The sequence below is a fragment of the Bombina bombina genome, chromosome 3 (genome assembly GCF_027579735.1).
Source record: "Bombina bombina isolate aBomBom1 chromosome 3, aBomBom1.pri, whole genome shotgun sequence".
In the NCBI taxonomy this organism is placed as follows: Eukaryota; Metazoa; Chordata; class Amphibia; order Anura; family Bombinatoridae; genus Bombina; species Bombina bombina.
In genome coordinates this window covers 1,243,976,489-1,244,048,577 of record NC_069501.1, presented here as the reverse complement: position 1 = coordinate 1,244,048,577, position 72,089 = coordinate 1,243,976,489, and the positions used below count along the sequence as shown (strand labels likewise).

Sequence of the window (72,089 nt, the reverse complement as noted above, 5' to 3'; positions counted from 1 at the left end):
ACATATACATTCTATGTACAGTATATCTGAATATATCTATACCTGTAATTATTCATATAAATATATAGGTATAGATATAGTTTACAAAAAAGTATATATATATATATATATATATATATATATATCTACATAAATACACTTTTGTACAGCTGTCCTGGGATGGTTCTGAATTACTGTACTAACCCTATTGCAAACAAACACCTAGATTTAGAGTTCTGCGTTAGCCGTCAAAAGCAGCGTTAAGGGGTCCTAACGCTGCTTTTGGCCGCCCGCTGGTATTTAGAGTCAGCCAGGTAAAGGTGTACTGCTCACTTTCAAGCCGCGACTTTTCCATACCGCAGATCCCCTTACGCCAATTGCGTATCCTATCTTTTCAATGGGATCTTCTTAATGCTGGTATTTAGAGTCTTGGCTGAAGTGAGCGACCTCTACCGACAAGACTCCTACAGCCCATGGAAAGGCTGTAGTTAAGAGCTTTATGGGCTAACGCCGGCATATAAAGTTTGTAACTACAGTGCTCTAAAGTACACTAACACCCATAAATTACCTATGTACCCGATCAGGCAATAGAATGCGAGCTCAATCTGATTGGCTGATTGGATCAGCCATTCAAATTGAACTTGAATCTGATTGGCTGATAGAATCCTATCAGCCAATCGGAATTCGAGGGACGCCATCTTGGATGACATCATTTAAAGGAACCTTCATTCGGCGAGTAGGTTGAAGAGGATGGATCCGCATCGGCTGAGAAGACGATGGCTCCGCTCCGGATGGATGAAGATAGAAGATGCCGCTTGGATGAAGATGTCTAAGCAAGGTAGGAAATCAGCACCAATGGTAAGTGCACGGTACAAGGGGGGTAACTGCAATGCCCCAAAGCAATATCAAGAGAACGTGGATACCAGCACAATTTGGTAAAAACGTATAATCTTTATTGCAGACCCATATCTTAAAAATAGCAACGTTTCAGGTTTAACCCCTTAGTCATGCCATCTGTTACACTGTGTGTTTGGTGTCCTTTTAAACATACTGACATTCGCACCAAATATTTCCTAGGCTATACACTTAGCGCCATCTACTGGCGTATCAATCAAATTACATGTAAACATTTTTCCTTTTCAGTGTATATGTACCTTGATTTTAAGATGGAGGTTATTGATAAGAAATTGTCAGAGTATTTATTTGTAGTGACACCTAGAACCCCTGTCTTCTATACGGTCCCTAAAATTCATAAGGACACAAAGAAACCCCCTGGGAGACCCATAGTATCCAGTGTGGAGTCTGGATTTACTAACATCTCCAAATTTATTGACAAGCTGTTGCAACCTGAGGTCATGAAAATGGCCAGTTTTGTTAAAGATACAAGTCATTTCCTTGAAAGGGTGAAAATGTTGGAACTGCTCACTAGCCGGTATCTATTATTCCCCATGGATGTGAGGAGTCTTTACACCTCCATCAAGCACAAAACTGGTGTTGCAATTATTAGAAAGACACTCATGGTGAATAGTAGATACACAGCTGAACAATGTGATTTTATTGAAAAACTACTCTGCCTTGTCTTACATTGGAATTACTTCCTTTTTCAGGATGACTGGTTTATCCAGGTCAAGGGTACAGCGATGTGCTCCAACGTCGCCCCATCATACGCCAACTTATACATGAACGAATTTGAGGAAAGAAGGGTCTATGAAAATCAGTTATTCAAAGACAACGGCGCCATTTGGCTTTGTTACATAGACAACGTGTTTGGCGTATGGTGGGGTGACGTGGAGTCCCTTGAAAGGTTTGTTAGGGAACTTAACTCTGAGGTTAGGGATTTATATTTCACCATGTCCTGTAGTGAGGAAACCGTCACTTTTTTGGATACCAAAGTAATTAAAAGTACTAATTAAAATTTGACTTGTATACAAAGGATACTGACAGGAACATGCTTCTTAAATTTGACAGCTTTCACCCTAGGAGATTAATTGACTCTCTTCCTAAGAGTCAACTCCTTAGGGTCAGTAGAATTGTAAGTGAGGAAGAGGACAGAATGGTAAGATTCAAACAGATGAAGGATAAATTCCTAGAGCGAGGGTATCCTGTGAGTCTTATAGACAGAAAAATTTAAGAAATTAACAATCCAAAGTGCAAGGGTGGTGAACATACTAAGAAGAGGGACAGGATAGTATTTGTGTCCCAATATAGTCCTTACAGTGATAGAATAGGCAGAGTCATCAGGAGAAATTGGCATATCATTAAAAATTGTAATCCTAACATTGAGCAGCTACAGGAACCCCCACTTATGGCCTACAGGCTTGTTAAAAAAGAGATCATCTGGTAAGAACAGACGTAGGCCCTAGTAAAAATCTAAAACAAACCCTTATTATAGGCAGCAAGAGGAAAGGGAGTTATCCGTGCCTAGGGTGTATGAGCTGTAGCTCTATTATTAAAGGGCCACATTTCTTCCATCCGCACAGTGGGAGAAGATTCAATATTGAAGGTTTCCACACTTGTGAAAGTTCATATGTAATATACCTCATTAAATGTCTGTGCTCCCTAATATACTTAGGTGAGACTACACAAAAGGTCAGAGACCGAATCAGTCAGCACCGTAGTAATATTAGGAGGAAGAATGTAGAAGCACCATTGTCCAAACATTTCATTGAGCAGAGCCATAACACTAGCCAGCTACACTGGCAAGTGATTGAACAAATTCCAGTCCCTAGGAATGGCTTGGATAGAGAGCTGTTGCTCAAGCAAAGGGAGATGTGGTGGATTTTCAAAATGGAGTCCATGGTACCCAAAGGGTTAAACCGTGACTTTGATCTCTCATGATTCTTGTGAATTCTTGTGAATTACCAGTGATGTATTTGTAATTTTGTTAATTAAACTTGCACTATTATCATGTAGGAAAGGCTGTAATGCTACTTAGTGGTTAAGGTGATATCTTGTTTTTAATTTGTTACAGTGCTTGGATACATATACACTGAAAAGGAAAAATCTTTACATGTAATTTGATTGATACGCCACTAGATGGCGCTAAGTGTATAGCCTAGGATATGTTTGGCGTGAATGTCAGTATGTTTAAAAGGACACCAAAACACACAGTGTAACAGATGGCATGACTAAGGGGTTAACCCCAAAATGTTGCTATTTTTAAGATATGGGTCTTCAATAAAGATTATACATTTTTACCAAATTGTGCTGGTATCCACGTTCTCTGGTTGAAGATGTCTGCCGGTCCGGATGCCCTCTTCTGCCCGGATAGGATGAAGACTTCTGCCGGTCTGGATGTCCTCTTCTGCACCAGCGGATGAAGACTTCGGCCTGGCTGGGTGAAGACGACTCAAGGTAGGGAGATCTTCAGGGGGGTAGTGTTAGGTTTATTTAAGAGGGGTTTGGGTTAGAGTAGGGGTATGTGGGTGGTGGGTTCTAATGTTGGGGGGGGTGTATTTTTTTTTACAGGCAAAAGAGCTGATTACTTTGGGGCATGCCCCGCAAAAAGCCCTTTTAAGGGCTGGTAAAAGAGCTGATTACTTTTTAATTTAGAATAGGGTAGGGACCTTTATTATTTTGGGGGGCTTTTTTATTTTATTAGGGGGCTTAGAGTAGGTGTAATTAGCCTAATATTCTTGTAATCTTTTTTATTTTTTTGTAATTTAGTGTTTGCTTGTTTTTGTAATTTAGTTTAGTTTATTTAATTGTATGTAATTTTAGGTAATTTATTTAATTAATTTATTGATAGTGTAGTGTTAGGTTTAATTGTAACTTAGGTTAGGATTTATTTTACAGCTAATTTTGTAATTATTTTAACTAGGTAGATATTTAATAGTACATAACTATTTAATAGCTATTGTACCTAGTTAAAATAAATACAAAGTTGCCTGTAAAATAAATATAAATCCTAAAATAGCTACAATATAATTATTCGTTATATTGTAGCTAGTTTAGGGTTTATTTTACAGGTAAGTTTTTAGTTTTAAATAGGAATACTTTAGTTAATAAGATTTAATTTATTTAGTTAGATTAAAATTATATTTAATTTAGGGGGGTGTTAGGGTTAGGGTTAGACTTAGCTTTAGGGGTTAATACATTTATTAGAGTAGCGGCGAGGTCCGGTCGGCAGATTAGGGGTAAATACTTGAAGTTAGGTGGCGGTGACGTTAGGAGGGGCAGATTATGGGTTAATACTATTTATTATAGGGTTTGCGAGGCGGAAGTGCAGCGGTTTAGGGGTTAATACATTTATTAGAGTAGCGGCGAGGTCCGGTCGGCAGATTAGGGGTTAATACTTGTAGTTAGGTGGCGGCGACGTTGTGGGGGGCAGATTAGGGGTTAATAAATATTATGTAGGTGTCAGCGATGTTGGGGCAGCAGATTAGGGGTTCATAGGGATAATGTAGGTGACGGCAGTGTCCAGAGCGGCAGATTAGGGGTTAATTGTGTAATGCAGGGGTCAGCGATAGCAGGGGCAGCAGATTAGGGGTTAATAAGTGTAAGGTTAGGGGTGTTTAGACTAGGGGTTCATGTTAGGGTGTTAGGGGCAGACTTAGAAAGTGTTTCCCCATAGGAAACAATGGGGCTGCGTTGGAAGCTTAACACTGCTTTTTTTGCAGGTGTTAGGTATTTTTTCAGCCCAAACTGCCCAATTGTTTCCTATGGGGGAATCGTGCATGAGCACATTTTGCCAGCTTACCGCTACCGTAAGCAACGCTGGTATTGAGTGTTAAAGTGGCGGTAAATTCGGCTCAACACTCCCTTTTTGGAGCCTAACGAAGCCCCTCAGACAACTCTAAATGCCAGCGTTGTTTGGAAGCAGCGGTAGGAAAAAAAGCTGCGTTAGCTACGCGGGTCTTTACCGACAAAACTCTAAATCTAGCCGAAAGTATCCAGAGGTTTTTCTGACTTGTCTAGCTTTGTTGATGAACTACACAATAATATCTCCAAGGATCACAGCTGGAGAATTGCAGAATTTAGTTGCATCTTGGGATCAGAAAGTCTCCAAAACTACAATCCAATATCCCTTATATCACAATTTGTTTGGAAGTATTTTGAGAAAAAAGCCTCTACTCTCATCGTAAAACAAACTCAAGCACCTTCAGTTTTCCAGACATTACTGGTACTTCAATTGGGATTGGGTTCTATAGTCAGATAAAACCATAATAGAGCTTTTTAGCAATAAACACCAGAGGTGGTTTTTGCACACACAGGGCAAGATTACAAGTTGTGTGGTATGGATTTTCATGCACACAATATGGTCTTTTCACAATCAATTTCCATTGGGCAAGTATTACAAGTCTTGAGAAATCACGAGTGCGTGCTCACAATTACCTTTTATGCAACAATCATTTCCACACTCGAAGAGCTACTTCAGAGACTATGTGAGAACGGCCTGTTTTGTAAACTCAAGAAATGTGAGTTCCATTAGACTCAAGTAACCTTCCTAGGTTATGTAATCTCCGTTGCAGCATTCTCCATGCATCCTTACAAGTTGTCTGCAGTCCTGCAGTGGCCTCGCCCAGTTGGTCTTCGTTCTTTTCAACATTTTTTGGGCTTTGCCAATTACTATAGGAAGTTTATTAAAAACTTTTCTTCCTTAGTCAAACCTATCACTGACATGACCCGTAAGGAGAATGATCCACTCCATTGGTCACCTACTGCCAATTAGTCTTTTGAGAGTCTTAAGACTGCCTTTGCTGCCGCTTCAGTTCTGGCTCATCCTAACCCTCTCCTGCCTTTTGTTCTTTAGGTCGATGCATCTGAGACTGGAGTAGGTGCCCTCTTGTCTCAACATCCTACACGGTTCCTTGCATCCGTGTGGTTTCTTTCATAATTTTGGCACTCACTGAATAGAGGCACCTTCTCGAGGGTACTAGCATACCAGTGCTCATTCTTACTGACCACAAGAATTTGACTTATCTATCCGAAGCAAAACGTTTGTCGCCCCCAACAGGCCAGATGGGCGCTATTTTTGTCTCGGTTTAATTATGTGGTTTCCTACCTGCCTGGTAGTAAGAATGTTAGGGCTGATACCCTCTCTCGTCAATTTTCTCCTCTGTCCAAGGAGGAGTCTGTACCTTTTCCAGTTAAACCTCCTGACCATATTTTGGCCACCATATGTAATAATTTGACTTCTCCCTTAGGGGAGGAGATCCTGGCTGCACAAAACAATGCACCTCCTCAGAAACCTAGTGGTTAGTGCTTTGTACCTGAGAATCTTCAAACTAAACTATTGCACACTTACCACTATCCTAAAGCTGTAGGTCACCCAGGCAAGAACCAAATGATTTGGTCTTTTACTCGACAATTCTGGTGGCCAGTGCTTTGTTCTGATGTTGCTGCGTATGTTGCCTCCTGCTCAGTCTGTGCACAGAATAAGACTCCTCGACATCTACCTGTGGGTCTTCTTCAACCTATTGCTAATGGTGAGCATCCTTGGACACATCTTTCCATGGACTTCATTGTCGAGCTCCCTGTTTCCAATGGAAATACTGTTATCCTAATGGTGGTTGACCTTTTTTTCTAAAATGTCACATTGCATACCCTTGAAAAAGTTGCCTACTGCTCAGGAGCTTGCTTCAATTTTTGCCCGGGAGGTCTTCCGTTTACATGGGTTACCCAAGGAGATAGTGTCGGTAGCCAGATTGTCTCCAGATTTTCTTATTCCTTTTGTGCTCAAATGGGGATCCAGTTTTCCTTCTCCTCTGCATATCACCCTCAATCCAATGGGGCTGTGGAACGGTCTAATCAAGCTCTGGAACAGTTCCTCCATTGCTATGTTTCAGATCACCACAATAATTAATCTGAACTGATACCTTGGGCAGAATTCACTCGCAATAGTGCTATTAATGCTTCCTCCCAGTTATCCCTTTTCATGGCGAATCATGGGTTTCAAACATCCTTGTTGCCCGATTCATTCATGTCTCAGGGTATTCCGGCTTCAGAGGAGCATCTCCGGCAACTCCGTTCCATGTGGGTGCAGATTCAGGGTTGCCTTCATCGTTCTATGCAGTGTTAAAAGTTCCAGGCTGATCGTAGGCTTCTGCCCGCACCTTCCTACCAGGTTGGTGAGAGGGTTTGGCTGTACTCCCGCAACTTGAACCTTCGTGTGCCTTCTAATAAACTGGCTCCCCATTATGTTGGTCCTTTTCGGATACTCCGACGGGTCAATCCTGTGGCTTAGGCTCTTGACCTTCCTCCTGCAATGTGCATCTCCACTGTTTTTCATGTCTCCCTCTTGAAACCATTGGTTTGTAATCGGTTTACCACTGTGTTGCCTTGTCCCCATCATATCTCTGTTGACAACCATGAAGAATATGAGGTCAGCAGCATTAATGACTCTCATATGTCCTGGGGCCGTGTACAGTATTTGGTTCACTGGAGGGGCTACAGTCCTTAGGATCATTTATGGCTTCCCTCCCCTGATGTTCATGCTCCCGCCCTTCTCCGTGACTTCCATGCCCGTTTCCCCAATAAGCCTTTTGTCCTCCCGCAGGGAGGGGTCGTTGAGGGGAGGATACTGTCAGGGTTTTTTTCCCTGCTTTGTTTGCCATGTGCTGCTGGCAGCCATTTTGCTCACCTTTTCTTGCTGAATTTGGTGAAGAGTGTGTGATGCTGCTCATTTTCTGCACGCCATCTTATGGCCAGACTGTTGTACATCATTATTATTTAAAGGGTCTCTGTTCTGTATGCTTTGCCCTTGTGTTGTCTCAGACATGTTTGTGAGTTCCTATGTTCCAGTTCCTTTGTATTACCTGGCTAGTCTGACATCTCTTCGGGTTCCTGATCCCTGTCTCTTCGGGTTCCTGATCCCTGGCTTGCTCCTGACCTTGCTGTTCTCCTAGTTCCTGATTCCGGCCCGTCTGACTACTCGCTTTGGTTCCTGACTCAGCTCGTCTGACTACCAGCTCTGGTTTTGTCTCCTGGCTTGTTATTTGACTTGTGGACTTTTTATTATTTTTGTTATTAATAAAAGTGTGATTATTTTTGCACTTCTCATCTCAGTCTGATTCCTGGCACCCTGACAGTTTCTTTTTTTTTCTTTTTTTTTTAAGTGTGCTCCATTAAATTCTATGGAGAGGAGAATTTAACATGGGTGCAGTATCCAAAGTTCTGAAGTTAGCACACGTCGGGTTTCACTTGCACAACTTGTAATAGGCTTGCTAACCCAACAATGTTTGAGCATGAGTGAATGCTGTAACGTTCGTGGGATATTTCTTTATAAGACCAATCCTGGCCAGTAGTCTTATTATAGCAACCAATATGAGCACAGACCTAAAGAATGTAGCCACTTGTTGATGTAAAGCCCCCGTGACAACAACTCACTCTGAGTTCCACCCATAGCGGCTCTCACAGGGCTGACTGTTAAGTAATGACACACAAATTAAAAAAAAAATTGCAAGGCTTACCCCTCTTCTGTTAGGAAGTGGCCTCGTTAATCCGGCGCTGATTTCCAGGAATTTGGAAAGTTCTGTAAACACCCACTGTATGACAGCAGCTAGTTCTTGTTAATGTGTAACACTATGACTCAAAGACAGCCTGCAGCCTTGCTATGGTGCCAGCACCATGTCAATGGCACAGGCTGTGATGCTGAAAGCGCTGGGGCACTCCACCCTGCTCCTAGGTTAGGAATATCCAAGAAATAGGCAACAAAGTAGCGGTTTCAGTATCAAAATGAATCAGGAGAGAATTATATGGTTAAAACGACCATTTTATTAGAATACATCCATTAAAAGATCAAAAAGGGCACAGCAAACAGGTTCTATAGCTGACGCGTTTCCTGCCTCAATGGCACTTCATCAAAGCTGGGAAACAGGTGTAATTGCAGGTATTAAATTGCAAATGGAGTTGTCCATCTAGACCAATCAAAATACAAGTAGTCTGATTGAACATATGCAATCCTTATGGAAACATCTGCATTTACAATTCTGAATATATATTTATATAAAAAAACACACATAATAAAAATATACATAATAGGCAACAATGCACTGTTAAAATTGTTAGAGAATATATGTACATGCCTATTTTTGGAAGAGAGCAACATGTATGCAAATGAAACAAGTTTCTAGGTTTATTCAGATTAACATGTAAATATATGTGATATTGCTACATAGGGAAAGGGGATATATAGTTTTCTAAGAGAAGTTGTATCAAGGGTTTGTACATAATATTGTGTAATAGATAAATGCACTTTGTAATTATATATGTCAACCTTTAATGAAAAACACTCTGCACTCTATAAGACCCCTAGCATACTTCTCTTTAGTAGGAAAAAGTTGAATTTCATGACAGATGAATATAAATTACGCCAAAAGTTATGATATATGCTATCTCTGATCTATAAATAGTTTGACATCGCTTATTTTATTAATCCCCATAGGAAAGACAGTCTTAAGGTTATATATTCAAAATACCTTTTTTCTGCTTAATGCCAAAAATCTGTCTCCATCTCTCACACTCAGTGCAACTTGTTCTCTTCCCTAAAACTAGAAGAAAGTTGCACTTCAAATAAGTTTGGCAAAATGTTTTGTCATCGGTGTCTTTGGGACATCTGCTTCTAGTGACAGCAGATGTTCCCTAATTCTATCTTTCAAAAATCTTGACGTGAGTCCTACATATTGGAAATTACAACATCCGCAAGTTATCAAATATACAACATATGTGGAATTGCAAGTAATTCTATCCCTGATTTTATATATCTTGCCAGTATTTGTAGATACAAAAGTATCTCCAACCACGACATAACTGCAACATTTACAAGGTTTACCACCACATTTATAAAAGCCTGCTTTCTTAGAAAGCCAGTTGCTTGTGTTATTATCCTTTTTAGTGGTATTTGCTCCAAAGTTCTTAGCAATTTTATCCCCTATAGTTTCTGACCTACAAGATACAAACTTGCAACTGGTTGAGACTGTCTGTAGGTCACTATCTTTTTCCAATATTGAAAGTCTTTTTTTTGACAATGTTACAGATATCATTAAATTGTCTACTATAGGTGGTAATAAAGTTAATGCCCCCATGTCTAGCTTTTTCTTTGACATTATCCTTCAAGCGATTGTTCCTATCAAATCTAGATACCTGTTCAGACACATTTTTAAGTAATAAAGGGTTATACCCTCTATCTACCAGGCATGTTGTCAGATCCTCCGCATGTCGCCAATAATTCTCCAGATTAGTACAATTCCATCTCAACCTGATATATTGGCCTCTAGGTATGCCTCTCTTCAAATATTGCGGATGCAGCGAGTCTGCTCTTAATATGGGATTACCACTCACTTCTTTTCTAAAGACCTCAGTAGTTATATTATTATTCTCATGAGTTAGTAAAACATCCAAATATGGCATATTAGTTTCAGAGGGATTGAACGTAAAATTCAAGTTACCAGAATTGTCATTTAGATGGTTTACAAAATCATTCAGAGTGTCAATGGGTCCATCCCATACCAGTAATACATCATCTATAAATCTGGTATATAATTTGATGTTATCTTTATGGATGTTTGAATCCCTGAATATTGCCACTCTCTAAACTCAGCTAGGTACAAAAAAGCATACGATGGGGCAAATTTCACCCCATCGCAGTTCCTTTCAATTGTATGAAAAATTTGCCATTAAAGATAAAAAAATTATGATCCAGTAAAAAAGAGATCACCTCCAGTATATACCCAATGAGGTCTGGACCATAATCAGAATATCTCTCTAGCATCTTTTTGACAGCAGCAATTCCTAGAATGTGTGGAATATAAGGAAACAACATCTATAGTAACAAAAATGTATCCTTTATTCCAACTGGTATTCTGTAATAACCTCAATAGGTGCTTAGTATCTCTTAAAAAGCCAGGTAATGACTGTACTATGGGTTGAAGTTGCACATCCACCCTCTGTCCTAATCTTTCCCCCAGGGTGCCAATAGCTAAAATAATTGGCCTCCCTGGGGGATTAACCAGAGACTTATGCACCTTCAGCAAGAACTTAAATATCGGAATCCTAGGGTGTTCAACAAATACATAATTACAGTTTTTTTGGATAGAATCAGATTCTTCATTCCTAAGTCAATAAGGTGTCTTAACTCTCTCTGAAATTTTAGTATGGGAGTGAATGTGAGCTTTTTATAAGTCAATGTCACCAAACTATCTATATGCTTCATTGAGGTATTCTTCCTTTGGACTACAATAGATCCTAGATACAAACGTAAGTTCCCAGTCAATACATATCATCTGCTAAAATGGATGTTAGAACAACTCATGTCCGTAAAAAGATTTGAGAGCCAAAAGCCCACTCAGCCCACAAAGGTAGTCAACGAATAACAACCATAAGATATTGAAAGGATATCTGCAATCAACCTCACACAGGGACCCAATATATTGAAGTAGAGTCCGGCATCCACATATATCAGAGTAAGGAGTATGAAACTCACCCGTTCTGCCAAAAACACCAGTATCGCTTCCCCTGTGTCAATTAATACTAGGAGGTAAATGGCTGTGGCATGTGAAAACAAACAACTAACATAAACCGCCGTTCCATCTGGGTCTGAAGCATGACGTCAGCAGGGGGGTGTGGTAAGACAAGTTCCAATTGGCCAACCAGCCTCCTCGAACCTTCAAGCTATACTTCTCTCAGCTGTATTCATGGGCTGGCCCGCTGCAGTAATAGAGTGTAGGGGCACACAAGAGGAGAACCTCCAGATGAAGGGATTCCTTGTGGTCCCAAAAGTACAAAAAACAAAAAAATCTTCAATAGGTAAAAAATCTGCAAACTTTATTCAATAAGGATACAATCCATAACACCTAAATACAGAACAAATAAAACCATATAGCTTGACTAGTTTCGGCTTGTGGCCATAATCATAAACCGGGTTTTGTAAAATAGATCCTCCCTCACTAATTCTGAATTTTTCTCCAGACCGGTAAATGCTGACCTTTCCTTTTTACTCAAATTATTGTGTACTACTTTCTTTCTCGAGATCTCCTCAGATAGAGATATCAGATATTGTTCTACAATAGAATGAAATACCTCAATATGATCATTAAGTGCATTGACAGGATAAAACACACTTGTTTTCACTTCCTTATTAGGTTGTTGTTTATTCAATCTGCTTACAATGTTAGACTCTGCAGTTCACACAAAGACACAATATCACATAGCTCCTTAAAGTTACAATTTTCACTGAAAGCTGGTGTCATATTGTCAAGGTATTGCTGAGTGACATTGGATAAACTTTGCATGTATCACATAATTTAATAATTCCATTGCGCTAATATCTACCTGATATGAATTGATTTGGCTGTAACTACAGCAGACCCCTTTCCCCCTCACTACCGTATACATCGAAGGGTTAAAAAGAGAACATTTGTCTCATTAGTTCAGCACAGACCCCTGGGGTGATGAAGACAAGATTCTGTGTTTTAGTTGAAGATATGCTCAGAATCCCAGTATATGGTCAGTTAACAGATACATGTGAAAGTCACCATGATATTCACTAGATCCTCTTTGACGATCTAATACACATTCTCGTCTGGAACGGCTGCTGGCTCAGATAACAGCACATTGGAAGCAAATTCTCAGATAAATTACTTGTGCCTAATTTTCATTTAGTTTAAGATACTCAAATGAATATATATTCAGACACGTATTATATATGAACATATGAATCTGGGAGATTTTCTATGCCTAAGAAGGGTAATATGGGAAGTTGAAAGCCTAAGAATTAAGATTTTAAAATATCTTAACCTATGTACTTTTGATAACAAATTATCTATATAGTTCTTAAATAAATTAATGTGTACCGCAGACTGCCTGAATAATATATATAATGATCTAAGAGATACATCACATGTTACATACTGTGTTGGATATAATGAATTAAAAATAAATAACTACATTAATATTTATAAATGTTTGACTTATTTAAAAATTACAACATCTGTTTTTTTTTTTATTTTTCAGACATGTAATAAACCAACAAGATGTCCTATGAATATTGGTCATAAACATAAGTCCAGACACTGAATATTAAAATGATACCCACCAATATACAATATTTATAATAAATGGAAAAGATGACAAATTCATCTTCGAAAATATTATAGGTGGAATACTCATGTTTGGACTTATAATTACGTGCTCGGTCAGACTAGATGGGCCATATATGGAACACATCATTTATTAAAACTAGGAGACTATAAATGTATAAAAATAGGCATTTGAAAAAAATATATAGGAATATATATATATTGATAATAAAACTGTTTTCATTTGTCTGTTGTCCCCAATGGCCTAAATCCAGTATTACAACCAAAAGGTATTTGACTGTTGAAAATGGCATTCCCAGCAGCGATTAGAGAAATGGCATATCCAAATCTATCGAATGATTAAGAAATGGGGAGGAGTTTGGTCTCAGACAAAAACTCCTTGCACACAGACAGCTAGATTATGAGTTTTGCATTATGAGCGGCTCAGCAATAACTTGCAAGTTATTTCCACCGCTCACCTTTAATAGCGATGCTATTACAGGTTTGCAAAAACCCAGCGTTAGCAGGCAATATAGCAGCGTTGAGCTCCATCCGCACACAAATACCAGCGCTGCTTTGAGCTGGTTTTACGTGCTTGTGCACTATTTCCCCATAAAGATCAATGGGGAGAGCCGGCTAAAAAAAAGCCTAACACCTGCAATAAAGGAGCGTAAAGCTCCGTAACGCAGACCCATTTATTCCTATGGAGAAAGAAAATTTATTTTTACACCTAACACCCTAATATAAACCCTGAGTCTAAACACCCCTAATCAGCCACCCCCGATACCTACATTACACTTATTAACCCCTAATCTGCTGCCCCAGGCATCACCGCCACCTACCTACACTTATTGACCCCTAATCTGCTGCCCCAATGTCGCCGCCACCTACATAAATTTATTAATTCCTAATCTGCCACCCTCAACATTGCTGCCACCACTATACTAAAGTTATTAACCCCTAATCTTCTGGCCTCCCACATCACTAACACTAAATAAATATATTAACCCCTAAACCTAACCTTAAGTTTAACCCTAACCCTAATACCCCTAACTGTAATATAATTTAAATAAATCTAAATAAAAATTACTATTATTACCTAAATAATTCCTATTTAAGACTAAATACTTACCTATAAAATAAACCCTAAGATAGCTACAATATAACTAATAGTTACATTGTAGCTATCTTAGGTTTTATTTTTATTTCACAGGTAAGTTTGTATTTATTTTAACTATGTAGACTAGTTAGTAAATAGTTATTAACTATTTAATAACTATCTAGTTAAAATAAATACAAATTTACCTGTAAAATAAAACCTTACCTGCCTCACACTAACACCTAACATTACACTACAAATAAATAAATTACATTAATTAAATACAATTAACTAAATTACAAAAAAAATGAACACTAAATTACACAAAATAAAAAAGAAATTATCAAATATTTAAACTAATTACACCTAATCTAATAGCCCTATCAAAATATAAAAGCCCCCCAAAATAGAAAAAACCCTAGCCTAAACTAAACTGCCAATAGCCCTTAAAAGGGCCTTTTGCGGGGCATTGCCCCAAAGAAATCAGTTCTTTTACCTGTAAAAAAAAAATACAAACAATAAGAGCAAGATCCCGCTTGCTAAATTATATGCGGAATTGAGACAGATTGAAATGGCTAACAAAAGTACCCCTACTCCCACCCTTGCCGATCGGGTAGGCACTATCAGGGATGAAATCAATAAGAGAGAGCAGCTCTGTGTTCAAGCAAATCTATTCAGGCTTAAGCAATTATACTTCTATAAAGGAAATAAGGCCGATAGATTGCTTGCCCGTAAGCTCAGGGACCGTGCGGTCCAGGCCAGAATCCCCTCGATTTCTACTGCAACAGGCGCAGTCCATTCACCAAGAGATATAGGGAAGGCATTTGCCGACTACTATACCTTGCTATATAACCTTAATAACGACTCTCTGGGAGTTGACGCTCATAGGACAGCGACCCAGCAGTTCTTGGCGAAGTTAGACCTTCCCTCCTTAGACGCAGATTCGGTAGATGACCTGACTGCTCCTTTCACCCTAGAGGAAATCAAAACAGCCATTCTGGCCTTAAAGCCCCACAAGGCTCCGGGTCCAGATGGCTTCACGAGCCTATTTTATCGTACCTTCGCCCAACTGCTATCACCTATATTGCTTTGCCTTTACAATGAGGTTATGGAGATGAGGGTCTTCCTCCCTGAATTCCTAGAGGCCAGTATCCTGACTATACCCAAAGAGGGGAAGGATCCGACGCTCACTTATCTTATCTCACTTATTAATGTGGACGTGAAAGTCTATGCTAAGGTCCTGGCGACCAGGCTTGGAAAACACCCTCGCTGGTCCATTTTGACCAAGTGGGATTTATACAAGGTAGGCAAGGTACAGATAACACCCGCAGGTTACTGAATATATTTATGGAAGCGGCAGATATGGGGCTACCCCTCCTCACCCTGTCTATGGGCGCGGAAAAAGCGTTTGACAGGGTGGGGTGGGAATATATGTTCTGCGCCCTGGAGCATTTTGGGATCCCTAGAGTATTTCGTACAGCTGTTGCTGCTCTCTACGCCTCTCCGACAGCCGTGGTCAAAGTTTTAGGCTTCTGTTCCCCTAAAATTGCCATCAGGAACGGGACCAGGCAGGGATGTCCCCTGTCCCCACTCCTTTTCGCGTTGGTGATGGAACCGCTCATGGAGGCAATTAGGGAAAATCCCAGGGTCCAGGGTCTTCAGATTCATGACACCCTTCAGAAGTTAGCTCTTTTCGCCGACAATCTCACTCTCTTCCTAACAAACCCGGTAGAATCAATCCCCCCCCTCTTGGAGACTATTGGCACCTTTAGCAGAATATCGAATTATAAGATTAGTGTGTCTAAAACAGAGGCCTACATGATCCACATCGAACAGTCATAACAGAGGTGTCTTAAGCGACTTTACTCGTTCAAGTGGTCGGTGGACGGGATCCGGCATCTAGGTGTCTACGTGTCACATGTCAAAGACACAGTGATACAGGGAAATTATGCTGTCTTACTAAGGGGGGTTGATGCCAGATTGAAATCTAAGAAATATGAGGAAATATTGTGGATGGGCAGAATTGCTGCTCTAAAGATGATGATTCTCCCTAAGTTAACTTACATCATGCAGCGTATCCCCATTCCAGTGCCGGAGAAGATCCTGCGCGGCTTCCAAACATCATTTAATTCCTATGTCTGGGACAATAAGCAGCCCAGAGTTGCGGCAGCCATGCTCCAGGTGCCATGCTATACCACCAAGCGGCGATGAGTTTGCATGTCTCAGCATGGGGACCAGCCCTACCCCCCACAAGATGGAGGGAGCTAGAGCAGGCATCCCTCCCAGCTTACATTGACCTTTCGGATTTGTTGTGGGTTCCCCGCACTTAGCTTCGCGAATACCTATCTCTAACCATCTCATTAAAAACTGTCAATCAGCCTGGTTCCAATTGAGCCACAACCAGTTGATAGCCCCACACCCTTCCCCTATTCACCCGTTCATGTCACTCCTACAAGGGCTACCTAACACCCGGCTTACCCCCTGGAAGACCCTGGAGGTCACTTCTTTAAGTGACTTCTACTTAAACGAGAATCTTCTCCCATCCCAATATATGATAGCTAGGTTTGACATCCCCCGTCACCTAGAGTTTGATTTTATGAGACTTAGATCCCTTATGAAAGCGTGGGGATTCCTGGTCGATAAGATCAGGGCACCCACTATCTGGGAGATCAGATGGAAAGCGAGCCTGCAACTATACAAGCCTCTTACTGCCCACTACAAATCCCTCTTGGGGCCTCCCACCCTTGTAAAAAATGAGACATATGACCTCCTGGGAAGCAGAATTGAGACTTACCTACACGACTCTAGACTGGACTAAGGCGATACAGATGACTAAATCTGCGCTTCATTGTGTCACTATGTACAAATTTTACTTTAAGATCATTACCACATGGCACTTAGTGCCGACCAAACTTCGGACTCTGTACCCTGGACACTTACCCCTATGTTGGAGAGAGTGTGGAGAGTTAGGCACTCCGCTTCATATGTGGTGGTCATGTGACAGACTCCGACCGCTTTGGTCTAAAATTTGTGCAACCTGTACGGCCCTAGAACTCCCGATCCCAGATACCCCGGGCCTAGCCCTCCTGCATATTGGGGTAAAAAAGTTACCGAAGTATAAGAGATACTTACTAGTCTACCTGTTGACGTCGGTCAAAATGTTAATAGCCAGGAACTGGAAGAAACAACAGCCTCCAAGATGGCAGGCAGTGGTTGACTACCTACAGTACATTAAAAATCTATGAAAGACTATGTCTTTCGGACGAAAAACCAGTCAGATACCTTTAGCCTAATCTGGGGAGACTTACCTGAAACTGACTCCATAATTGCCCTTTCTCCTGAACACTGGTGACCTACCTCCGACTATAACCCTTCCCTGTCCCAGAGGATGCACCTCACTGTGACTGTCCCGAGGTGCTCCTCATTATAATATCCCCTCCCCACCAGATGCCTTCCCCTTCTCCCCTACTCCCCCCCTCCTCTAGGGGGTATGGGTGAACGAACCTAACAACATTATTTCCATATATACATACTACGTATACTTTCTATTTTGCCTCTCGAAACTGTCAGGCCTATTGGGTATAGCATATATTGCCATACACTGCTTAAAACACAAAATCTTACATATTTCCTTAGAATAACCAATACATAACAATTGAAATGTGCAAGTACACACCAGAGAATGATTAAATGTTATTTATGACCTCCATGCCAGGTTCACTGATCTTCTTTGAATGTCATTACCCTTTTGAATAATCGTGTGTATTTCCGCTGCCAACTATGTCAAGAGATAAATGTGTCGTTATGTGGTTTTTGTAATATATTCATCAATAAAAATCTATTTAAAAAAAAAAAAAATACAAACAACCCCCCAACTGTAAAACCCACCACCCACACAACCAAACCCCCCAAATAAAATCCTATCTAAAAAATCTAAGCTCCCCATTGCCCTGAAAAGAGCATTTGGATGGGCATTGCCCTTAAAAGGTCATTTATCTCTTTTCCATTGCCCAAACCCTAAACTAAAAATAAAACCCACCCAATAAACCCTTAAAAAGACCTAACACTAACCCCCGATGATCCACTTACAGTTTTTGAAGACCGGACATCCATCCTCATCCAAGCTGCATGAAGTGGTCCTCCAGGTGGGCAGAAGTCTTCATCCAGACGGTATCTTCTATCTTCATCTTCTGTCGATGGTTACTGAAGAATGAAGGTTCCTTTAAGGGATGTAATCCAAGATGGCATCCCTTGAATTCCAATTGGCTGATTGGAACAGCCAATAGAATGTAAACTCATTCCTATTGGCTGATTGGATCAGCCAATAGGATTAATGCTCAAGCCTATTGGCTGATTGCAACAGCCAATATGATTTTTTTACCCTTTAATTCCGATTGGCTGATAGAATTCTTGGATGATGTCCCTTAAAGGAACCTTCATTCTTCAGTAGTCGTCAACAGAAGAGGATGCTCCATGCCAGATGTCTTCAAGATGGAGCCGCTCCGTGTCGGAAGGATGAAGATTGAAGATGCCCTCTGGATAAAGACATCTGCCCACCTGGAGGATCACTTCTTGACGCTTGGATGAAGACTTCTTCCGGCTTCGTTGAGGATGGATGTCCGGTCTTCAACAACTGTAATGTAAGTGGCTGTTCGGGGGTTAGTGTTAGGTTTTTTTAAGGGTTTATTGGGTGGGTTTTATTTTTAGCTTAGGGTTTGGGCAATGGAAAAGAGCTAAATGCTCTTTTAAGGGCAATGCCCATCCAAAAGCCCTTTTCAGGGCAATGGGGAGCTTAGGTTTTTTTAGATAGGATTTTATTTGGGGGGTTTGCTTGTGTGGGTGGTGGGTTTTACTGTTGGGGGGTTGTTTGTATTTTTTTAAAAGGTAAAAGAGCTGATTTATTTGGGGCAATGCCCCGCAAAAGGCCCTTTAAAGGGCTATTGGCAGTTTAGTTTAAGCTAGGGGTTTTTATTTTGTGGGGGCTTTTTAATTTTGATAGGGCTATTAGATTAGGTGTAATTAGTTTAAATATTTGATAATTTCTTTTTTATTTTATGTAATTTAGTGTTTATTTTTTTTGTAATTTAGTTAATTGTATTTAATTAATGTAATTTATTTAATTGTAGTGAATGTTAGGTGTTAGTGTGAGGCAGGTTAGGTTTTATTTTACAGGTAAATTTGTATTTTTTTTAACTAGATAGTTATTAAATAGTTAATAGCTATTTACTAACTAGTCTACCTAGTTAAAATAAATATAAACTTACCTGTAAAATAAAAATAAAACCTAAGATAGCTACAATGTAACGGCAGATTAGTGGTTAATAATTTTATTTTAGTATTTACGATGCTGGAGGGCCTCGGTTTAGGGGTTAATAGGTAGTTTATGGGTGTTAGTGTACTTTGTAACACTTTAGTTGTGAGTTTTATCTTACAGCTTTGTAGCACAAAACCCCTAACAACTGACTTTCCGTTTATGGCACAGATCTTGTAGTTATAGGCCTCTATTTATCAAGCTGTCTACTTACCTGCATTCGACGGCCCCAATGCGCTCACCTAAGGTCGCCTAACATTGCCGCTGCGGACCTGAATACGTTCGCCAAATTTATCAAGAAAGCTGTCAAAAAGCCGTGCACCAAGTACAGTGCAATGAGCAGCCGACTGTTGTTAACTAACAGTCATTGATCTCGCTGCTCTTTGGCTTATTCGCAGCTTTCTTGCTATACAGTCACTAAGCACCCACACTATACTATACAGTTTTACCCTCTAAACCGCCGCTCCCGGAGCCCCCCCGCAACTAAATAAACTTATTAACCCCTAAACCGCCGCTCCTGGACCCCGCTGCAACTATAATAAATATATTAACCCCTAAACCTACATTATACCTATTAACCCCTAATCTGCCGCACCCTATACTGCCGCCACCTACATAAAGTTATTAACCCCTATCCTGCTGATCCCGGACCGCGCAACAACTAAATAAATTGTTTAACCCCTAAACCGCCGTTTCTGGACCCCGCCACAACTAAATAAAGTTATTAACCCCTAAACCGCCACTCCGGGACCCCACCGCCACATTATACTACATTATATTTATTAACCCCTAATCTGCCCCCCCTACACCGCCGCCACTATATTAATTTTATTAATCCCTAAACCTAAGTCTAACCCTAACATCTCCTTAACTTAAATATTATTTTAATTAATCTAAATAAATATTCCTATAATTAAATAAATTATTCCAATTTAAAACTAAATACTTACCTGTAAAATAAACCCTAAGATAGCTACAATATAATTAATAATTACATTGTAGCTATTTTAGGATTTATTTTTATTTTACTGGCAACTTTGTATTTATTTCAACTAGGTACAATAGTTATTAAATAGTTATTAACTATTTAATAACTACCTAGCTAAAATAAATACAAAATTACCTGTAAAATAAATCCTAACCTAAGTTAAAATTACACCTAACACTACACTATAATTAAATAAATTATTCCTATTTAAAACTAAATACTCACCTGTAAAATAAACCCTAAGATAGCTACAATATAATTAATAAATACATTGTAGCTATTTTAGGATTTATTTTTATTTTACAGGCAACTTTGTATTTATTTTAACTAGGTACAATAATTATTAAATAGTTATTAACTATTTAATAACTACCTAGCTAAAATAAATATAAAATTACCTGTAAAATAAATCCTAATCTAAGTTACAATTACACCTAACACTACACTATAATTAAATAAATTAAATTAATTAACTACAATTTCCTACAATTAAATAAAATAAAGTCCAAAAAAACCACACTAAATTACAGAAAATAAAAAAATAATTACAAGAATTTTAAACTAATTACACCTAAAATAAATACAAAGTTGCCTGTAAAATAAAAATAAATCCTAAAATAGCTACAATGTAATTATTAGGGTTTATTTTACAGGTAAGTATTTATTTTTAAATAGGAATAATTTATTTAATTATAGGAATATTTATTTAGATTCATTTAAATAATATTTAAGTTAGGGGGGTGTTAAGGTTAGATTTAGGTTTAGGGATTAATAAAATTAATATAGAGGCGTCGTGTAGGGGGGCAGATTAGGGGTTAATAAATATAATGTAGGTGGCGGCGGGGTACGGGAGCGGCGGTTTAGGGGTTAATAACTTTATTTAGTTTCGGCGGGGTCCAGGAGCGGCAATTTAGGGGTTAGTAAGTATAATGTAGGTGGCGGCAGTGTAGGGTGGGCAGATTAGGGGTGTTTAGACTCGGGGTACATGTTAGGGTGTTAGGTGTAGACATTTCCCATAGGAATCAATGGGATATCGGGCAGCAGCGAACATGAGCTTTCGCTGCTTTCAGACTCCCATTGATTCCTATGGTATCCGCGGCCTCCAGGGCGGCGAATTGAAAACCAGGTACGCTGGGCTGGAAAAGTGGCGAGCGTACCTGCTAGTTCTTTGATAACTAGCAAAAGTAGTCAGATTGTGCCAAACTTGCGTTCGGAACATCTGGATTGACGTAAGCATCGATCTGTGTTGGATTGAGTCCGGTGGATCGTATGTTACGTCACTAAATTCTACTTTTGCCGGTCTCTAGCCTTTGTTAACTAAGGCGAATCAGGCTCGCCACAAATACGCTGCAGAATTCCAGCGTATTTGTGGTTGACAGCTTGATAAATAGAGGCCATAAGCTGTACTGCTTACTTTTTGGCCGGACAGGCAAACTCGTAATACCGGCGCTTTGGAAGTCCCATTGAAAAAGGACTTTTTAAAAAGTGCGGTAGTTATGTTGCGTTACGGCCAAAAAGGTGTGTGGTACACCTATACCTACAAAACTCATAATAGCAGCGGTAGTGAAAAAGCAGCGTTATGAGGCTTTTTCACTCATAACGCAAAATTCATAATCTAGCCGAGAGAATGGGGCTTTTTTTTGGCTAGAAATTTTTCTCGGTGACTGTTACAATCCTGCTTGCTGCCATTTTTGCTTACAGACAGACAAGAGTGTGCGAACACAGTTTTCTGTAAGACAAATTCTTTGGGACAGTCCATGTGGATAAGAGATTATTAAAATGAATTATCTTCCAATTGTGCATAATTCCCCTAAAAATATGACGATAGACATGTGACGGATACCCCATCTACCCCGACTGGGTAGCTCTGCCAAATGGGTCCTGCTTCCTCCCTGCTGACTGTAGCTATGTAGCTGGCTAGTGACCACAGCCTGTAGCCACCCCTGATGCCCGACAGCATCAGTACCCAGGGTCCCACCCTGTGGCAGACTCCAGCTACCCAGACTGGGTAGCTCTGCCTGATGATCCTTCCTCTGCCTGGAACATGCTGCTATGTAGCCCAGGAACGTGATTTTAGCTGGAGCACACCCAAATAACTAGTGGGTAAAGCTTTTTAGGGCTTTGGGATAAAGAGGGCGCCCAGGGCTAAAGGTATCAAACACCAAAAGTATCGTATAATAAAAGTATTTATTTAAAAACAAATGCACATCCTAAAAATTACACAATCTAAATAGGGACGTCTCCCTATATTAAAACTATATGTACAGTTCTATATATATGGTCTGTAAATTAGTACATAAATGGGTCAGTATATATAGGAAAAAAATAAAAACAAATGGAGGCAATAAGAACATTTCAAATAGCTTAGATGTAAGTATGGCCCATAAGGATATAACGGATTTGATTGGATCCAATTTTTTGTTCTCTAAGTATAGTGGAAAATAGAAAAAGCGTGGAACTTTCCAAAATGTATATATACAGTCCACCAAAGAATCGGTATGTGAATTGGTTCAATAGATATACAGTCACTGTATTAACAACGCTTTACTTTACCACTTCTTCTGTCTCCGGTCACACCAGGGACCTCTACGGTATCCAAGGTAGTCACTGCGAGCTGTGAACACAGACCACACACGTGTTGGGACGGCGTCTGATGTCACGCCTCGTCCGTTCGTTGCCTATATGGGCAATTTGCAGCTTACTTGTTTCAGCTGTGAATTGTAATAGTTCTTTCAATATTCCAGCCCTGTGCTGTGCACTTTAGTTATGAATACAGTGGGATATTCAAATTCATCCACGCTGTAAGATTGATTGAGTTGTAGTGGAGAGTTTAACCCGGGTTATATGATAATGCTGATAATAGACATATGGTGATGTTGGTCACTCTTGGTGTGCTACTACAAAGTCACAAATGCAGTCAACGAAAATTCTGGCTTCAGCTAGTTCCCAGCAGTCCACTGTTGTTCCTTCAACAAAGGAACCTTGATGTCCATAATGCAGGATTCAGATCTTCCATGATATCTCTCTAAATAATCATTGATTATTTAGAGAGATCAATGATTATTTAGAGAGATATCATGGAAGATCTGAATCCTGCATTATGGACATCATTAAGGTTCCTTTGTTGAAGGAACAACAGTGGACTGCTGGGAACTAGCTGAAGCCAGAATTTCCGTCGACTGCATTTGTGACTTTGTAGTAGCACACCGAGAGTGACCAACATCACCATATGTCTATTATCAGCATTATCATCTAACCCGGGTTAAACTCTCCACTACAACTCAATCAATCTTACAGCGTGGATGAATTTGAATATCCCACTGTATTCATAACTAAAGTGCACAGCACAGGGCTGGAATATTGAAAGAACTATTACAATTCACAGCTGAAACAAGTACGCTGCAAATTGCCTATATAGGCAACGAACGGACGAGGCGTGACATCAGACGCCATCCCAACACGTGTGTGGTATGTGTTCACAGCTCGCAGTGACTGCCTTGGATACCGTAGAGGTCCCTGGTGTGACCGGAGACAGAAGAAGTGGTAAAGTAAAGCGTTAATACAGTGACTGTATATCTATTGAACCAATTCTCATACCGATTCTTTGGTGGACTGTATATATACATTTTGGAAAGTTCCACGCTTTTTCTATTTTCCACTATACTTAGAGAACAAAAAATTGGATCCAATCAAATCCGTTATATCCTTATGGGCCATACTTACATCTAAGCTATTTGAATTATTACTATATATACTGACCTATTTATGTACTAATTTACAGATCATATATATAGAACTGTACATATAGTTTTAATATAGGGAGACGTCCCTATTTAGATTGTGTAATTTTTAGGATGTGCATTTGTTTTTAAATAAATACTTTTATTATACGATACTTTTGGTGTTTGATACCTTTAGCCCTGGGCGCCCTCTTTATCCCAAAGCCCTAAAAAGCTTTACCCACTGTTTAAACTGATACTAGACACATTTTAGGGATAGTGTCTTTTAGAGAGGTGCTTGGTATCAGCTCCTTAGCGCACTTCTAATCACTTTTTTCCTCACACCCAAATAACTAGACAGACTAGTATTCAAGTTATACAAGAACTGATTTTATTGTAAAACATACACTCCTTTTATACACACAGCTCATCTTGATAACACAAAGGACAATCCCACTATTTTCCTGCCTTTCCCGCCCCTCCAGACTGACCGGCGCCTCCATAGGAGCCACAGTCCCACATAATCTCAATACATAGGGGTGGCGGTTTCGGGGTGATCCCGGTGGAGTGGCGGCACTTCCAGGGTGTCATTTTAATGTTCTCTGTCCCCAGATTTCACAGTCCCTAAATCAGCATGATTCATTACTGGGGACCGGAGTTACGGTCCATTGAAGTCATTGGGTTAGGGGTGTCCAAAACCCCCGGTTCCCAAAGCAGCTCCCCTCCGGCAATTCCCCCACTCCTTGTACTCCCCAGGGGCTACTAATCCCCAAAAGAGTGGAGCTCTGGGGCACATGGTTGCTGGAGTGACCTGGGTTAAAGTTAGTGGGTTTCCTGCTGTCCTGTGGCCGATCGGTTAGTCTGAGAGAGGTTAGGTGGGTGTCCGTGCTGGGGCGGCTGACCGGGAGTTCCAGGAGCCCGGCCAACTGTCATAGTCATACCCCAGCTCTTCATAAACAAGCAAACCAAAGATTCCACTGAGAAACAACAGGGGTGAGGTTGTAGGGGGTATGAATTCAACCCTTGCAGCCCAGTATCCGTGACAACTCCCCCCTTCCAGTTCGGCAGACCCAGCTAGATCCCCACAGGTCTACTGGGGAATGTCCGTGGAGCATTCTATTTCAGTCTGCCGGGAAAGTCCATCGGCATTCCCATTGCTCTTTCCCGGCCTATACTGAACATTAAAGGGACAGTCTACACCAAAATTTTTCTTACTTAAAAGATAGATAATCCCTTTATTACCCATTCCCCATTTTTGCATAACCAACACAGTTATATTAATATACTTTTTACCTCAGTGATTACCTTATATCTAAGCCTTTGCAGACAGCCTCCTTATCTAAGTGCCTTTGACAGACATGCAGTGTAGTCAATCAGTGAAGACTCCTAAATAACTTCACGGGAGTGAGCACAATGTTATCTATATGACACATGTGAACTAGCACAGTCTAACTGTGAAAAACTTTCAAAATGCTCTGAGCTAGGAGGCGGTTTTCAACTGTTTAGAAATCAGTTTGAGCCTAGCTAGGTTTAGCTTTTCAAAAATACCACAAAGGGAACAAAGCAAATTTGATGATAAAAGTAAATTGGAAAGTTGTTTAAAATTGCATGCCCTATCTAACTCATGAAAGTTTAGTTTTGACTTTACTGTCCCTTTAAAGTTAAAGGGCTGCAGGGCTAAACTCCATCTTAGTAGACGTCCATTATCTCCCGACACTCGGTTAAGCCACACCAGGGGGTTGTGATTGGTGAGGACAGTGAAGGGTCTTCCATAGAGGTACGGTTGTAATTTCTTGAGGGCCCATACCAGTGCCAGGCATTCCTTCTCCATCGCCGCATAGCCTACCTCCCAGAGCAGCAGCTTCCTATTAATGTAGGCTATGGGGTGGTCTTGTCCTTCTTCGTCTATCTGCCTTAGTACTGCTCCCAATCCAAACATGGAGACATCTGTGTGGACACAAAAACTTTTGGTGGGGTTAGGCGTGGCCAGGACTGGGGCAGAGATCAAGGCAGACTTGAGGCTCTGAAAGGCGTTTTCACATTCTGGGGACCACAGTACCTGTCGGGGCAGTCTTTTACGAGTCAGGTTGGTCAGGGGTTTGGCTAGGGTGCTATAATTGGGGACGAACCTTCGGTAATAGTCAGTGATTCCTAGGAAGGCTAAGACCTGGGTCTTAGTTCGAGGAGTGGGCCAGTTTGCCACTGCCTCAACCTTGGCGGACTCCGGCCGCTGCTGCCCACAGTCTACTCGGTGGCCCAGGTACTGGACTTCCGAGCAGCCTATGGTGCATTTGTCGGGTTTCAGGGTCAGCCCGGTGGTTCTGAGGCGATCTAGAACGATGCCCAGGTGGATCAAATGATCCTCCCAGGTGTCGCTAAAGATGGCAATGTCATCCAAGTAGGCACCGGCATAGTCTTGGAGGCCATCCAGCAGACGATCCACCATCCTCTGAAAGGTGGCTGGAGCATTCTTTATCCCAAACGGCATGACCTTAAACTGGTAGTGGCCAAGGCGGACTTGGGAACGTTGTCAGGTTCTAGTGGGATCTGCCAATACCCCTTGCAGAGGTCAAGGGTAGTTAAGAAGTGACCCCTGGTGATTCTATCTAAGAGGTCATCGACGCGGGGCATGGGATAGGCGTCAGTTGTGGTTCTGTCATTGAGCTTACAGTAGTCAATGCAGAACCGGGTAGTACCATCTTTATTGGGGACCAGCACCCCCGGGGAGGCCCAGGGACTGTTGGACGGTTCAACAACACCGAGCTCCAACATTCCTCAGAGCTCCCGGTGCATACTGTCTCTGACAGCTTCAGGTACTCTGTAAGCTGCCTGTCTCAGGGGAGCTTGTCCAAGGGTTTCCACTCAGTGCACAGTCACTGTGGTGTACCCAGGGACATTTGAGAACATCTCCTGGCGGTCCTCTAGTAAATGCCAGATCTGCTGTCTCTGTCCAGCTGCTAACCTCACATCCAGGATTATGTTGGCTACTCCTTGAGGGGTCTCATCCGGCCCGGGGAGCTCTGGCATGGGAAGGCTCTCAGAGTCTTTCATAGCTGGGGCACAGATAGTGGCTACATCTTGTGGTCTTTCTACATACTCCTTGAGCATGTTCACATGAAAGGTCCGTTGGACCCGATCATTGGAGCATTTTGCTACAAGGTAGGTGGTGTTATTCAATTGTTCCACCACCCTGTAGGGCCCTTGCCAGGAAGCCTGTAACTTGTTCATTTTGACAGGTTTCAAGGCAAGAACCCTCTGCCCTACTGTGAGAATTTGGCTATGAGCATTACGGTTGTACCAACGTTTCTGTCTCCTTTGGGCGCCCTGCAGGTTCTCCCGCACCATGGCAGTGAGGTCCTTTAGCTGATCCCTGAACTTCAGGACGTACTCCACAATGGAGGGTCCTTCCTCCCCTGTTGATACCTCCCAGTGGGCTTGCAACAAGTCTAGGGGCCCCCTTAATTTCCGGTCATACAGCAGTTCAAAGGGTGAAAACCCGGTGGATTCCTGGGGCACCTCTCTGTAGGCAAATAGGAGGTGCGGCAGGAATTTTTCCCAGTCTTTGTGAGTAGCCAAGTACGTCCAAAGCAATTGTTTCAGTGTCCTGTTAAACCGTTCACAAAGCCCATTGGTCTGGGGGTGATAGGGGGCACTGTACAGGGGTTTTATCCTACACAGTTCCCATAACTTTTGGGTGACCTCCGCATTAAACTGGGTCCCCTGGTCAGAGACCATTTCTCGGGGGAAGCCTACCCTGGTGAATACCCGGAGCAACGCACTGGCCACAGTGGCATAGTCTACTACCATGAGTATGTATTTTTTCCTGAAGGGACTAGGTCTAGGTAGGGGCCCTACTATATCAACAGCGATTCTGCTAAAGGGTTCATCAATAATGGGGAGAGGGTTAAGGGGGGCTTTTGTATGGTCCCGGTCTTCCCTACCTTCTAACACACTATGCAGGTACTACAATATTCCTTAATTTCTCGCATAATTCTGGGCCAGAAAAAGATCTGAGTAAGGTGATGGTGTGTTCAGGAGTTGCCTAAATGCCCGGCCAAGGGGATATTGTGCCATATTCGCAGCAGGTTGGACCGATATTTTTTCGGTACCACCAGCTGATGTTTGGGCACTGGCCCTTTCTTCCACCGGGAGACACAATAAAACAGTCCATTTTCCCATTGGAACCGTTCTTCTCTGGGGCCTTGGGGATCAGTCCCTACTCGGTCTCGGAAGTGGGTAAGGGTCGGGTCGCTCAGAGTCTCTTGGGCAAATTCAGAAGAGGAGGCCCAGGATAGTTGGTCGGGAAGGAGGGCAGGGTGCAAGGTTGGGCGTTGGGGCATGAGGGTAAGCTGTCGGGGAAGGAGAGGAGTCAGGGTGGGGGGTTTAACCTGGGTCCCCAGCTGTGGTGTATTGGCTTGCCGCTGAGCTTGCCTGCAGGTGGTTACTGGGCAGGTGTCAAGGGGGAGTATCCCCCAAAAAGGTGGAAACAAGTAGGCCGAGGTTGTTTCCTAGTACAATATCTGTGGGAAGGTCTGGCATAATGTCAACATCCACAGTGCGGGCTCTGGCGCCCCAAGCCAGATGGACACAGGCCATAGGGACTCATATTGTGGCACCTCCGGCCACTCGATCAGCAAGAGTTCTCCCAGTAGTGGTAGAAGAGGAGGCCATATGAGGCTGGATCAGGGTAATGGTGGATCCAGTGTCCCGTAATCTCTGAGCTGCCTTTCCATTTACCCAAACGGTCTGGCAGTGGTGCTGACGGTTGTCTGTGGACGCCAGGTAAGCTTCTTGTAGGGTGCCAACCTCCTCTTCAGCCCATTCAGGATAGTCAGCCGGTGCATAAGCATAGTGGGCAGCGGCTGGGTAGGTTGGGGTGGGAGCTCTCACCCAAGCTGTGGGCTGGAGATGTCTTGGCTGAGTGACTGGCTGTTGTCGGACCGACTCGGGCATTCCCACCTGAGGTGGCCGGGGTGTCTGCAGGAAAAACATCCCCTTGAGTCCCTGACTCTGGCCAGAGGGACAAAGGCCAGACGGCCCAGAGGCTTATTGGTAGCCACTTGGGGTCGGACTACCACTGAAGCTGTACGGGGAGTCGATTGTGGGGCAGAGCGAACTTGGCGGCGGGCATCTGTGTACTGATCTGCCAGGACAGCCGCCTGGTCTGCTGTGGTGGGCCGCCAGTCCTGGATCCATTTTTTAATCTCAACTGGAATATGATTATAAAAATGTTCCAGTAGAAAAAGCTGTGCCACTTCGGCCCCAGTAGTGGCCTTGCAGCCGGCTAGCCAATACGTCATCGACCGGGTGAATTGGTGGGTCCATTCTGTGAAAGGCTGTTCATCCTACTTCCTTAGTGCCTGGAACTTCTGCCGGTGGGCCTCCGGTGTGAGTCTATATCGGGCAAGGATACGGTCTTTCACCTTGTTATAATCCTTTTGGTCCTCAGAAAGGGTAGCGTGGAAAGCTGCCAAAGCCTGCCCTGACAATTTATCAGGACAGACAGTCTATCGGCATAGGCTACCCTCTGTAGTTTGCATTGGGTCTCAAAGACCTGAAGGTAACAGTCAATATCCTCCTCCTCTTCCTTGTAGGCTCGAAAGGCCCCATGGGGTAGCTTGTGCGGTCGAAGAGCCGGCAATCCATGGGCTGATGGAGCTCCTCCTATGAACTGGTGGATTTCTGCTAACTTGAGCTGGGTAACCTCCGAAACGATCTTGGTAATGACTTCCTCTGGTGGCCGGGTGTCATATAACGACAACCGCCACTGTACTTCACGCTGTACATCAGACGTGGATGTCCCCGGAGAAAATACTGTACTTGGGGCTGAACTTGGCGTTGTAACGGATAGTTCATTGCCCCAGTCATCATCTGACCCGCCGGCTGCCTTGTCCTCTCCCAGCATTTCTCTGGTGGGGGCAGTTCTGTTCCTGGTACCCACAGTCTTTCCTCGAGTCTCCATTCAATATCACTTCTAGCTGGTGGTTTGAATGTCCAAGGAAGTTGGAAGCATTCCACCGCTGCCAGCCAATGTGACTGATATCCCCGGCTACAACGACTGGGTAGCTCCGCCAAATGGGTCCTGCTTCCTTCCTGCCGACTGCAGCTATGTAGCTGGCTAGTTACCACAGACTGTAGCCACCCCTGATGCCCGACAGCATCAGTACCCAGGGTCCCACCCTGTGGCAGACTCCAGCTACCCAGACTTGGTAGCTCTGCCTGATGATCTTTCCTCTGCTTGGAACAGGCTGCTATGTAGCCCAGGAAAGTGATTTTAGCTGGAGCACACCCAAATAACTAGACAGACTAGTATTCAGGTTAAACAAGAACTGATTTTATTGAAAAACATACATTCCTTTTATACAAACAGTTCATTTTGATAACACAAAGGACAATCCCACTATTTTCCCGCCATTCCCACCCCTCCAGACTGACCGGAGCCTCCATATGAGCCACAGTCCCACATAATCTCAATACATAGGGGTGGTGGTTTCGGGGTGATCCCGATGGAGCAGCGGCACTTCCAGGATGTCATTTTAAAGCACTTGGTCCCCAGATTTAACAGTCCGAAAATCAGCATGATTCATTACTGGGGACCGGAGTTACAGTCCAAAGCAGTTCCCCCCAGTTCCCAAAGCAGCTCCCCTCCGGCAATTCCCCCACCCCTTGTACTCCCCAGGGGCTACTAATCCCCAAAAGAGCGGAGCTCTGGGAAACATGGTTGCTGGAGTGACCTGGGTTAAAGTTAGCGGGTGTCCTGTTGTCCCGTGGCCGACCGGGAGTCCCAGGAGCCCGGACAGTCTGAGAGGGGTTAGGCAGGTGTCCATGCTTGGGTGGCCGACTGGGAGTTCCCGGAGCCTGGCCAGCCTAGGAGGGTTTTCCTGGTCATACCCCAGCTCTTCATAAACAAGCAAACCAAAGCTTCCACTGAGAAACAACAGGGGTGAGGTTATAGGGGGTATGAATTTAACCCTTGCAGCCCAGTATCCGTGACAAGACATATTTGGATATTAACTGAACTCTCAACTGGTGAACTGGTAAAGTATAAGCAATTGTATATATAATATTTAATAAAGGTACTCTAAAGCTGTTGCTGTAGTCTAATTGTAGCCAATGATTTAAAAGGATATTTGCATTTTAATATATGTTTCATAGCCTTGCATGATCCGGAAATAAATATAATAGCATTAAGTCAATTGATATTAAGAAGAGGGCCAGGCATTAATATTTATTAAGTTATTTGTAGCTATTGTGATATATTTTAGAATTTATTTTAAAGTGGCTAAATAAGAGGTTATTTCAGGCCAGATTAATTGGCATATAAAGGCCTTTGTATTTCATATCTCTAAGTCAGGGTTATTATTGTGGAATCTCTTACAAATTATATATACAGTAAACTTCTCTAGTTGTGGTAAATTAAGCAGAGTAAATTTGTAATCCATAGCGGGCATTGAATTAGAGTTATCAGCTAATTATAGACTGCGCTGGGATTCTTATTTATGGTATTTATTGTGAGTAAAGTTCATTTTAGAGATATATTTTGGTTTGCTTTGTAAAGAATATTGTAACAGAATAAGCGTGTTAATTGATTCATAATCTAGTTTCTACATAAATTTAATTGAGTGTGTCTATAAAGTTAACTAACCAATGAACTAAGGAATGAATATTAAATTTAATAAATATATTGTTACGTATATACATTTTATTGGTTGGCAACTGCTAAGATATTAATAAATGATATTGCAAACCTAGAATATACCAACAATATTGTGATCACTGCAGAGTGAGTCCACATCACTGGCAGGGGCATTAAGATCTTTAAAAAGTTTTTCTTAATTCATTTTTATCACAAATGTATTTATATCTAAAATAGTATCAAACAAATTAAAGCCTCTAGATGGAGAAAACCCCAAACCCTTAGAGAGAACTGTCTCTTCAAGTTGACTTAGTTGTGTAGAGGAGAGATTGATTATTTTCAATTTTTGGCATTCTTCTTTCTTAATTGTGTTCTGTTACTGGGATATCTGGGTATTTGTAATTCTGCTGCTTCTTGTATCCCCTTTTCTTTCTCTTTTTCTTTCTCCTTCTAGCCCATTACTTTTTTTTGTCCGCACACCCATCTCCATTGTTGTGTGGTCTTGGGTCCTAATGGGTGTTGAGGTAGTTGCAATAGTAGTGTTTGTACGTGTCTCAGATTCAGAGTCATTGCCAGATGCTATACTTTCAAAACTTGAAAAAGTGACTCTTGGTTATTCCCCCCAGATCATAATCCTTGTAATCTTTTTCATATTTCTTAAACTTCATATCAGATAATTCTATGTTTACTTTATCCAATGTGCCATCAAGTTGTTTTTGGAATATTGATTTGAACAGCCAATAGGATTTAAGTAGTTCTCATCCTATTGGCTGATTTCAATTTGAAGAATCATATCAGCCAATAGGAATGCAAGAGATGCCATATTTAAATGCGTACCTTGAACTCACTATTCAGTGTATGGCTGCGATCGTATGAAGAGAATCCTCCACGCTCCATGGCTCCGTGGTTGCTGGTCCTGCTCCGCGCTCATTTCCGCTCCACGCCGGCTTGGTCCTGGATGAAGAAAGAAGTGGTCCCCGCTTGGAAGAAGATGTCGGCCGCTTAGAAGAACACTTCACCGCCTGGAACAGGACCTTCTCCGCCGGACTTCAAGAACGGTGAGTACCTATTTGGGGGTTAGAGTTAGGAATTTATTTTGTTTTAGATCAGGGATTTATTGGGCACTCTAAAAAGAGTGCTGAATGCCCTTTTAAGGGCAATGCACATACAAATACCCCTTTAGGGGCAATGGGTAGTTTAGGATTTTTTAGTGTTAGGTTTTTTATTTTGGGGGGTTTGTTGGGTGGTTGGTTTTACTTTTAGAGGGGGGACATTGGGGGATATCTATCAAGTCGTCAACTTTCTTGAATTTGACGGCACCAATATGCTTGCCTAACATCGCCTAACATCGTGGCCGCAAACCTGAATACGATCTCCATATTTATAAAAAAGCTGCGCACCAAGTACAGTCATCGATCTATTCGGCTTTTTACCAAATTTATTTATACTCTGTCACTAAACGGCGCCACTATACTAAAATGTTTAACCCCTATCCAGCCTCTCCCGGACCCCGCTGCAACCTAACGAAAGTTATTAACCCCTTTCCCGCTGCTCCCGGACCCCGCCACCACCTAAATAAATGCATTAACCCCTATCCCGCCGCTCCCGGACCCTGCCGCCACTAAATAAACATATTAACCCCTAAACCTCTGGCCTCCCACATCACTACCACTAACTAAACCTATTAACTCCTAAACCGCCAGCCCCCCACATCGCCATAAACTAAATTATGCTATTAACCCCTAAAACTAAAAACCGCTAACTTTAAATTCAAATTACCACATCCCTATCTTAAAATAAATTTCAACTTACCTGTAGAATTAAAATAAACTATTTTTAAACTATTAATTAACCTACCCTAACTATTATACTACACTTAAATTAATTAATTTTAAAAAAGCCTAACCCTACTCAAATTATTTAAATCTACTATTTAACCTTATTAAAAATTACTAAACTACAAAAAAAATGCTAAGTTACAAAAAATAAAAACACTAAATTACAAAGAAAAAAAAACACATTATCAAAAATAAAAAAGAATTACACATAATCTAATAGCTCTATCAAAATATAAAAGTCTCCCAAAATAAAAAAAACCTAGCCTACACTAAACTTCCAATGGACCTTAAAAGGACCTTTTGTGGGGCATTGCCCCAAAGAAATCAGCTCTTTTACCTGTAAAAAAAAAAATACAAACATCCCCCTACAGTAAAACCCACCACCCCACAACCAACCCCCCCCCAAATAAAAACCCTATTTAAAATAACCTAAGCTCCTCATTGCCCTGAAAAGGGCATTTTATGGGTATTGCTCTTAAAAGGGCATTTAGCTCTTTTAGTGCTCAGACCCTACTCTAAAAATAAATCCCACCCAAAAAACCCTTAAATAAACCTAACACTAACCCCCGACAATCCACTTACAGTTCTTGAAGTTCCGCTTACAAGGATCCATCCAGCCGGCAAGAAGTCTTCATTCGGGCGCCAAGAAGTCTTCATCCGGGCGGCCTCTTCCATCTTCATCTATCCGGGGAAGTCTTCATCCAGACGGCATCTTCTATCTTCATCCATTCGGCCGCGGAGATGAGATAATGAGAGCTCAATCCTATTGACTGATTGAAACAGCCAATAGGATGAGAGCTGCTGAAATCCTATTGGCTGATTGGAACAGCCAATAGGATTTTAGCAGTTTAAATCCTATTGGCTGATTGGAACCTTTCAGCCAATAGGAATGCAAGGGACGCCATCTTGGATGACGTCACTTGCATTCAAGTCCCAGTTTACTGCAGTGACTGTATTGAAGAGGAGCTCCACGCCGTATGTCTTCAGAATGGACCCGCTCCACACCAGATGAATGAAGATAGAAGATGTCGTCTGGATGAAGACTTCACCGGATGGATGAAGATGGAAGAGGCCACCTGGATGAAGACTTATTGCTGCCCCGGATGAAGACTTCTTGCTGGCTGGATGGATCCTTCAAGCAGAACTTCAAGAACTGTAAGTGGATTGTCGGGGGTTAGTGTTAGGTTTATTTAAGGGTTTTTTGGGTGGGTTTTATTTTTAGAGTAGGGTCTGGGCAATAAAAGAGCTAGATGCCCTTTTATGGGCAATGCCCATACAAATGCCCTTTTCAGGGCAATGGGGAGCTTAGGTTATTTTAGATAGGGTTTTTATTTGGGGGTTTGATTGTGGGGATGTTGGGTTTTACTGTTGGGGGGTGTTTGTATTTTTTTTACAGGTAAAAGAGCTAATTTCTTTGGGGCAATGCCCCACAAAAGCACTTTTAAGGGCCATTGGTAGTTTAGTGTAGGCTAGGGGTTTTTTTTATTTTGGGGGGGCTTTTTTATTTTAATAGGGCTATTATATTTGATGTAATTCTTTTTTATTTTTGATAATATGTTTTTTTTCCCCGTAATTTAATGTTTTTTATTTTTTGTAGCTTAGCGTTTTGTTTTTTTTGTAGTTTAGTAATTTTAAACAGTAGATTTAAATAATTTGAGTAGGGTTAGGCTTTTTTTAATATGTAATTTAGTTAATTTAATTGGTAGTTTAATTTAAGTGTAGTATAATAGTTAGGGTAGGTTAATAATTTAAAAATAGTTTATTTTAATTCTACAGGTAAGTTTAAATTTATTTTAAGATAGGGACGTGGTAATTAGGTGGTTAATAGGTTTAGTTAGTGGTAGTGATGTGGGAGGCCAGAGGTTTAGGGGTTAATACGTTTATTTAGTGGTGGCGGGATAGGGGTTAATACATTTATTTAGGTGGCGGCGGAGTCCGGGAGCAGCGGGATAGGGGTTAAAACATTTACTTAGTTGGCGGCGGGGTCCGGGAGTGGCGGAATAGGGGTTAATAACATTATGTAGGTGGCGGAGATGTCGGGGTGGCAGATTAGGGGTGTTTAGATCCTGTAATAAAAAAACTGGGGAGTTGGAGGGATTAATAGTACTCCTAATTCACTGCAATCGTGAAAACACCCTATTAGGTGCCCTGTGGCTGCATAAACTTCTCACCCCTAATGTCCGTCGAAAGTTCAATTTCAACTATGTCCAATATGTATTGGGATAGTCACCCCTGTTATAGCCAAATGTAAGTGTACAGCTGTATACAATAAAACAGACAAACAGTCAAAGAGAAGCCAGAACACTGGAATATGCGGCTAATCGCCTGTCTCACCTGTCCTGGCGTTTTTTCCGGCTGAGGTAAGCACGTCTCGGCCACAAAAATGCTCCTCCTCGGTTGGTACACTTACTCTGTCATACTCTTTGCCATAGCACTCAGGGAGAAACTGGAACACCGGAATCCACAGCTTGTCTGCCCAGTTCTCACCACTTCCGGTGTATTCAACTGAGGTAACAGCATCTTAGTCACGGAGGTCCTCCTTCTTGAGCGATACACCCACTCTGTTGTTCACTCAGGAAAATCAGTATAGATGCCGGGAGGGAGTGATCAAGCTAGACCTACAGGTGGTAAACAGAACTCTGCTGGGAGCAATCCAAAGAAGCTGGATACAATGCAGGAAATAAAGAAATGGCTGGATTCTCCTTAGTAGAATAAAAGTATATATGCTTTAATTAATTCATTAAAAATAACAAGATAGAAGCTCCAAACATAGACACATTGCGGGTGCAGCAACTGGGCTTACGCGTTTCGGCTGGTTAGCCGTAGTCATAGCCTGTAGGTGCTGTGCCTTACAGGTGATTTAAAATGCATGCACAATTCTGATTAGTTGTAAAATCAAAGACACACCTGCTGGATTTAGTCTAAGTACAACTAGCACATGAATAGAGAACATTTTATGTGGGGAATAATAATAATAATTAATGACCAATTGTGGTATAAAAAAATGTATGTAAATTCATTAAATATAATTTCAAAATTCTTTGGAATATTTTATAAAAATGTAGATGTATAATGGTATATATGGTATATATACAGAACCCGAAATAATACATTAATCAAAAAAGACAGAAAAGATAAAAAAAACATAATTCATGGAGTTAACATATGTAAGTGGATTGTAAATTCATATTACACAGTGTGCCAACTTGGAAAAAGAAGAGGAATAAAGATTAAATATTAAATATTGAACATTAGATATATGTATTAAGTATGGATGCATGAAAAAGAGGGTAGGAGGGGGGGACAGAAAGGGAAAAATGCATGGAAAATACTACATGAACATGATATCTATGTGGTGTATAAATTATTCCCAATAGTTCCCAATCAGGTCAAGTTTGGATTTGAGGCCTTTGGGTATCCTGGTATCTAATTTAAACTTCCAATAGACCTCCCTCTTCGCCAGTAATTGGTCCATATTGCCACCTCTTTTGGCAAGCACTACTTTTTCAGTTATACACCATCTGAACGAATTCAAATTATTTTCATGTTTATCATGGAAATGTTGCACCAGGGCTGTTGTTGCTTTCCCTACATTAAAGGTGGACAAATGTTCCCTTATTCCGGATTTCATATCTCTAGAAGTGAGACCTTCATATTGTAAATTGCACTGTATGCAGGTGATGAGATAGATCACATTAATAGCAGTACAGTTGAGACATGTCTGGATGTCGAAACTTTGACCAGTGACTGAAGAAACAAAGCTTTTAGTAATCTGTACATAGTCATATGGTTTGCAGCATCTGCTGCCACATTAATACATACCGACATGTCTCAACCAAGAACTGTTACTGTTCTCAATCTTTTTGAGTTCTGTGGGTGCCAAAATTCCACCAAATGTACAGCTTTTTTTATATGAGCATTTGATGCCCAATTCAACGTTTTTCACCAATCTCTCATCAGCCGCTAGGAGAAGAAAACGATTCTTCACTATCCCATAAACCTTGTAGTATTGGGCACTATAATATGTTACAAAATATACTCCCTGAGATGTTTTGGGTACTGATTTTTTTTTTTTTTTTTCCTTTAGCAAGACCTGTCTTTCGATATGTTCCACTGACTTTCTCGCTCTCACTATGTCGTGAAATGGATACCTTCTCTCCTTTAATCTTTCTGTGAGTGAATTAGCTTCCCTTTCAAAATCTACTTGACTAAAACAATTCCTCTTTAGCCTTGTAAATAGCAAATCTAATTTGCTTAGGATGGCTACTATTGCCATGCAACAAAGTGTTGCCTGATATGGGCTTGCGATATACACTCATCGATACATTGTATCCATCAGTTCCTTTCAAAGTCAAGTCTAGAAAGTTAATTTGTACACAATTCATTTCAAAAGTAAAACTCAAATTCATATTGTTTGAATTTAAATAATGTATGAAAGAGGGGACATCTGTTATATCACCTGACCACACTAACAGTAGGTCAGTAATGTACCTCCTGTATAGTTTGATGTCCTTTTTGAAGGGGTTTCCATCTCCAAAGATGTGGCACAGCTCCCACCAACCTAAATACAAGTTGGCATAAGATGGAGCAAACTTGGCTCCCATAGCTGTGCCGCATCTCTGGAGATAGAAATCCCCCTCAAACTTAAAAAAAGTTGTAAGTGAGAAGGAACTCAATCACTCCAACAACATATGTCTGGAAGGCAGGGAAAAGTCACTGTAATCTTGTAAAAAGAAAGAAATTGCTTGCACACCCTTACTATGTGGTATGGAAGAGTATAATGCGACAGCGTCCACTGTAAGCCAGACATATTCTTTCTTCTATTTAAAATCATCCAGGATATGTTAGGTGTAAATGTAGCTGGTTTTCTATTATACAAATCAATGGGATATCTGGCAGCATCGAACATGAGCTTCGCTGCTTTCAGACTCCCATTGATTCCTATCGCATCTTTGGCCTCCAGGGTGGCGGATTGAAAACCAGATACGCTGGGCTGGAATAGCCGCAAGCGTACCTGTTAACTATTTGATAACTTTTAAAAAGTGTCAAATAGAGCCGAATGTGTATTCGGATCATCTGTAATGATGTAAGCATCGATCCATGTCAGATTGAGACCGGCGGATCGTATGTTACGTCACAGATTTCAATTTTTGCCGGTCTGTAGGCTTTAATAACTAGGTCAGATCAAGCTTGCAACAATTACGCTGCGGAATTCCAGCATATTTGCGGTTGATTGCTTGATAGATATCCCCCTTAGTATTTTTTAAAGTAAAAGAGCTGTTTAACTTAGGACAATCCCCTACAAAAGGCCCTTTTAAGTGCTATTGCTAGTTTAGTATTAGATTAGGGTATTTTTTTATTTTGGGGGGCTTTTTTTATAGGGATTAGGTTTATTTTTTTTTTTCATAAATCTCCTGGTTACATAAATCTCCTTGCTACATACATCTCCTGGCTACATAAATCTCCTGGCTACATAAATCTCCTGGTTACATAAATCTCCTGGCTACATACATCTCCTGGCTACATAAATCTCCTGGCTACATAAATCTCCTGGCTACATAAATCTCCTGGTTACATAAATCTCCTGGCTACATAAATCTCCTGGTTATATAAATCTTCTGGTTACATAAATCTCCTGGCTACATACGTCTCTTGGCTCCATAAACCTCCAAGTTACATAAATCTCCTGGCTGCATACATCTCCCGGCTACATGAATCTCATGGTTACATACATCTCCTGACTCCATACATCTCCTGACTACATACATCTCCTGACTCCATACATCTCCTGGCTCCATACATCTCGTGGCTTCAAACATCTCCTAGCTTCATACATCTCCTGGCTCCATAAATCTACTGGCTACATAAATCTTGTTGCTCCATACATATCCTGGTTACATAAATCTCCTGGCTACATAAATCTCCTGGTTACATAAATCTCCTGGCTCCATACATCTCCTGGCTACATACATTTCCTGGTTACATAAATCTTCTGGATCATAAATCTCCTGGCTCCATACATCTCCTAGCATCCTATAATTTCTGGCTCCAAATATCACCTGTTTCTATACATCTCCTGGTTACATAAATCTTCTGGCTCCATACATCTCCTGGCTACATAAATCTCCTGGCTCCATAAATCTCCTGGCTCCATACATCTCCTGGCTACATAAAACTCCTGGCAACATAAATCTCCTGGTTGCATATATCTGGTTGCATATATCTCCTGGCACATAAATATCCTGGCTACATAAATCTCCTGGTTACATACATCTCCTGGCTCCATACATCTCCTGGCTCCATACATCTCCTGGCTCCAAATATCTCCTGGATCATAAATCTCCTGGCTCCATACATCTCCTGGCTCCATAGATCTTCTGGCTACATACATCTCCTGGCTACATAAATCTCCTGGCTGCATAAATCTCCTGGCTACATAAATCTCTTGGTTACATAAATCTCCTGGTTACATAAATCTTCTGGCTACGTACAGCTTCTGGCTATATAAATCTCCTGGCTACATACATCTCCCGGCTCCATAAATCTCCTGGTTACATAAATCTCCTGGTTACTTAAATCTCCTGGCTTCATAAATCTCAAGTTACATAAATCTCCTGGCTACATAAATCTCCTGGTCACATAAATCTCTTGGCTACATAAATCTCAAGTTACATAAATCTCCTGGCTCCATACATCTCCTGGCTAAATAAATCTCCTAGTTACATAAATCTCCTGGCTACATAAATCTCCTGGATCATAAATCTTCTGGCTCTATATATCTCCTGGCTCCATACATCTCCTGGCTACATACATCTTCTGGTTACATAAATCCCCTGGCTCCATACATCTCCTGGCTACATACATCTTCTGGTTACATAAATCTCCTGGCTACATAAATCTCCTGGTTACATAAATCCCCTGGCTCCATACAGCTCCCGCTACATAAATCTCCTGGATCATAAATCTTCTGGCTCCGTAAATCTCCTGGTTACATAAATCTCCTGGCTCCATACAGCTCCCGCTACATAAATCTCCTGGATCATAAATCTCCTGGCTCCGTAAATCTCCTGGCTACATAAATCTCCTAGGTATATAAATCTCCTGGCTATATAAATCTCCTGGTTACATAAATCTCCTGGCCCCATACATTGTCTGGCTACTTAAATCTCCTGGCTGCATAAATCTCCTGGCTACATAAATCCCCTGGCTACATAAATCCCCTGGCTACATAAATCTCCTGGCTACATACATCTCCTGGTAACATAAATCTCCTGGTTACATAAATCTCCTGGCTACATAAATCTCCTGGTTACATAAATCTCCTGGCTCCATACATCTCCTGGTAACATAAATCTCCTGGTTACATAAATCTCCTGGCTACATAAATCTTGTGGTTACATAAATCTACTGGCTACATACATCTTCTGGTTACATAAATCTCCTGGCTACATAAATCTCCTAGTTACATAAATCTCCTGGCTACATAAATCTCCTGGTTACATAAATCTCCTGGCTACATAAATCTCCTGGTTACATACATCTCCTGGCTCCATACATCTCCTGGTAACATAAATCTCCTGGTTACATAAATCTCCTGGTTACATAAATCTCCTGGCTACATAAATCTCCTGGTTACATAAATCTCCTGGCTACATAAATCTCCTAGTTACATAAATCTCCTGGCTACATAAATCTCCTGGTTACATAAATCTCCTGGCTACATAAATCTCCTGGTTACATAAATCTCCTGGCTACATAAATCTCCTAGTTACATAAATCTCCTGGCTACATAAATCTCCTGGTTACATAAATCTTCTGGTTACATTAATCTCCTGGCTACATAAATCTCCTGGCTACATACATCTTCTGGTTACATAAATCTCCTGGCTACATAAATCTCCTAGTTACATAAATCTCCTGGCTACATAAATCTCCTAGTTACATAAATCTCCTGGCTACATAAATCTCCTAGGTATATAAATCTCCTGGTTACATAAATCTCCTAGGTGCATAAATCTCCTGGCTACATAAATCTCCTGGCTACTTAAATCTCCTGGTTACATAAATCTCCTAGGTGCATAAAACTCCTGGTTACATAAATCTCCTAGGTGCATAAATCTCCTGGTTACATAAATCTCCTAGGTGCATAAATCTCCTGGCTACATAAATCTCATGGCTACTTAAATCTCCTGGTTACATAAATCTCCTAGGTGCATAAAACTCCTGGTTACATAAATCTCCTAGGTGCATAAATCTCCTGGTTACATAAATCTCCTAGGTGCATAAATCTCCTGGTTACATAAATCTCCTGGTTACATAAATCTCCTGGCCAAATACATCTTGGATCTTCAATTGTGTGCATACAATCTCACCCAGGTTTTATATATCGATGGTGTCTGTGAGTACAAATTTCCTCTACTGCCTTAATTTATAACATTTGTGTTATTCTATCCAATGTGAAGCCTCTTTTGTTTCTCAGATCCCACTTTATATACTGACTGAGATGCCCATCTGGTCCTAAATGAGCTGCCTGCCTTTGTGAGAGGAGTGTGGAGATATTTTACATTTTATAAGCTACAAATTACTGTTGTGTATCTGTATATGTATTTGTCTGTATCTGTGCATGTGTGTGTTTTGTGTGTGTGTCTGTATTTGTGTGTGTGTGTGTTTTGTGGCTGTATGTATATGTATGTGTGTACCTGTGTGTGTGTGTCTGACTGTCTGTCCCTGACTGTCTGTGCGCCTGTCTATTCCTGTTTCAGCTCGCTGGCATTTGAAGAAAAAATATCTCTTTTTAGGTAAGAGAATAATACAAATGTGTAATAAAAGTATATAACGGTGAATTACAAGTTTTCGTATGACACATTGAAAAAGTGGGCGACTAAGTAGTTTCATGGGACCACTAGCTCTTGGGGTTATTTAATCAAACCCTATATATATATATATATATATATATATATATATATATATATATATATATAAATAGAAGAAGATTGCACTCCAAGCTGACGATGTAACACAATGCCCTGGGTGCAGCAAAACAGCAAATAAAGATAAGAAAAAAGCGCACTCTAAGGGATCCTTATTTCAGTTACTTTTTAATTGTGAACGTTTTCGGACGCGTAGCGTCCGTCCTCAGACCAAAAAAGTGTAACAAGTTACTTACCCCAGCACCCCTTTAAATACAACAAGCCACCGCAGTGAAACTGGCCGGGCATCCACGCTCTCCCGGGTCGGGGGCGGAGCTACCCGGGAGAGCGTGGATGCCCGGACAGTTTCACTGCGGTGGCTTGTTGTATTTAAAGGGGTGCTGGGGTAAGTAACTTGTTACACTTTCACACACACAATCTCGCGATTATATAAAAATGCTTCTAGTTTTTGGCATGTTTTTTTAGTAAGTGTGTAAATAATAATATATCATAGAAGACATTAGCTGTGGTTTTCTAGTTTTTCCAAAGTGCTTTTTATTTTTGTAACGTTACACTGTGTAAAACGTGTTTTCTTGGAATTGATTGTTTTTTTAATATTCTATTTTTATAGCCTATATTGGGCAAGCTATTTAATGCTTTCACTCCAGTGCTGGAATTTAGCGTGTGTATCTCAACACAATAAATTGCTTGCATGCAAACAAACTTTATCAAAAGATACCAAGAAAGCAAAGCAAACTAGATGATATAAGTAAACTGAAAAAAATACATGTTCTATCTGAATCATGAAAGTTTAATAGTTAAGCATTTCCTCCTAACAATAAACAGCTCTAACCTAAATGTTTTAGCGTTTCAATAGTGCTCCTTCATATGCATGGAATTTGTTAAGTAAAATGTGACATATAATTCAAGTTAGACACCATAATAGTTGACAGTGTCATGTGATCTTAGGTTCCTCGGTCTGTATGCAGTGAGAGTTGTCTGCCGGGATATGTGAAGGTTTATGAAAAAGGAAAGGCCAAGTGTTGTCACAACTGTATCCCATGTCCAGAGGGAGAGATTACTAACACCACTGGTCAGTAACCATTGATTTCTAATAGAATGTTAATAGAAATAGCTCAGATGAAGTTTACACTGCTATTTAAGCAACAACATTATGTAGTGTTATAGGTTTTATTTATCTGTGAACAGCTGAGCACAATTACACACAGCCCAAAAGAAGGTAACATCCATCATTTAGCTCTCCTTTGTGGCACTTAAACCTTCTCATTCCTGAGGTTACTAGACTAATGACATCTCCAAGAGCTAATTGGAGTGAGATGTAAGCCAACTGGAGTCCAATCAATGAGATGAGATTGGAGGTGTTGGTTACAGCTGCCCTGTCCTATAAAAAACACACACCAGTTCTGGGTTTGCTTTTCACAAGAAGCATTGCCTGAGGTGAATGATGCCTCGCACAAAAGAGCTCTCAGAAGACCTACGATTAAGAATTGCTGACTTGCATAAAGCTGGAAAGGGTTATAAAAGTATCTGCAAAAGCCTTGCTGTTCATCAGTGCACGGTAAGACAAATTGTCTGAAGTAAGTTCAGCACTGCTGCTACTCTCCCTAGAAGTGGCCATCCTGTAAAGATGACTTCAAGAGCACAGCGCAGACTGCTCAATGAGGTGAAGAAGAATCCTAGAGTGTCAGCTAAAGACTTACAAAAGTCACTGGCAAATCCTAACATCCCTGTTAGCGAATCTACAATACGTAAAACACTAAACAAGAATGGAATTCATGGGAGGATACCACAGAGGAAGCCATTGCTTTCCAAACAAAACATTGCTGCACGTTTACAGTTTGCACAAGAGAACCTGGATGTTCCACAGCAGTACTGGCAAAATATTCTGTGGAAAGATGAAACCAAAGTTGAGTTGTTTGGAAGAAACACACAACACTATGTGTGGTGAAAAAGAGGCACAGCACACCAACATCAAAACCTCATCCCAACTGTGAAGTATGGTGGTGGGGGCATCATGGTTTGGGGCTGCTTTGCAGGGCCTGGACAGATTGCTATCATCGAAGGAAAAATTAATTCCCAAGTTTATCAAGACATTTTGCAGGAGAACTTAAGGCCATCTGTCTACCAGCTGAAGCTCAACAGAAGATGGGTGTTGCAACAGGACAATGACCCAAAGCATAGAAGTAAATCAACAACAGAATGGCTTAAACAGAAGAAAATACGCCTTCTGAAGTAGCCCAGTCAGAGTCCTGACCTCAACCCGATTAAGATGCTGTGGCATGACTTCAAGAAAGCGATTCACACCAGACATCCCAAGAATATTGCTGAACTGAAACAGTTCTGTAAAGAGGAATGGTCAATAATTACTCCTGACCTTGTGCACGTCTGATCTGCAACTACAGGAAATGTTTGGTTGAAGTTATTGCTGCCAAAGGAGGTTCAACCAGTTATTAAATCCAAGGGTTCACATTCTTTTTCCACCTGCACTGTGAATATTTACATGCTATGTTCAATAAAAACATTTCATTCTTTGTGTGTTATTAGTTTAAGCAGACTGTGATTGTTTATTGTTGTGACTTAGATGATGATCAGATCACATTTTATGACCAATTTGTGCAGAAATCCATATCATTCCAAAGGGTTCACATACTTTTTCTTGCAACTGTATATATATATATAATTGACTTTTGTTATACTTAAAACATATACAACTGCTTTACAGCTGAAAGTATTTCTTATAGAGTACCTAAAACCTTTACACTTTTCTTAAAACAATAAAAGGATACTAATTACAATAATAATTACTTAATAAATGGAATTGATAAAATAATGTTTCATGTTTAGAGGTGTTCTTAAATAATGCTTAAATAAAATGAAATCAATATTTTTAATACAATATGTTACACAACATGTTACAATGACATTATATATTACATCACATACATACATACATATATATATATATATATATATCCGTTTAGCAAAGATGTGCACTCTCACTTACTTGCAGCAACCAGGGTGCTAGTGGAATTAAATATAACATCAAAAAAAGACCTTGCACTCGCTGGGTTTTTTAACAAACTTTTTACTTGGCAAAATTAGTGACGTTTCGGGGACAGTGTATCCCCTTCCTCAGACAGTGAATGCTTCAAACATTAGTGAATTTATACAAACAAACAAATAACCCCTCCCCCCAATTAGCCAAAAAAACCCGCCAAAAGTGTTGCTATGGTGACCATATGTCACAAAAGTGAACATCATATATAGGCTGCAATACAAGCGATCAATGCTGTGACAGTGCAAATATTCATATTAAAAGACCTATGGCAATAAAACATGGCAAACAGATTAACATTCCACAGCCATGGAAATCACGACATGCCCCTTATAACCGTTATTATCTCGGGGGCCAACCAGATTAAAGCCTCAAGTGTGTTACATAGATGGTCAGGCACAAAGTACATATCTGTGTACAAACTCACAACCTACCATGATTGCAAAACAAACAAAGTTCTAATGCCGATCGCCGTGTCCCACGCCACCGCAACTGCACCCGCACTAGGAAAGACAAGTAAACCCGGAAGTGCATCGTCCGATCACGTGTGCGGCATTGCACCAATCACCCGGGTTGCGGTTGGGGTTGCCATGGCGATGGGTCACAACGATCCAAATAGAAACAAAGAAACAAGTGAACGATATTCTATAGCAAATTGGCTACTAAGCATATTTAACAGCAGAACACTGCACCCTATCATCGTTATAACACATATCAATCTATACTAATAATGCACGCAGCTACAGTGACTATACCACTACTATGAAGATAATCATAATATATACAACATGACAATCCTGCCGTAATATGATAGGGGTATATTAATATCATACACTGACCCTAAAGCGCATATCTTTCAACACTCATAGTGAGCGCTACTACAGGGACTATACCACTACTGTACAGTTGCTATAAAATATATACAGGTTACCATGATGAGGGTATCTACAAATCTGATACACGGTAGTACCGCCCATTGGAAGAAGGAGTTCTTAGATGGGAGACCCCACATCCCATGAACCATCCCAAGAGAAAGTACCCAAACACCCCAAAGAATAAAAATAACCCGGATAGTGAATGAAAAACACAAACTGTGAATATAATGAGGGATAAAAAACAAAAACAAAAATAAGATAAAACGAAATAAGAAAAAAGAAAAATACAAGATAGAAAATAAACTAGGAGATGATAAAAAGAATAGACACCGAGAACAAAAAAAGGACAATAGGACAAAAATAGAAGGAACGAGAAGGGAAGAAAAAGGGAAAGAAAAAAGGAAGAAAAAAAGGAGAAGTAAAAGGCAAAAAGAAGAAGAAAAAAGAAAAGGGGGAGAGAAAAAAACAGAGTAGAAAAAAAGAAGGAAAAAGAAAAAAAGAAAAAAAGAAAAAACAGAGAAAAAAACAGTAAAAAGACAAGGTATCACCAAAGCACAAGTGAAGCAGAATAGAAAGTGAACAACAAGAAAGGAATAAAATATAAGCTAGTAACCAACAAAACATCGAATGGAGTGTGGACTCTCAGGTAGATCAGGATAACATGGACTCTCATGTTCAGTAAGGCAGATCTCCATGAGGGCTGGATCAAATTTACAAGAAACAATGCCAGTCAAACATAGTATTGAGTCCATGTGGTTGCAGGGTATTTAAACGAAAGATCCATTTGGCCTCAACTTGTAGGAGAAGTGTATCCCTATCACCCCCCCCGCCTTAATGGGGGGACATGATCAATTAGGGTGAATCTCAGATCATGGAGTCCATGGCCTTTCTCCACGAAATGCCGGGCCACAGGTTGATCACTAGAGCCCTTCTTAAGAGCCGTTCTGATGGATGACCTGTGGTTAGCGAACCCGGTCCGGGCATCGTCAGTTGTTTTTCCCACATAGAATCGCCCACAGCTGCAATTTAGTAGGTATACCACATGAGAGGTGGTGCACGTCAGCACGTGCCTAATCTTGAACCTCTGGTTGCGGTGGGGATGTCCAAACGTTGGTCCTGGGATCATACATTAGGGATTCGTCACAGCTGATTGCAGAACTGAAAACTATCAAGTTCGAGGAGCCATATATCTTGGTCACAACAGATGTAAATAGTTTATATACAATTATTCCACATGAGACTGGGAAACAGTATGTGGCTGATGCTTTGGACAAACATCCCTATATTGGTCCCCCTAGAGACTTCCTTATAAAACTGCTAGACCTGAGCCTACGTCTCAACTATTTCAGGTTTGAGGGAAAGTACCATCAACAAATATCAGGTACGGCCATGGGATCAAACGTGGCCCCCTCATTGGCCAATTTATACATGGAGCACTATGAACTACATGTGATGAAGATATACCAGAATCCAGGAATAATATACTATAAACGGTATATAGACGACCTGCTAATTATTTGGAGGGGTACAGCTACAGAGTTGGAAGGATGGTTTGAAGAACTGAATTCACTCAATAATCCAGTGAAACTCAAACTCAAATATGATTTGGAAAGTATTGAGTTCCTGGACCTAAACATCTTCAAAACAGAGAGCAGTTATTTGGGTACCTCGTTGTTTAGGAAACCCACGGACAGGAACTCTATCCTACACGCCACAAGTAACCATCCAACAGCACTCCTCAGGGCTATCCCAAAAGCCCAACTGCAGCGGGCCGCAAGAAACAATAGTGATGAGACCAGAAGACACCAGCAACTTGATGAGATGCAGCAACGATTTGTACAACGAGGATATAATCCGCACCTTGTCAAACAGAGCAGAACGGGAGTGGAAAATGATACCACAATGTCTACCCGAACCGATCCTACAGATGAGCAGCGGATGACTTTTACCACGGTTTATAGTCCCTCAACTAGAGCCTTAGGTGTAACACTAAGAGAACACTGGCACATCGTACAAGTCACATCGTACAAGGCACATCGTACCTCTCATGTGGTATACCTACTAAATTGCAGCTGTGGGCGATTCTATGTGGGAAAAACAACTGACGATGCCCGGACCAGGTTCGCTAACCACAGGTCATCCATCAGAACGGCTCTTAAGAAGGGCTGTAGTGATCAACCTGTGGCCCGGCATTTTGTGGAGAAAGGCCATGGACTCCATGATCTGAGATTCACCCTAATTGATCATGTCCCCCCATTAAGGCGGGGGGGGTGATAGGGATACACTTCTCCTACAAGTTGAGGCCAAATGGATCTTTCGTTTAAATACCCTGCAACCACATGGACTCAATACTATGTTTGACTGGCATTGTTTCTTGTAAATTTGATCCAGCCCTCATGGAGATCTGCCTTACTGAACATGAGAGTCCATGTTATCCTGATCTACCTGAGAGTCCACACTCCATTCGATGTTTTGTTGGTTACTAGCTTATATTTTATTCCTTTCTTGTTGTTCACTTTCTATTCTGCCTCATTTGTGCTTTGGTGATACCTTGTCTTTTTACTGTTTTTTTCTGTTTTTTCTTTTTTTCTTTTTTTCTTTTTCCTTCTTTTTTTCTACTCTGTTTTTTTCTCTCCCCTTTTCTTTTTTCTTCTTCTTTTTGCCTTTTACTTCTCCTTTTTTTCTTCCTTTTTTCTTTCCCTTTTTCTTCCCTTCTCGTTCCTTCTATTTTTGTCCTATTGTCCTTTTTTTGTTCTCGGTGTCTATTCTTTTTATCATCTCCTAGTTTATTTTCTATCTTGTATTTTTCTTTTTTCTTATTTCGTTTTATCTTATTTTTGTTTTTGTTTTTTATCCCTCATTATATTCACAGTTTGTGTTTTTCATTCACTATCCGGGTTATTTTTATTCTTTGGGGTGTTTGGGTACTTTCTCTTGGGATGGTTCATGGGATGTGGGGTCTCCCATCTAAGAACTCCTTCTTCCAATGGGCGGTACTACCGTGTATCAGATTTGTAGATACCCTCATCATGGTAACCTGTATATATTTTATAGCAACTGTACAGTAGTGGTATAGTCCCTGTAGTAGCGCTCACTATGAGTGTTGAAAGATATGCGCTTTAGGGTCAGTGTATGATATTAATATACCCCTATCATATTACGGCAGGATTGTCATGTTGTATATATTATGATTATCTTCATAGTAGTGGTATAGTCACTGTAGCTGTGCGCATTATTAGTATAGATTGATATGTGTTATAACGATGATAGGGTGCAGTGTTCTGCTGTTAAATATGCTTAGTAGCCAATTTGCTATAGAATATCGTTCACTTGTTTCTTTGTTTCTATTTGGATCGTTGTGACCCATCGCCATGGCAACCCCAACCGCAACCCGGGTGATTGGTGCATTGCCGCACACGTGATTGGACGATGCACTTCCGGGTTTACCTGTCTTTCCTAGTGCGGGTGCAGATGCGGTGGCGTGGGACACGGCGATCGGCATTAGAACTTTGTTTGTTTTGCAATCATGGTAGGTTGTGAGTTTGTACACAGATATGTACTTTGTGCCTGACCATCTATGTAACACACTTGAGGCTTTAATCTGGTTGGCCCCCGAGATAATAACGGTTATAAGGGGCATGTCGTGATTTCCATGGCTGTGGAATGTTAATCTGTTTGCCATGTTTTATTGCCATAGGTCTTTTAATATGAATATTTGCACTGTCACAGCATTGATCGCTTGTATTGCAGCCTATATATGATGTTCACTTTTGTGACATATGGTCACCATAGCAACACTTTTGGCGTTTTTTTTTGGCTACTTGGGGGGAGGGGTTATTTGTTTGTTTGTATAAATTCACTAATGTTTGAAGCATTCACTGTCTGAGGAAGGGGATACACTGTCCCCGAAACGTCACTAATTTTGCCAAGTAAAAAGTTTGTTAAAAAACCCAGCGAGTGCAAGGTCTTTTTTTGATGTTATTTTTTTGATGTTTTATATATATATATATATATATATATATATATATATATATCAGTCTCCCAGTAATTATAAGCACAGTCTTACAAAATGTCACAACCGCCAGGGTGCACTTTAAATTATTGTAAACAGTCTCCCATAGAAAAAGGCACTTACTGGACTTTAACAAAATATCCGATTTTAATTCAAACAAGTATTACCAAGACATAACGTTTCGGTGTTATATTAACACCTTTGTCAAATGTCAAAACATAAAACAGAAAGTGTCCCCAAAGAAACTCTGAGGAAATTTTGTTAAAGTCCAGTGAGTTCCTTTTTCTATGGGAGTCTATATATATATATGTGTGTGTGTGTGTGTGTGTGTGTGTTTGTGTATACATTTCTATATATATATTTCTATATATGTGTGTACATATATATATGTATGTAGAGTATATGTGCACATACATATTTACACATATAAACGCATAAATGCACATATAAGTATATAGATATACTTTGAGTACTTCCTAGTCAAACACCTTGACGCATAATACCAGCAATATTTTGCATTGTTACGATCTCCATTGAAGGTATAGGGTGCACTTAATCAATTTTAGACGTGCTTAAGCTTCTCTGCTAAATCTGTTTTACATGGACAGTGTTGATGTATGGCTTCTGCTTTGCATAGTGAAGCCTTAACTTGCATCTGTGCATGCAGCGGTGAATGGTTTACCAAAGTATTCCCGAGCCCATGTCAGGATATCCTTTACAGACTCATGATGGTTTTTGAGACAGTGATGCCTGAGGGATTGGAGATCACGCGCATTCAGAAGTGTTTTTTCGGGCTTGCCTACCGCACCGAGATTTGACCGGATTCCTTGAATCTTTTAATTATATTGTGCACTATAGAAGGTGAAATGCCCCAAATCCTACCGATTTGTCTTTGGGAAATGTTGTTCTCAAAGTGTTAGATCATTCACCGAGGGGTCTGTTGGCAGATTGGCGAGCCTCAACCCATCCTTGCTCTTGAAGGACTAGGCCTTTTTAGAGGTTCCTTATATACTATGATTAAACAACTGCCTTACTTGTTTCACATCACCTTCTTATTTCAACTTGTCACATCGCTATTAGTTATAAATTGCCCCTGACGTGTTGGAGTCATCAGATTTTAAATGAGTGTATATTTTAAAAAATGCATTACATTTACAAACTAAAACATCAAATAATGTGTTAATAATGTGTCAATAATGTTTTTTAAGTACAGAGTGAGTTGAATTTTCCAAATTACGCTTTGATTTTGTTTTTTGCATTTTCCATACTGTCCCAACTTTTATTAGAATTGGGGTTGTACTTAGTTTTGCTCATTGAAACCAAACCCCGTTAAAATGGGTTCAGCTTGCAAGACTATCAATTCTCCTAACACACATATACACATGCACACACACACACATTCTCACATAGACACGCATGCACACACACACACACACATTCTCACAGACACACATGCACACATTCTCACAGAGACACACATGCACACACACACACACACACACACACATTCTCACATAGACACACATGCACACACACACACACATTCTCACAGACACACATGCACACAAACACTCATTCTCACACAGACACACATGCACACATTCTCACACAGACACACATGCACATGCACACACACACACGTTCTCACACAGACACACATGCACACATGCACACACACATTCTCACACACATACACACACACATTTTCACACAGACACACATGTACACACAGACACATTCTCACAGACACACATACACACACACACACACACATTCTCACACAGACACGCATGCACACACACACACACATTCTCACACAGACACACATGCACACACATATTCTTACACACACACTCACATACACACATATACACATGCACACACACACACACACACATTCTTACACACAGACACGCATACACACATTCTCACACACACACTCACATTCACACATATACACATGCACACACACACATTCTCACACACACACAGACAGGTACACACATTCTCACACACACAAATATACACATGCACACACACACACATTCTCACACGCACACACACACAGACACGCACACACATTATCATAAACACACAAACACCATCCTTATGTTGTCTCTGTTAACTTAGAGATAACAGCGTAATTATCTCTGTACTTAGAGAGAACAAGTGAAAATAAACATTTGATGACTGATCTCTACTACCACCCCACTGGGAGTGTAATTTATTCTCCTGGCTATGTTTACACAGCTTTTCCACAGCAAATACTTAGGTATTGAAATACAACAAACAAAAGCAGCTATTTAACATGATAAAATAAGCTAAAGAAGTTCACGTAGATTTAGAGTTTTGTCGGTAAAGACCCACGTAGCTAACGCTGCTTTTTTTTCCTACCACTGCTTCCAAACAACGCTGGTATTTAGAGTTGTCTGAAGGGCTGCATTAGGCTCCAAAAAGGGAGTGTTGAGCCGATTTTACCGCCACTTCAACCCTCAATACTAGTGTTGCTTACGGTAGCGTTAAGCTGGCAAAACGTACTCGTGCACAATTCCCCCATAGGAAACAATGGGGCAGTTTGGGCTGAAAAAAAACCTAACACCTGCAAAAAAGCAGCGTTAAGCTCCCAACGCAGCCCCATTGTTTCTTATGGGGAAACACTTTCTAAGTCTGCACCTAACACCCTAACTTGAACCCCTAACCTTACACTTATTAACCCCTAATCTGCCGACCCCGCTATCGCTGATACCTGCATTACACAATTAACCCCTAATCTGCCGCTCCGGACACCGCCGCAACCTACATTATCCCTATGAACCCTTAATCTGCTGTCCCCAACATCGCCGACACCTACATAATATTTATTAACCCCTAATCTGCCCCCCAACATCGCCGCCACCTAATATACTTATTAACCCCTAATCTGCTGACCGGACCTCGCCACTACTCTAATAAAGTTATTAACCCCTAAAGCTAAGTCTAACCTTAACCCTAACACCCCCTAAGTTAAATATAATTTAAATTAAACAAAATAAATTAACTCTTATTAAATAAATTAATCCTATTTAAAGCTAAATACTTACCTGTAAAATAAACCCTTATGTAGCTACAATATAACTCATTGTTACATTGTAGCTATTTTAGGATTTATATTTATTTTACAGGCAACTTTGTATTTATTTTAACTAGGTACAATAGTACTTTATAGCACTGTAGTTAAGAGCTTTATATACCGGTGTTAGCCCATAAAGCTCTTAACTACAGCCTTTTCATGGGCGTTAGGAGTCTTGTCGGTAGAGGTGTAACGCTCACTTCTTCCAAGACTCTAAATACCAGGGTTAGGCAGATCTTATTAAAAAGATAGGATATGCAATTGGTTTAAGGGGATATGCGGTATGGAAAAGTCGCGGTTTGAAAGTGAGCGGTACACCTTTACCTGGCCGACTATAAATACCAGCGGGCGGCCAAAAGCAGCGTTAGGAGCCCTTAACGCTGCTTTTGACGGCTAATGCCAAACTCTAAATCTAGGCGGTTATTTGTAACCAATTTAGTGCTAGATTACAAGTGGTACGCAAACAATTGTGCTAGGCTTTTCACAATTGTTTGCACACCGTTGAAATTGCACTGATATTACAAGTGGAGGCAAATAGCGATTTTGCCAACGCAATCTTGACCAACTATAGAATCCTTACCGCGATTTCAGAGCTGTGGTTACTGTGTTGTGAAATTAAAAATGTGCCCAAAACACTTCAAAAATACATTACAAAGTACAGTTACACTCATATTAACACTGTCTAATAAAAATGATTCCAAAAAATATTGCACACAAACTTCCATTGTCTCTAAGATTTATTTCTTAGATATTTATTTCCCATTTATGAAAGACATAGAAAGTCACATTAAACTTGCATGATTCAGATAAAATGTAAATTTAAGATACTTTTGAATTCACTTCTATTTTCTTGTAGTCTATAGTCTTGTAGGTAAAGGTCTAACGCTCACTTTCCAGCCGCAACTTTTCCATACCGCAGATCCCCTTACGTCAATTGCGTATACTATCTTTTCAATGGGATCTTTCTAACGCTGGTATTTAGAGTCTTGGCTGAAGTGAGCGTTAGAAATCTAACGATAAGACTCCAGCCGCAGAAAAAAGCCAGAAGTTAAGAGATTTCTGGGCTAACGCCGGTTCATAAAGCTCTTAACTAGTGTGCTCTAAAGTACACTAACACCCATAAACTACATAAACTACCTATATACCCCTAAACCGAGGCCCCCCACATCACCGCCACTCTATTAAATTTTTTTTAACCCCTATTCTGCCGACCGCACACCGCCGCAACCTACATTATCCCTATGTAACCCTAATCTGCTGCCCCTAACATCGCCGACCCCATCATAATATTTATTACCCCCTAATCTGCCCCCCCCCCAACGTCGCCGCTACCTACCTACAATTATTAACCCCTAATCTGCCGACCGGACCCCACCGCTACTATAATAAATGCATTAACCCCTAATCCGCCTCACTCCTGCCTCAAAAACCCTATAATAAATAGTATTAACCCCTAATCTGCCCTCCCTAACATCGCCGACACCTAACTTCAAGTATTAACCCCTAATCTGCTGACCGGACCTCACCGCTACTGTAATAAATGTATTAACCCCTAAAGCTAAGTCTAACCCTAACACTAACACCCCCCTAAGTTAAATATAATTTAAATCTAATGAAATAAAATAAATCTTATTAAATAAATTATTCATATTTAAAGCTAAATACTTACCTGTAAAATAAAATCTAATATAGCTACAATATAAATAATAATTATATTGTAGCTATTTTAGGATTAATATTTATTTTACAGGCAACTTTGTATTTATTTTAACCAGGTCCAATTGCTATTAAATAGTTAATAACTATTTAATAGCTACCTAGTTAAAATAATTACAAAATTACCTGTAAAATAAATCCTAACCTAAGTTACAATTAAACCTAACACTACACTATCAATAAATTAATTAAATACACTAAATTACAAAAAAAAACAAACACTAAATTACAAAGAAATACAAACACTAAATTGCAAAAAATAAAAAAAGATTACAAGAATTTTAAACTAATTACACCTACTCTAAGCACTCTAAAAAAATAACAAAGCCCCCCAAAATAAAAAAATGCCCTACCCTAATCTAAAATAAAAATTTTACTGCTCTTTTACCTTACCAGCCCTTAAAAGGGCCTTTTGTGGGGCATGCCTCAAAGAAAACAGCTCTTTTGCCTGTAAAAAAACATACAATACCCCCCCAACATTACAACCCACCACCCACATACCCCTAATCTAACCCAAACCTCGCTTAAAAAACCTAACACTAAGCCCCTGAAGATCTTACTACCTTATCTTCACCATGCCGGGTATCACCGATCCGTCCAGAAGAGGGTCCGAAGTCTTCATCCTATCCGGCAAGAAGAGGTCCAGAAGAGGGTCCAAAGTCTTCATCCTATTCGGCAAGAAGAGGGCATCCGGACCGGTAGACATCTTCATCCAGGCCAATCAGATTCAAGTTCAATCGAATTGGCTGATCCAATCAGCCAATCAGATTGAGCTCGCATTCTATTGGCTGTTCCGATCAGCCAATAGAATGCAAGCTCAATCTGATTATCTGATTGGATCAGCCAATCCGATCGAACTTGAATCTGATTGGCTGATTCAATCAGCCAATCAGATTTTTCCTATCTTAATTCCGATTGGCTAATAGAATCCTATCAGCCAATCGGAATTCGAGGGACGCCATATTGGATGACATCATTTAAAGGAACCTTCATTCGGACTTAGGACGTCGTTAGAAGAGGATGGATCCGCGTCGGCTGCTTCAAGATGGTCCCGCTCCGCGCCGGATCGAAGAATATAGAAGATGCCGCCTGGATGAAGATGTCTAACGGTCCGGATGCCCTCTTCTTGCCAGATAGGATGAAGACTTCGGACCCTCTTCTGGACCTCTTCTTGCCGGATAGGATGAAGATTTTAGACCCTCTTCTGGACGGATCGGTGATACCCGGCATGGTGAAGATAAGGTAGGAAGATCTTCAGGGTCTGAGTGTTAGGTTTTTTAAGGGGGGTTTGGGTTAGATTAGGGTTATGTGTGTGGTGGGTTGTGGGGGGGTATTGTATGTTTTTTTACAGGCAAAAGAGCTGTTTTCTTTGGGGCATGCCCCGCAAAAGGCCCTTTTAAGGGCTGGTAAGGTAAAAGAGCTGTAAAATTTTTATTTTAGAATAGGGAAGGGCATTTTGATATTTTGGGGGGCTTTGTTATTTTTTTAGGGGGCTTAGAGTAGGTGTAATTATTCTTGTAATCTTTTTTTCTTTTTTGTAATTTAGTGTTTTGTTTTTTTTGTAATTTAGTGTTTGTTTTTTTTTTGTAATTTAGTTTAGTTGATTTAATTGTAGATAATTGTAGATAGTTTATTTAATTAATTTATTGATAGTGTAGTGTTAGGTTTAATTGTAACTTAGGTTAGGTTTTATTTTACATGTAATTTTGTAATTATTTTAACTAGGTAGCCATTAAATAGTTATTAACTATTTAATAGCTATTGTACCTGGTTAAAATAAATACAAAGTTGCCTGTAAAATAAATATTAATTCTAAAATAGCTACAATATAATTATTAATAATATTGTAGCTATATTAGGGTTTATTTTACAGGTAAGTATTTAGCTTTAAATAGGATTAATTTATTTAATAAGAATTATTTTATTTCGTTAGATTTAAATTATATTTAAGTTAGGGGGGTGTTAGTGTTAGGGTTAGACTTAGCTTTAGGGGTTGATACATTTATTAGAGTAGTGGTGAGGTCCGGTCAGCAGATTAGGGGTTAATACTTGAAGTTAGGTGTCAGCGATGTTAGGAAGGGCAGATTAGGGGTTAATACTATTTATTATAGGGTTTTTGAGGCGGGAGTGAGGCGGATTATTATAGAAGCGGTGAGGTCCAGTCGACAGATTAGGGGTTAATAATTGTAGGTAGGTAGCGGTGACGTTGGGGGCAGCAGATTAGGGGTTAATAAATATCATATAGGGGTCGGCGGTGTTAGGGGCAGCAGATTAGGGGTACATAGGGATAACGTAGGTTGCGGCGGTATAGCGGGGGCGGCAGATTAGGGGTTAATAAGTGTAAGGTTAGGGGTGTTTAGACTCGGGGTACATGTTAGGGTGTTAGATGCAGACTTAGGAAGTGTTTCCCCATAGGAATCAATGGGGCTGCGTTAGGAGCTGAACGCTGCTTTTTTGCAGGTGTTAGGTTTTTTTCCAGCTCAAACTGCCCCATTGTTTCCTATGGGGGAATCGTGCACAAGCACGTTTTTGAAGCTGGCCGCGTCCGTAAGCAACACTGGTATTTAGAGTTGCAGTGGCGGTAAATATGCCTGTACGCTCCCTTTTTGGAGCCTAACGCAGCCCTTCTGAGAACTCTAAATACCAGCGTTGTTTAAAAGGTGCGGGGGAAAAAACCATGCATAGTGAACGCACCCCTTCTAAAGCAAAACTCTAAATCTAGGCGTAGGTATCCTTTGTTGATAAAGGATATGCACATATCCTACACTAGTAGGATCTAGCTGCTGATTGGTGTCTGCACACACTTGTCTCTTGTGATTGGCTAATTAGATGTGTTTAGCTAGCTGCAAGTAGTGTAATGCTGTAACTTCTGAAAAGGATAATAAGATAATGATGCATATTTGATCAGAGAAGTAAATCGGAAAGTTGTTTAAAATTGTATGTTCTATCCAAATCATGAAAGATTTTTTTTTGTCCCTTTAAGAACATTATCCACTTGTTTGATTGTAATGAGTTTATTTTTTGTTTTCTCAGATATGGAAAGCTGTTGGCATTGCCCTGAGGATCAGTGGTCTAATGCTAAGAGGAATAAGTGTATTCTAAGAAAAATTGATTTTCTGTCAAATGAGGAACCATTGGGATTAACCCTTGCTCTTATGACTGCTGCATTCACTGGCTTCACAGCTATAGTATTAACAATATTTGTTAAGTACAAGAAGACTCCAATAGTTAAAGCCAACAACCTGAATCTTAGCTACACCCTCCTCCTTTCCCTCATACTATCATTTTTATGTCCCTTCCTATTCATTGGACAACCTACAAGGGTCTCCTGCCTCCTTCGGCAAGTAGTCTTTGGAAATTCTTTTGCAGTTGGTGTTTCTTGTGTCTTAGCCAAAACAGTTATTGTTATCTTGGCCTTTAATGCTACTAAACCTAATCCAAAACAAACCAAGCAATTTGGTAAGAACACATCCAGTTCTTTAGTTCTTGTTTGTTCTTCTGGAGAGGGCATCATATGTGTTGTGTGGCTCCTTTACTCTCCACCATTCCTGTACAATAATAGCCAAGTAGAGGTTGGGAAGATAATAGCAGAATGTAACGAAGGATCTACCATAGCATTTTACCTTGTGATTGGCTATATAGGGTTTTTGGCTTTACTAAGTTTTTTTGTTGCCTTTTTGGCGAGGAAACTACCAGATACATTTAATGAAGCTCAGTACATCACCTTCAGCATGCTGGTGTTTTGTTGTGTTTGGATCTCCTTCATCCCAGCCTATCTTAGCACCAAAGGGAAATATATGGTGGTTGTGGAAATATTTGCCATCTTGGCTTCTGCTGCTGGACTCCTGTTCTGTATCTTTTTTCCAAAATGTTACATTATTCTAATAAAACCTGAACTGAACACCAGAGTAGCTTTAACAAATGAAAGAAAGCACAAACGTACAAGAAGCTAGATTATATCTGTTGTATGCATGATCTAATGTTTGATTAGACATGCCACCTTTACACTGATGTTAAAATTAGTTCTATATACAAAACTGTTATAGAAACAAGTTAAATATATATCAGTCTATACTTAAGGTGTGGTATATAAATAGTTCTGGCATAATAAACTGTGTTTTCTGTTCATCATATAGAATGAAACAATTTTAAATGGTGGAGTAGTCACTAAACCACAGACCTATGACACTTCATAGAAATTATATGTTTTAGTTTCTTAAAGGGAAATTAAACTCGCCAAACATATCAGCAATTCAACATCGTGTGAGCAAATAAATGCTTTAAAATTATATAACACTTTTATTTTAATAGGAAAATGCACAAGGATTTGCAAGTCAAGAGTAGTTTAAAGGGAAACTGAATCCAATTTTTTTTATTTCATGATTCAGATAGCGCATGAACTTTTAAGCAACTTTCTAATTTACTCCTATTATCAATCTTTCTTCGTTCTCTTTCTATCTTTATTTTAGAAGCCGGAATGTAAATCTTAACAGCCAGCCCATTTTAGGTTCAGCACCATGGATAGGGCTTGCTTTTTGGAGGCTGACATTTACCCACCAATAAGCAAGCGCTATCCATGGTGCTGAACATAAAATGGGCCAGCTCCTATGCATCACATTCCTGATTTTTAAATAAAGATAGAAAGAGAACAAAGAAAAATTGATAAAAGGGCCTGTATTTATCAAGCCGTCAACCGCAAATACGATGGAATTTCGCAGCATATTTGTGGCGAGGCTGATTCGCCATATTTATGAAGCCCTACAGACCAGCAAAAGTAGAATATAGTGACGTAAGCTACGATCCGCCGGACTCAGTCTGACACAGATCGATTCTTACGTCACTCCAGATGTGCCGAACGTAAGTTCGGCACAATCTGACTACTTTTGGAATTTATCAAATTCATACCAGGTACGCTCAGCACTTTTCCGACCCAGCGTACCTGGTTTTCAATTCGCTGCCCTGGAGGTGGCGGATCCCATAGGAATCCAGCTCATGTTCGCTGCTGCCCGATATCCCACTGATTCCTATGGGAAATGTCTTCACCTAACACCCTAACATGTACCCCGATTCTAAACACCCCTAACCTGCCCCCCTACACCACCGCCACCTACATTAAACTTATTAACCCCTAAACCGCCACTCCCGGACCCCGCCGCCACTCTAATAAAATGTTTAACCCCTAAACCGCCGCTCCCGGAGCCCACTGCCACTAAATAAATTGTTTAACCCCTAAACCGCTGCTCCCGGAGCCCACAGCCACATATATTAAACTTATTAACCCCTATACTGCCCCCCTATACCGCCACCACCTATATTAAGCTTATTAATCCCTATCCTGACCCCCTATACCGCCACCGCCTATATTAAATTTATTAACCTCTATCCTTCCCCCCTACACAGTCTTCATCCAAGCGGCATCTTCTATCTTCATCCTTCCGGTGTGGAGCGAGTCCATCTTCAATCCAGCCGACGTGGATAAATCCCCTTCCAACGACGTCCTAACACCGAATTAATTGTATTTAATTTTAGGTAATCGTATTTAATTTATTTAATTAATTTAATGATAGTGTAGTGTTAGGTGTAATTGTAACTTAGGTTAGGGTTTATTTTACAGGTAATATTGTAATTATTTTAGCTAGGTAGTTATTAAATAGTTAATAACTATTGTACCTAGTTAAAATAAATACAAAGTTGCCTGTAAAATAAAAATAAATCCTAAAATAGCTACAATGTAATTATTAATTATATTGTAGCTATCTTAGGGTTTATTTTACAGGTACGTATTTAGTTTTAAATAGGAATAATTTAGTTAATAATAGTAATATGCATTTAGATTTATTAAAATAATATTTAAGTTAGGGGGTGTTAGTGTTAGACTTAGGTTTAGGGGTTAATCAATGTAATGTAGGGTGCGGCGGTATAGGGGGTGCAGGATATTGGTTAATAAGTTTAAAATAGGTGGCGGCGGGGTCCAGGAGCAGCGGTTTAGGGGTTAAACAATTTATTTAGTTGTGGTGGGGTCCGGGATCAGCAGAACAGGGGTTAATAACTTTATGTAGGTGGCGGCAGTATAGGGGGCGGCATATTAGGGGTTAATAGGTATAATGTAGGTGGCGGCGGGGTCAGGAAGTGGTGGTTTAGGGGTTAATATTTATTTATTATAGTTGCAGCGGGGTCTGGGAGCGGCGGTTTAGGGGTTAATCTATTTATCATAGTGCGGTGGGGTCCGGGAGGCGGTTTAGGGGTTAAAATCTTTATTTAGTTGGGGGGTCTCCGGGGGCAGCGGTATAGTGGTTAAAACAGTATAGTATATTGTGGGTGCTTAGTGACAGGGGCATCAATAAAGTTGGGAAAAAGCCGAAGTGCAGCGAGATCGATGAGTGATAAATATCACAGTCCGCTGCTTATCGCTCCATACTTGGTGCGCGGATTCTTGACAGCTTTATTGATAAATTTTGCGAATGTATTCAGGTCCACAGCAGCAAGGTTAGGCGAACTTAGGCGGGCGTATTAGGGCCGGCGAATGCAGGTAAGTACGGAGCTTGATAAGTAGAGGCCTAGGAGTAAATTAGAGCATGCAATTTTAAGAAACTGAATCATGAAAGAAAGAATTTGGGTTTAGTGTCCCTTTAAGGTACACACGTCTTAAAAATCTTGTTATTTCTAATTTAAGACAATGTAAATTAGCTTATTGCTACTATTTTCCTTGTATATGGGCATGAAGTAGGGATAATGCAATGCATAATATAATTAAACACTTAAGGGATGGTCAAACTCTGTTTTTGTTAGATAATGATTTCTGAACTTCTGCATATATTGTCAGTGTGTTTTTTCAGTGGTCAAAATCATAACATGTTTCTGCTGTTAAAGTGAAGGTAAACTTTGATGAATGAAAGCCCGTTTTTGAAAAATACTATTAAAAACAGGGTCACTTTCATTCATCAAAATTTAGAAAGCAGCTGTTTTGATTAAAAACTTACCTTTGTTCTTTTCACAGCCAGTGCAGCTTCCCGTACCCAGAGATCCTCTCTTCACATGTCATCAATGACTAATCCGGCTTCCTCCATTGACAGCTTTCCACCCGGGGAGTCATTGCCTGAGGCCATGCCGTGATTGGAGGAAGTCGGATTAGTCATTGATGACGTGTAAAGAGAGGATCTCTGCATGGGGGAAGCTGCTCTGACTGTGAAAAAAACAAAGGTAAGTTTTTAATCAAAATGGCTGCTTTCTAAACTTTAATGAATGAAAGTGCCCCTGTTTTTAATAGTATTTTTAAAAACCGGGCTTTCATTCATCAAAGTTTACCTTCACTTTAATATTTTTTATTGACCCATAATAGTTAAATAATGATATGCTCTAATTCGTTAGATCATATTAATGACTTAGAGCATGTCCTTTTTTTGACTATTATGGCCTTTTAAGCTTGCAATCTTTAACTGCCAATAAAATAGTTGTTATACACCCAGTTTTGTAATGCAAAAAGCAATTTCACAGGATTAACAACAACAAAAAATGACAATTTTGTGGTTTTAGTGATTACATCACAAGTTAAAGAGCATATAAGTTAACTGATCCATTTTAATTGTATGTAATGATGCTAATAGGTGATATGACCAATAAAGCTGTAGAGCTTCAAAACCATCAATATGTGTGTGTATGTCTCTTTACAATATTTAAACAGGGCATTATCAGTATAATGGACATGCGTATTTATTTGGATTTTTAATTCAGTACATTTTTATTAGGATAAAAGTGCCTATTATTAATTGATTAGCTTTAATTGATTGAGCATGTTGGATTTTTATGTTTGGTGGCGCTGCTTCCTAGTACCATCCAAGACTGCAGGTGCATCATTTTAGCTTGTTTTACGCATGCGCAAAATCAGTGTTACATTCAATAACTCTTTGGGGTACTTCTCATTAATAAGTTGAAAAGTGTTTTCTGGGGTTTTTCACATAATTTTAGCTGTTGAATCTAATTTAATTAATACATGTATAGCTGCATATTAGGAATTTGGATTTTGGTTACAAAAACAGGACAGACACATGGTAAGTATTGCACCATTGTTTTACTGAAGCAACAGTTTAAAATGTAAATAGCTAATTGTAGTTGCATTGAAAAGGCTCAGCGGCAGCTATAAACATAAATAATTTTCTAATGAAAAACTGTTATCAATCTTTTGGTTAGATCAGGTATGGCCCACATGTGACCCTCTGCACCAGTTTTTTTCAGCCCCTGGGGAAAGGGAAAACTAAGAAGATGTGAAATAGCTTCTGTGGCCTAAAGGAAAAGTGGGGGGGGGGGGATTTGTATTTTGAGGAATTCTGGTGGTGGACAATCAAGATGGCCGCAACTTAAAAGAAGCATCTAGAGGGAGGAAAGCAGATAGTGGATACCCTGCAACCTTCCCCAAATCAGACACCATGCCACTGGATTTAAAAAAAAATATATAATTTGGCTGCAGCCATCAAATTATATGCTTAAGAGTTCTAAAATATTGATCTGTGGCCTCTTTTTATTTTTAAAAAAAAATACTGATCTGTGGCTCCCGTAAGTTAGGAAGTTGGCTATCCCTGGGCTAGATAAATGCTTTATGAGAAGTAATTTAATGTGTAAAAGGGGGTAGCACTAATAAATGCACCTGCCCTCAGCACATGCCACAACTGTTAGCCCAAGTTCCAGTTCTACAAATTCTAGTAGAAATGGTCTTGCAATGTGTGCACGCACTCACAGCTTAGCAAATAAATTACCCAAATATACTTCAATAATAACAATTTTAGTTTAGTGGCAATAACACTGTTATGGTGCAGTTATTTGAAAAAAACAGAGTAGGGAATACAATATAAAGTCTACTAGAACTGATAATCTGGAAAAAATTTGGATCACTGAGGGAACATGTGTATAGGCCTGAAAGATCAGTCCAACTGTCTCTATAAGAAATAACTTAAATGACAATCACATAGATTACGAGTTTTGCGTTCGTGCTTTAACAGCAACGCAGCCATTACAAGTCTTGTCAGTATAGCTGTACCGCAAGCCTTTAAGCCTCTAACGCAACGTCAGTCCTGCACTCAAATTTTTTTATTTTTTTTCATGAGATTTCCAAAGCGCAGCTATTACGAGTTTTGCGGTGAGGCTAAAAAGCTTGCGTTACACCCTATAACGACAAGATCCATACCACCATCTGAGAGCAGCAGTTATGAGTTTTACGCAACAAAACTGTTACACAAAACTCATAACTAAAGTGTTACAAAGTACACTAACACCCATAAACTACCTATTAACCCCTAAACCGAGGCCCTCCCGCATCGCAAACACTAAATTAAAGTTATTAATTCTTAATCTGCAGCTCCCGACATCACCACCACTAATAACATTTATTAACCCCTATTCTACCGCTCTCCGACATTGTCGCCACTATACTAAAGTTATTAACCCTTATTCCCCCGCACCCCAACATTGCCCACACTATAATAAAGATATTAACCCCATTCCGCTGCTCCCCGACATTGCTGCCATTAAATAAAGGTATTAACCCCTAAACCTCTGGCCTCCCACATCACTATCTCTAAATAAACCTATTAACCCCTAAACCACCAGCCCCCCACATTGCCAAAACTAAATTAAACTATTAACCCCTAAACCTAACAACCCCCTAACTTTACATTAAAATTACAAGATCCCTATTTTAAAATAAATAAAAACTTACCTGGGAAATAAAAAAATGAAACATAACTATTAGACTTAACTTAAAATAACTACAAATTAAATAAATTAAATTACTCATTAAAAAAAACCTAACCCTACTAAAAAAAATAATCTACAATTACTAAAAATAAAAAATACTAAATTACAAAAACTAAAAAAATACTAAAGTAAAAAAAATAACAAACACTAAATTATGCAAAATAAAAACAATTACACCTAATCTAATAGCCCTATAAAAATAAAAAAGCCACCCCAAAATAAAAACACCCCCCTAGCCTACAAAATACTAAGACCCCCCCAACAGTAAAACCCACCACCCAACCAATCCCAGAGCAATGGGTAGATTAGGTTTTTTTTTTGTTTTGTTTTTCAAAATAAATTTTTATTGATAGAATAAGTTGCAGAAACCATATAACAACACGATTAACATATGACATAAATTTTAGTAGGGTTACACAAAATCGGGTTAAGGAGGAATAGTCTACAAAGAGGATCAATGTACTCAGTATAGAAGTCACAAGTAGTAAAGAGACATTACCCAATGCGTATCTGTAGGACTCGGTTATTATGTTTTGGTTATTCTAAAGGGACAACAAAGTTTTTACTTTTTAAATAAGGTATCGCTATAAGTGCCATACCTAAAGTGTCTGACAGTCGGTGTGGCAGATAGTATGTATACATAGTATATATGCTTGGAGGTTCGGGTGTGAGGCTCAATCGTTCATGTCCCCACGAGGGTGGGGGGGAAATAGGAAAAGAGAGGTATCAGGTGTGGGAGGAGGGGGGGGGGCAGTTTATGACCCAGCAACTCAGCTCAGGATTAGCAGGGTGCATCCTCTAGGTCGATAGGGGTCACAGGTCAGAGCAGGCCATCAGCAGCCAGGGGAAGGAGCAACTACGCAGCCAGTTTGAGGTGAGTCTCCCAGAGTTCCCAAATTTGGCTGAAGGTAGCAGATTGGTTGTTCATCCGAAAGACATAGTCTTCCATAGATTTAATGTAGTGCAGGTGATCAACCACAGCCTGCCATCTTGGGGGCTGTTGTTTCTTCCAGTTCCTGGCTATCAACATCTTGACAGATGTCAGCAGATAGACCAACAGATATCTCTTATGTCTCGGAATCTTTTTTACTCCAATATGCAGGAGGGCTAGGCCAGGGGTATCGGGCGTCGGGAGTTCCAGTGCTGCACAGGTCGCAGAGGTCTTAGACCAGAGCGGTCTCAGGCGATCACACGACCACCACACATGAAGTGGTGTGCCGATCTCGCCACACTCTCTCCAACACAGGGGTGAGTGGCTGGGATACAGAGTACGAAGTTTAGTCTGCACCAAGTGCCATCTAGAAATGATCTTGAAGTAAAGCTCATAGAGTGTGACACAATGGAGAGCAGTTTTGGTTAATTGTATCGCCCTGGACCAGTCAAGGGGAGTGAAGGTCAAACCCAACTCCGTTTCCCAGGAGATCATATGTCTTGTCTTCACAAGGGCAGGTGGCCCCAAAAGAGATTTGTAGTGAGCAGTAAGAGGCTTGTATAATTGTTGGTTTGTTTTCCATCTGATCTCCCAAATTGTGGGGGCCCTGATCTTTTCAGTCAGGAATCCCCAGGCTTTCATAAGAGATCTAAGTCTCGTAAGATCAAATTCCAGGTGACGAGGGATGTCAAACCTAGCTATCATGTCTTGATTTGAAAGGAGGTTTTCATTCCGGTAAAAGTCTCCCAATGTGGCAATCTCATGGGACCTCCAAAAGGCAAGCCTGACATTAGGCAGCTCCCGCAGGAGCGACAAGACTGGGTGAATGGGGGGTGGATGAGGGGCTATCAATTGGTTATGTCTCAGTTGGAACCAGGCTGTTTGGCAGCCTTTGATAAGTTGGTTTGAGACAGGTATTCATGCGGCTAAATGTTGGGGGACCCATAGTAGGTCCGAGAGATCAGTGTATGCCGGTAGAGAGGCTTGTTCCAGCTCCCTCCACCTAGTAGGGGGTAGGGCTGGTCCCCACGCTGAAACATGCGAGAGCATGGCCGCCTGATAGTATAGTTGAACATTGGGTAGGCCCAGTCCACCTCTGGTTACTGGGGCCTGTAGGGTGGTTGCCACCACTCTCGTCCTCTTGCCTTCCCAAACATAGGAATTAAATATTGATTGGAAGCCGCGTAGGATCCGCTCTGGCACTGGAATGGGGATACACCTCATTATATAAGTCAATTTGGGGAGGATCATCATTTTAAGTGCAGCAATTCTGCCCATCCATGAGATTTCCTCAAATTTCTTGGATTTCAACCTAGTCTCTACCCCCTTTAGTAGGGTTGAGTAGTTTTCCTGTATCACTATGTCTTTTGCATGGGACAGGAATACCCCCAGGTGTCTGATCCCGACCGTGGACCACTTGAACGAATAAGACCTCCTAAGACGTCTTTGTTCCGTCTGTCCAAGGAATATCAAGTAGGCCTCTGTTTTCGAAACATTAATCTTGTAGTTTGATATTCTGCCAAAGGTATCGATGATTTCCAGGAGAGGGGGCAGCGATTCTAATGGGTTAGTTTAAAAAAGCGTGAGATCGTCAGCGAAAAGGGCCAACTTCTGCAGGGTATAATGAATCTGAAGACCCTGGACTCCCGTATTTTCTCTGATTGCCTCCGCCAGTGGCTCCATAACTAGAGCAAAAAGGAGCGGGGACAGGGGACACCCCTGCCTGGTCCCATTACGGATGACAATTTTGGGCGAGCAAAAACCCAACCCCTTGACTACTGCCGTCGGGGAGGTGTAAAGGGCTGCAACAGCCTCCCGGAACACCCGGGGGATCCCAAAACGCTCCAGAGTACAGAACATGTATTCCCACCCCACCCTGTCGAACGCTTTTTCTGCGTCTAAAGACAAGGTGAGGAGGGGCAACTCCATGTCAGCCGCTTCCATGAAGATATTCAAAAGTCTGCGGGTGTTGTCAGTACCCTGCCTACCCTGGATAAATCCCACTTGGTCTAAGTGGATCAGTGAGGTTAGGTGTTTTCCGAGTCTGATTGCTAGGACTTTAGCATAGACCTTCACGTCCACATTAATTAGCGAAATTGGTCGGTAGCTCTCACAGAGCGAGGGGTCCTTCCCCTCTTTGGGGATGGTCAGGATACTAGCCTCCAGAAATTCGGGAAGGAAAGCTCCAGTTTCTGCAACTTCCTGGTAGAGGCGAAGCAGAACAGGAGATAAGAGATGGACAAAATTACGGTAAAATAGACCCGTGAACCCATCAGGGCCAGGTGACTTATGAGGTTTTAGAGCAAGAATAGCCGCTTTGACCTCCTCCAGGTTGAATGGGGCAATCAGATCATAAACTGAATCTGCGTCCAAAGTAGGGAGATTCAATTTCGCTAGGAACTGCTGGATCGCCTCTCTGTGCACGTCTGTCCCCAGAGAATCATTTCTTAAGTTATATAGGGAGGTGTAATAATCAGCAAATGCCTTCTTTATGGCTTTCGGTGAGCGGACTGTACCTGCTGGCGTGGTGATCGAAGGGATCCGAGCTTGGACCGCGCGATCCCGAAGCTTACGGGCAAGTAATCTGTCAGCCTTATTTCCTTTGTAGAAATATAGCTGTTTGAGTCTCATTAGATTTGCTTGGACCCGAAGCTGTTCCCTCTTGTTGATCTGATCTCTGATAGAGCCTATTCGATCAGCCAGGGTCGGCAGGGGGGCACTCTTGTTACTCATTTCGATTTGCCTCAATTCAGCATAGAGTTTTGCAAGGGGGATTTTGTTCTTGGCTTTCAGTAATGAGCTCTTTTTAATAAAATGCCCCCTGAGGTAAGCTTTAAATGAGGCCCACAGTATCCTCTGGCTTGTGTCACCGGTATCATTAAGTCTCAGAAAATCTGAGATGGTCTCGACAAGTTGGGGGATTTCTGTTTCATAAAGAAACTGGTCTGGCAGCCTCCAGGAGGGTCTACTGTCGGGGGGACGCAACACCAGGCACCTAGCACTAACCAGGTCGTGGTCAGACCATGGGCACGATGGTAGATTAGGTTTTTTAAGTTAGTTTTTTTTTTTTGTGGGTTTGGGGGGTGGGGGTTTGTAATGTTAGGGGGTGTTTGTTTCTATGTTTTAGAAAAAGAGCTAATTTCTTTAGGGCAATGAGGAATCATTTTTTATTATTTTGTATAATTTGTTTGTTATTTTGTGTAATGTTTTTTTTTTTCTTTTTGGGGTAGTTTTTTTTTTAGAATAGCCATTTCTTTCATGTAATTAGCAAGAGTCCATGAGCTAGTGACGTATGGGATATACATTCCTACCAGGAGGGGCAAAGTTTCCCAAACCTCAAAATGCCTATAAATACACCCCTCACCACACCCACAAATCAGTTTTACAAACTTTGCCTCCTATGGAGGTGGTGAAGTAAGTTTGTGCTAGATTCTACGTTGATATGCGCTCCGCAGCAGGTTGGAGCCCGGTTTTCCTCTCAGCGTGCAGTGAATGTCAGAGGGATGTGAGGAGAGTATTGCCTATTTGAATTCAATGATCTCCTTCTACGGGGTCTATTTCATAGGTTCTCTGTTATCGGTCGTAGAGATTCATCTCTTACCTCCCTTTTCAGATCGACGATATACTCTTATTTATATACCATTACCTCTGCTGATTTTCGTTTCAGTACTGGTTTGGCTTTCTACAACATGTAGATGAGTGTCCTGGGGTAAGTAAATCTTATTTTCTGTGACACTCTAAGCTATGGTTGGGCACTTTTTTATAAAGTTCTAAATATATGTATTCAAACATTTATTTGCCTTGACTCAGGATGTTCAACATTCCTTATTTCAGACAGTCAGTTTCATATTTGGGATAATGCATATGAATAAATAATTTTTTTCTTACCTTAAAAATTTGACTTTTTCCCTGTGGGCTGTTAGGCTCGTGGGGGCTGAAAATGCTTCATTTTATTGCGTCATTCTTGGCGCGGACTTTTTTGGCGCAAAATTTTTTTTTCTGTTTCCGGCGTCATACGTGTCGCCGGAAGTTGCGTCATTTTTGACGTTCTTTTGCGCCAAAAGTGTTGGCGTTCCGGATGTGGCGTCATTTTTGGCGCCGAAAGCATTTAGGCGCCAAATAATGTGGGCGTCATTTTTGGCGCTAAAAAAATATGGGCGTCACTATTGTCTCCACATTATTTAAGTCTCATTTTTTATTGCTTCTGGTTGCTAGAAGCTTGTTCACTGGCATTTTTTTTCCCATTCCTTAAACTGTCATTTAAGGAATTTGATCAATTTTGCTTTATATGTTGTTTTTTCTATTACATATTGCAAGATGTCCCACGTTGAAACTGAGTCAGAAGATACTTCTGGAAAATCGCTGCCTGGGGCTGGAGCTACCAAAGCTAAGTGTATCTACTGTAAACTTATGGTATCTGTTCCTCCAGCTGTTGTTTGTACTGTTTTGTCATGACAAACTGTTAATGCAGATAATATTTCCTTTGTACTGTTACATTACCTGTTGCTGTTCTGTCAACATCTAATACTCAGAGTGTTCCTGATAACATAAGAGATTTTGTTTCTAAATCCATTAAGAAGGCTATGTCTGTTATTCCTCCTTCTAGTAAACGTAAAAAGTCTTTTAAAACTTCTCATTTTTCAGATGAATTTTTAAATGAACATCATCATTCTGATTCTGATAATGGTTCTTCTGGTTCAGAGGATTCTGTCTCAGAGGTTGATGCTGATAAATCTTCATATTTATTTAAAATGAAATTTATTCGTTCTTTACTTAAAGAAGTCCTAATTGCATTAGAAATTGAGGATTCTGGTCCTCTTGATACTAAATCTAAACGTTTAGATAAGGTTTTTAAATCTCCTGTAGTTATTCCAGAAGTTTTTCCTGTCCCTAGTGCTATTTCTGAAGTAATTTCCAGGGAATGGAATAATTTGGGTAATTCATTTACTCCTTCAAAACGTTTTAAGCAATTATATCCTGTGCCATCTGACAGATTAGAGTTTTGGGACAAAATCCCTAAAGTTGATGGGGCTGTCTCTACTCTTGTTAAGCGTACTACTATTCCTACGGCAGATGGTACTTCCTTAAGGATCCTTTAGATAGGAAAATTGAATCCTTTCTAAGAAAAGCTTACTTGTGTTCAGGTAATCTTCTTAGACCTGCTATATCTTTAGCGGATGTTGCTGCAGCTTCATCTTTTGGTTAAAAGCTTTAGCGCAACAAGTAACAGATCATAATTCTCATAGCATTTTTATTCTTCAACATGCTAATAATTTTATTTGTAATGCCATCTTTGATATCATTAGAGTTGATGTCAGGTATATGTCTCTAGCTATTTTAGCTAGAAGAGCTTTATGGCTTAAGACTTGGAATGCTGTTATGTCTTCTAAGTCTACTCTGCTTTCCCTTTATTTCCAGGGTAATAATCGTTTTCGTTCCTTTTGTCACCACAAGGAACAAAAAACTGATCCTTCATCCTCAGGAGCGGTATCAGTTTGGGAACCATCTCCAGTCTGGAATAAATCCAAGCCTTTTAGAAAATCAAAGCAAGCTCCTAAGTCCACATGAAGGTGCGGCCCTCATTCCAGCTCAGCTGGTAGGGGCAGATTACGTTTTTTCTAAGAAATTTGGATCAATTCCATTCACAATCTTTGGATTCAGAACATTGTTTCAGAAGGGTACAGAATTGGCTTCAAGATAAGGCCTCCTGCATAGAGATTTTTTTCTTTCCCGTGTCCCAGTAAACCCAGCGAAGGCTCAAGCATTTCTGAAATGTGTTTCAGATCTAGAGTTGACTGGAGTAATTTTGCCAGTTCCAGTTCTGGAACAGGGACTGGGGTTTCATTCAAATCTCTTCATTGTACCAAAGAAGGAAAATTCCTTCAGACCAGTTCTGGATCTAAAAATATTGAATTTGTTATGTAAGGATACCAACATTCAAAATGGTAACTGTAAGGACTATCCTGCCTTTTGTTCAACAAGGGCATTATATGTCTACTATAGATTTACAGGATGCATATCTGCATATTCCGATTCATCCAGATCACTATCAGTTTCTGAGATTCTCTTTCCTAGACAAGCATTACCAGTTTGTGGCTCTGCCGTTTGGCCTAGCTACAGCTCCAAGA

General features: G+C 40.5%; 1 protein-coding gene across 1 annotated transcript; it reads left to right on the top strand.

Moving 5' to 3' along the window:
• The first annotated feature begins 29,835 nt into the window (after positions 1-29,835).
• On the top strand, positions 29,836-59,236 carry LOC128652691 (vomeronasal type-2 receptor 26-like). Its single transcript, XM_053705621.1, has 3 exons — positions 29,836-30,024; positions 43,465-43,588; positions 58,317-59,236. Exons 1-3 carry the CDS (start codon positions 29,836-29,838, stop codon positions 59,234-59,236), a joined length of 1,233 nt encoding a protein of 410 aa, XP_053561596.1.
• Positions 59,237-72,089: the final 12,853 nt, after the last annotated feature.

Excerpts from the sequence above, each read along its gene's own strand:
- LOC128652691 (XM_053705621.1), top strand. The coding sequence starts at position 29,836 with ATGACTTCCTCTGGTGGCCGGGTGTCATATAACGACAACCGCCACTGT. Across the intron at positions 30,025-43,464 it reads CCTCTCCCAGCATTTCTCTG|GTTCCTCGGTCTGTATGCAG; the intron begins GTGGGGGCAGTT and ends ATGTGATCTTAG. Across the intron at positions 43,589-58,316 it reads AGAGATTACTAACACCACTG|ATATGGAAAGCTGTTGGCAT; the intron begins GTCAGTAACCAT and ends TTGTTTTCTCAG.